The sequence below is a fragment of the Lolium perenne genome, chromosome 1 (assembly GCF_019359855.2).
Source record: "Lolium perenne isolate Kyuss_39 chromosome 1, Kyuss_2.0, whole genome shotgun sequence".
In the NCBI taxonomy this organism is placed as follows: Eukaryota; Viridiplantae; Streptophyta; class Magnoliopsida; order Poales; family Poaceae; genus Lolium; species Lolium perenne.
This window is the reverse complement of record NC_067244.2, coordinates 187,194,741-187,265,845: the sequence shown is the minus strand read 5'-3', so window position 1 is coordinate 187,265,845 and position 71,105 is coordinate 187,194,741. Positions and strand designations below refer to the sequence as shown.

The 71,105-nt window shown below is 43.9% G+C and overlaps 5 protein-coding genes across 7 annotated transcripts; 2 read left to right on the top strand and 3 right to left on the bottom strand.

Annotated features, from left to right (window-relative positions):
- Positions 1-18,174: 18,174 nt before the first annotated feature.
- On the bottom strand, positions 18,175-19,695 carry LOC127315933 (transcription termination factor MTERF8, chloroplastic-like). The gene has a single exon (XM_051346371.1). The coding sequence runs from the start codon at positions 19,656-19,658 to the stop codon at positions 18,477-18,479; it is 1,182 nt and encodes a 393-aa protein (XP_051202331.1). The 5' UTR covers positions 19,659-19,695; the 3' UTR covers positions 18,175-18,476.
- Positions 19,696-22,584: 2,889 nt separating this feature from the next.
- LOC127315922 (uncharacterized) lies at positions 22,585-23,962 on the bottom strand. Its single transcript, XM_071820418.1, has 6 exons — positions 23,838-23,962; positions 23,661-23,753; positions 23,473-23,583; positions 23,043-23,399; positions 22,820-22,954; positions 22,585-22,715 (listed from the first exon to the last, which is right to left on the bottom strand). The coding sequence occupies exons 1-5, from the start codon at positions 23,913-23,915 to the stop codon at positions 22,835-22,837; spliced, it is 759 nt and encodes a 252-aa protein (XP_071676519.1). The 5' UTR covers positions 23,916-23,962; the 3' UTR covers positions 22,585-22,715; positions 22,820-22,834.
- A 1,852-nt stretch (positions 23,963-25,814) lies between these two features.
- Positions 25,815-27,466, bottom strand: LOC127335681 (uncharacterized). The gene is made up of 5 exons (XM_071823752.1): positions 27,357-27,466; positions 27,210-27,262; positions 26,988-27,073; positions 26,696-26,765; positions 25,815-26,610 (listed from the first exon to the last, which is right to left on the bottom strand). The coding sequence occupies exons 2-5, from the start codon at positions 27,215-27,217 to the stop codon at positions 25,815-25,817; spliced, it is 960 nt and encodes a 319-aa protein (XP_071679853.1). The 5' UTR covers positions 27,218-27,262; positions 27,357-27,466.
- A 3,636-nt stretch (positions 27,467-31,102) lies between these two features.
- LOC127315912 (protein RETICULATA-RELATED 4, chloroplastic) lies at positions 31,103-36,534 on the top strand. Its single transcript, XM_051346356.2, has 8 exons — positions 31,103-31,797; positions 32,763-32,831; positions 34,523-34,654; positions 34,779-34,832; positions 34,913-34,957; positions 35,504-35,643; positions 35,875-36,000; positions 36,080-36,534. The coding sequence occupies exons 1-8, from the start codon at positions 31,270-31,272 to the stop codon at positions 36,114-36,116; spliced, it is 1,131 nt and encodes a 376-aa protein (XP_051202316.1). The 5' UTR covers positions 31,103-31,269; the 3' UTR covers positions 36,117-36,534.
- A 21,069-nt stretch (positions 36,535-57,603) lies between these two features.
- LOC127315902 (AP2-like ethylene-responsive transcription factor SMOS1) lies at positions 57,604-63,834 on the top strand. 3 transcript variants are annotated; one of them, XM_071820399.1, is made up of 10 exons: positions 57,604-57,962; positions 58,729-58,811; positions 59,785-59,793; positions 59,885-59,973; positions 60,753-60,826; positions 60,888-60,953; positions 61,900-61,973; positions 62,082-62,653; positions 62,721-62,775; positions 63,592-63,834. In XM_071820399.1, the coding sequence occupies exons 1-9, from the start codon at positions 57,727-57,729 to the stop codon at positions 62,769-62,771; spliced, it is 1,254 nt and encodes a 417-aa protein (XP_071676500.1). In that variant the 5' UTR covers positions 57,604-57,726; the 3' UTR covers positions 62,772-62,775; positions 63,592-63,834. The 3 variants fall into 3 exon arrangements, with proteins under 3 accessions (XP_071676500.1, XP_071676499.1, XP_051202306.1); XM_071820398.1 differs by having other exon boundaries at positions 57,606-57,962; positions 62,721-62,810; XM_051346346.2 differs by having other exon boundaries at positions 57,608-57,962; positions 60,903-60,953; positions 62,721-62,810.
- Positions 63,835-71,105: the final 7,271 nt, after the last annotated feature.

The following is a 71,105-nucleotide window of genomic DNA, read 5'->3' as shown; positions in this document are numbered from 1 at the left end:
AGCACTCAAGCAATTTACTTTGGAATGGCAGAGAAATACCATGTAGTAGGTAGGTATGGTGGACACAAATGGCACAGTTTTTTGGCTCAAGGATTTGGATGCACGAGAAGTAATCCCTCTCAATACAAGGCTTAGGCTAGCAAGGTTGTTTGAAGCAAACACAAGTATGAACCGGTACAGCAAAACTTACATAAGAACATATTGCAAGCATTGTAAGACTCTACACTGTCTTCCTTGTTGTTCAAACCCTTACTAGAAAATATCTAGACTTTAGAGAGACCAATCATACAAACCAAATGTCAACAAGCTCTACAGTATTTCTTCACTAATAGGTGCAAAGTATATGATGCAAGAGCTTAAACATGATCCATATGAGCACAAAAATTGCCAAGTATCAAATTATTCAAGACATTATACCAATTACCACATGTAGCATTTCCCGTTTCCAACCATACAACAATTAACGAAGCAGTTTCAACCTTCGCCATGAACACTAAAAGTAAAGCTAAGAACACATGTATTCATATGAACGAGCGGAGCATCTCTCTCTCCCACACAAGCATGAATTTATTCAAACAAAACAAAAACAAGAACGTAAAGACGCTCCAAGTAAAGCACATAAGATGTGATGGAATAAAAATATAGTTTCAATAGAAGAAACCTGATAAATTGTTGATGAAGAAGGGGATGCCTTGGGCATCCCCAAGCTTAGACGCTTGAGTCTTCTTGAAATATGCAGGGATGAACCACAGGGGCATCCCCAAGCTTAGACTTTTCACTCTTCTTGATCATATATCATCCTCCTCTCTTGACCCTTGAAAACTTCCTCCACACCACACTCAAAACAAACTCATTAGAGGGTTAGTGCATAATCAAAAACTCACATGTTCAGAGGTGACACAATCATTCTTAACACTTCTGGACATTGCCCAAGGCTACTGAAAGTTAATGGAACAAAGAAATCCATCCAACGCAGCAAAACATGCAATGCGAAATAAAAGGCAGAATCTGTCAAAACAGAACAGTCCGTAAAGACGAATTTTTTAGAGGCACTTAACTTGCTCAGATGAAAATGCTCAAATGGAATGAAAGTTGCGTACATATCTGAGGATCACTCACGTAAATTGGCAGATTTTTGTGAGTTACCTACAGAGAACCCTGCCCAAATTCGTGACAGCAAGAAATCTGTTTCTGCGCAGTAATCCAAATCTAGTATCAACCTTACTATCAAAGACTTTACTTGGCACAACAATGCAATAAAATAAAGATAAGGAGAGGTTGCTACAGTAGTAACAACTTCCAAGACACAACAAAACAGTAGCAAAATAAAAACATGGGTTATCTCCCAAGAAGTGCTTTCTTTATAGCCATTAAGATGGGCTCAATAATTTTAATGATGCACTCCCAAGAAATAAGAGTTGAAGCAAAAGAGAGCATCAAAAGGCAAATTCAAAACAAATTTAATCCTAACCCACTTCCTATGAAAATGAATCTTGTAAATAAACAAATTCATGAAGAACAAAGTGAATAGCATAGGAAGACAAAACAAGTGTAACTTCAAGATTCTCAACATAAAGAGGGGAAACTTAATATTATTAAGATGCATATAACCATGTTTCCCTCTCTCATAATAACTTTCAGTAGTATCATGAGCAAACTCAACAATATAACTATCACATAAAGCATTCTTATCATGAGTCTCATGCATAAAAGTATCATTACTCTCCACATAAGCATAGTTATTCTTATTAATTGTAGTGGGAGCAAATTCAACAAAGTAGCTATCATTATTATTCTCATCAAGTGTAGGAGGCATAGTATAAGCATAATAAAATTTATCCTCCATAGTAGGCGGCACCAAAAGACCACTATCATTATAATCATCATAAATAGGAGGTAAAGTATCATCAAAGTAAATTTTCTCCTCAATGCTTGGGGGACTAAAAATATCATGCTCATCAAAACCAGCTTCCCCAAGCTTAGAACTTTCTATATCATTAACAACAATGGTGTTCAAAGTGCTCATACTAATATCATTGCTACTAGCATGCAAATAAGGTTCCATAGGTTTTTTAATTTTCGCATCAAACAATCCATGTCTTAACTTAGGAAATAGATTAAAAAGTTCATAGTTGCTTTCCATTATGCCTAACTAGTGATAAACAAGAAACAAAAAGATGCAATTGCAGGATCTAAAGGAAATAGCTTCGAGCACTTACAACGGCGCCAGAAAATAGCTTAGTTGCTGGGAACCGGAGTGTGAGTGCCTTTTACCTTTCCTCCCCGGCAACGGCGCTAGAAAATAGCTTGATGTCTACGCACGCTTCTATTCCTGTAGACAGTGTTGGGCCTCCAAGAGCAGAGGTTTGTAGAACAGCAGCAAGTTTCCCTTAAGTGAATCACCCAAGGTTTATCGAACTCAGGGAGGAAGAGGTCAAAGATATCCCTCTCAAGCAACCCTGCAATCACGATACAAGAAGTCTCCTGTGTCCCCAACACACCCAATACACTTGTCAGATGTATAGGTGCACTAGTTCGGCGAAGAGATAGTAAAATACAAGTGGTATGGATGAATATGAGTGGTAATAGCAATCTGAAATAAATATGGCAGCGAGTAAACATGCAACAGAACAGTAAATAAACGGAGATTCGATGTTTGGAAACAAGGCCTGGGGATCCTACTTTCACTAGTGGACACTCTCAACAATGATCACATAATAAAACTACTCTACACTCTCTTGTTGGATGACAAACACCATTCATTGTGTAGGGCTACAAGAGCACCTCAATGCCGGAGTTAACAAGCTCCACAACATTCGATGTTCATATTTAAGTAACCTTAGAGTGCATGATAAACCAACGCAATTACACCGAGTACTAACATAGCATGCACACCGTCACCGACAGACTATGAAAGGGGGAATAGATCACATCAATACTATCATAGTAATAGTTAACTCCATAATCTACAAGAGATTACAATCATAAACTACGCCAAGTACTACATGATGCACACACTTTCAACATTACATCATGGAGGAGGAATAGAGTACTTTAATAACATCACTAGAGTAGCACATAGATTAATAGTGATACAAACCTCATCGTATGGATCTCAATCATGTAAGGCAGCTCATGAGATCATTGTATTGAAGTACATGGGAGAGAGATTAACCACATAGCTACCGGTACAACCCTTAGCCTCGAGGGAGAACTACTCCCTCTTCATCATGGGAGACAACAGCGGTGATGAAGATGGCGGTGATGTCGATGGAGATGCCTTCCGGGGGCACTTCCCCGTCCCGGCGGCGTGCCGGAACAGAGACTTCTGTCCCCCGAATCTTGGCTTCGCGATGGCGTCGGCTCTGGAAGGTTTCTCGTACCGTGGCTTATTCGTTTAGGGTTTTCGCGACGGAGTCCTTAAGTAGGCGGAAGGGCAGCCTCGGAGGGGCCCTGGTGGGGCCAGACAATAGGGGGGCACGCCCCCCTGGGCCACGCCGCCACCATGTGTGGGGCCCCCAGGGCTCCCCTCTGGTCCCACTCTGGCTCTCTGGAAGCTTCCGGGAAAAATAAGGTTCTGGGCGTTAATTTCGTCCAATTCCGAGAATATTTCCTTACTAGGATTTCTGAAACCAAAAACAGCAGAAAACTGGAACTGGCACTTCGGCATCTCGTCAATAGGTTAGTTCCGCAAAATACATCAAAACGATATAAAGTGTGAATAAATCATGTAGGTATTGTCATAAAACAAGCATGGAACATCAGAAATTATAGATACGTTGGAGACGTATCAGTCATCTTTGGAAAGGGTCCTGGCGTACAATCAGTTCCGCAGGGAGCTGACGGGCACGCACCCATGTGGAAGAAGAAATCTATATTCTGGGAGCTAGAATATTGGAAAGTCCTAGATGTCCGCTCTGCAATCGACGTGATGCATGTTATGAAGAATATTTGCGTGAACCTCCTAAGCTTCTTGGGCGTGTATGGAAAGACAAATGATACAAAGGAAGCACGGCAGGACCAGCAACGTTTGAAAGACCCTAATGACCGGCATCCGGAATGGTTTCAAGGTCGTGCCAGCTACGCTCTGACCAAAGAAGAGAAGGTCTTCTTTTTTGAATGCCTGAGCAGTACGAAGGTCCCGTCTGGATTCTCGTCGAATATAAAGGGAATAATAAACATGGCGGACAAAAAGTTCCAAAACCTGAAGTCTCACGACTGCCACGTGATTATGACGCAATTGCTTCCGATTGCTTTGAGGGGGCTCCTACCGGAAAATGTTCGAGTAGCCATTGTGAAGCTATGTGCATTCCTCAATGCAATCTCTCAGAAGGTAATCAATCCAGAAGATCTACCACGGCTACAGAACGATGTGGTCCAATGTCTTGTCAGTTTCGAGTTGGTGTTCCCGTCATCCTTCTTCAATATTATGACGCACCTCCTGGTTCACCTAGTCGAAGAGATTTCCATCCTCGGTCCTGTATTTCTACACAATATGTTCCCCTTTGAGAGGTTCATGGGAGTATTAAAGAAATATGTTCATAACCGTGCTAGGCCAGAAGGAAGCATTGCCAAGGGCTATGGAAATGAGGAGGTAATTGAGTTTTGTGTTGACTTTGTTCCTGACCTTAAGCCGATTGGTCTTCCTCGATCGCGGCACGAGGGGAGACTAAGTGGAAAAGGCACGATCGGAAGGAAATCAACGATATGTATGGACGGCCATTCTATGACTGAAGCACACCACACGCTTCGACCAATTCCAGCTTGGTGGCTCCGTACTTTGAGAAACACAAGAATATTTTACGCGAGGACAACCCGGGGAAGCCTGAATCCTGGATTACGAAGACCCACATGGAGACTTTCGGCAGTTGGTTGAGAAAACATTTAATGAATGATGATGATGTTGTAGATCAGCTGTACATGTTGGCCAAGACACCATCTTCGACTATAACGACTTTCCAAGGGTACGAGATAAATGGGAATACATTTTACACGATCGCCCAAGATAAAAAGAGCACCAACCAAAACAGTGGTGTCCGCTTTGATGCAGCAACCGAGAATGGGCAAAAGGTCACATATTATGGTTACATAGAGGAGATATGGGAACTTGACTATGGACCCTCCTTTAAGGTCCCTTTTGCTTCCGGTGCAAATGGTTCAAGCTAACAAGAGGTGGGGTAAAGGTGGACCAGCAATACGGAATGAAAATGGTGGATTTCAACAATCTTGGTTACCTTGACGAACCATTCGTCCTAGCGAAAGATGTCGCTCAGGTTTTCTATGTGAAGGACATGAGTAGCAAACCGAGGAAACGGAAAGATAAGAAAACGATCAGTACATCATGCGATGATCCAAAGCGCCACATTGTTCTTTCAGGGAAAAGAAACATCGTGGGAGTGGAGGGCAAGACAGACATGTCAGAAGATTATAATATGTTTGGTGAAATTCCGCCCTTCAAAGTGAACACCGACCCAAGCATTAAGTTAAATGATGAGGATGCTCCATGGATACGGCCCAATCGTAAGCAAATAGGGACACAAGGGAAGAAATGATGTGTAATAATTTATTGTACCAAACTTTTTTGAATGGATCATGTGAATTACATTATCTGTGATGTGTTTGGTGTCCATTTTGGAATGATTCGATTGATTCGAGATACCACTGATGATACATGAAATTTGGAGTGACTAAGTCATACTCCTGCCTAGGCGTATAATGGGAAAAGGACTAGAGGAGCCGTAATTGCATGGGATTTGGTGGATCTAGCATTGCCGAAATTGATTTGCCATGCCATAAATACCACTGATGATACATGAAATTTGGAGTGACTTAGTCATACTCCTGCCTAGGCGTATAATATGCATACTCGTAGTCTTCATAGTCGCCGCCGTTGTACTGGTAGTCGTCGCCTTCTAAGTTGCCGCCGTTGTCGTCGCTGCTGTCATCGTCGCTGTCGTCGGGCGGCGCTCGTGGCTCAAACTGAGGGTAGCGCAGGCGGGGGATATCGCCGTCCGTGATGTAGTCCATGACGCTCTGTAGAGTCCGGCCGTACCACCATAGCCGATGGTCGGCCTCGTGGAAGTTCCCAGGAGGCAGACCGTCCTCCTCATACATGGCGAGCGCCCTGTCACGCCGATTGATGAAGAAGGCGTCCCAAGTATGCTGGTTATCGGGATGCCAGCAAAGATTCATCCGATTCTCCGGCATGAGATCGAGGTAGTAGTGGTTCGTGATGGCCGCTCGGCGCGCAGTACCCTGAGGGACGGGAGGGACCGGCACGCCTCCGGCGCTTAGGCTCCAGCCGGCGGGGACGCGGTAGCCCGGTGGGCAAGGGTAGTTCGAGGCGCAAAGCTCCTCCACCTGCTGGTAGGTTAGAGTGGGTGCGGTGGAAGCCATGAGAGAGTGATGAGAGATTGTAGAGATGTGATAATGCTGTCCAAGTCGGGCTACATATATGTAGTGAGAAATTGCGGGAAATGGGAGCGGGAAGACAGGAGGCGGGAAGAAAGTGGCGAGAAGACAGAGAAGAAATGGCGGGCAGAAGAGGAGGAATCCAGAGCTGGTCATCTAACCTTTAGTCCCGGCTGGTGGGTGCAACCGGGACTAAATGTGGTTTTTGTGTCATCTAACAAAACTATCGGTGGGATAAGGACGTTTGGGTAAGCTTTAGTCCCGGCTGGAGGGTGCAACCGTGACTAAAGCTGTCGGCAGGATAAGGACGCGTGGGTAGCGCACGACGCCCTGTCGAAGGAACAAGACAAAGCAGAAGTGGCGCCGTGCCTATAAAAGGAGCATCGATACGCGGGAAGATAGAGGCGCGAAAAAACGGCGGGAAGACATAGGCGGGAAAGAACTGGCGGGAAGACGGGCCGGGAAGAACTTGTGGGAAGACAGAGGCGGCCGGGAAGAACTTCTCTGAATTTTTTGATATATTATTTGTATTTTTAAGATTTTGAAATGAATTAGTTCTATTTTTCTGGATTTTTTGATATATTATTTGTATTTTTAACATTTTGAGTTGAATTAGTTTTATTTTTCTTAATTTTTGATATATTATTTCTATTTTTAAGATTTTGAAATGAATTAGTTCTATTTTTCTGAATTTTTTAATATATTATTTGTATTTTTAACATTTTGAATTGAATTAGTTTTATTTTTCTTATTTTTTGATATATTATTTGTATTTTTTACATATTGAAATGAATTAGTTTTATTTTTATGATTTTTTTGATATATAATTTGTATTTTTAAGATTTTGATATGAATTAGTTTTATTTTTCTGAATTTTTTGATATATTATTTGTATTTTTCACATTAAGAAATGAATTAGTTTTATTTTTCACATTTAGAAAATAAAAGAATTTTGAAAAAGGCCTTCTGGCCAACCGCGACTAAAGATCATTTCCGCGGGAACCGCAAAAACGAGCGAAAAAAGGGCTTTAATCGCGGTTGGTTGGTGTGGCCAACCGCGACTAAAGGGTACCCTTTAGTCGCGGTTGGCCACACCAACCGCGACTAAAGCCCCTCCCTATAAATACCCGCGCCGCCCCACGGCGCATCACGTCTTCTTCTCCTCGCCCGCTCCGTCTGCCGATCGCCGCGCCCGAAGCTACGCCGTCAGGCTGCCCTCGACCGTCGCCGTCGCGGCACTCGACCTCGCCGTGGCCGCCTTCTCTCTGTCGTCGCCGCCCTCTCGTCGCGCCGACCAGACGTCGACCCGTCGTCGCAGCCGCCCACGCACCGTGTGTCGCGCGCCCGTACGTCGCCCCAATCGTCGCTGCGGCGCCGCCGCTCGCAGTGAGAGAGGAGAGAGAGAGCGCGGCGCCGTGGCCGCGCGCGCCGCTGCTCGCCGGCGCCGCTGCTCGCCTGAGAGAGAGAGAGAGGAGAGAGGCGGCCGCCGTGGCCGCGCGCGCGCGGTGAGAGAGAGAGGGAGAGGCTGCGCGCCCCTGGCCATTTTTTTCTTTCTTTTTTAGTTTTTGTTCTTGTTAATTTTAAAACAAAAAATAACTAAAATTTGAGTTAAAAGTTTGTCTAAAAAAGAACTACAATTTGACTTAAAAAATTGACTTAAAAATTTTGTCTCAAAAAGAACTACAATTTGACTTAAAAAAGATTTTGTAAAAAAAAACTAAAATTTGACTTTAAAAAACTAAAAATTGACTTAAAATTTTTGTCTCAAAAAAGAACTACAATTTGACTTAAAAAAGAACTAAAATTTGACTTAAAAGTTTGTCTCAAAAAAGAACTAAAATTTCACTTAAAAGTTTGTCTAAAAAATGAACTAAAATTTCACTTAAAAAAGAACTCAAATTTGACTTAACCAAAATTTGACTTAACCACCGCGCGTATACGAAGGGGGCAACGAGCCCCTCGTCGCCTCCTCCGTATACGCGCGGTGTTTTTTTTTTGGATCGTGAGGGGGCGGCGAGGGTTATGTGTGTTGTCCTCAGCACCGCCACTGCCCTTTCGCCACCGCCGCCCTTTCGCCACCGGTCTCTCGGTCACGCGGTCACTGCGAGGCGAGGTCGATCGTCTGCATATACACATCTAATACGCGTCCCCCCTCTCGCCTCCCTCATCGCCCTCTCTCTTTATATGTAGAAGAGATGTGATAATGCTGGCATATACACAATTAATTAGTTTTTACTACATGTTTTCACGAGTGACACATATGGCGGACGATCGAGCCGACCCGATTAGGGATAACTATAATCCGGAAGCTAGGGCACATATTTTCGGCATCATAAACGGCGACATTCTTTATGTGCCGGCTCAAGAAGATGAAGAAAAGGATATCTCTTCTTATCTGAACCTTGGCGGTGAAGATGAAGGTCGTCAGCGAGGTGATGACGAAGGAACGGGCACTGTTGATGGAGGTCAACCGTCGACAAACACCTCCGGCGATGTTGATAAGCAATTAGCAATCACCACCTCCGGCGAGGTATATATATACATTGAGCCTCTGGTGATACAAATTTACCGATTTCAATAAATATGTGTATTAACTCGACTCTCTTTCTTATTTTAGCCCTAGGCCAGCAGATCGTCGAAAAAATCGGTGAAGACAAAGCGTGGCAAAACCAAGACGCTGAAACAAGGAGTAATATATACCATTGATGTTATCAGTCCAACCGGCAAGCCGCTGGAGCCCGAAGAGGCGTACACCAAGTTCATCAACCAATGCGGAGTCGTTGTTAGAGACAGCGTCCCGATCACCGTCCATGAATGGCATGAGCCAGTGAAGGCACGTGTTGGTTCCGCCACAAGAAGAGAAAGAAAAAGGAATGCTGGAGAACGCTTATGGAGCATTTCGTTCTACCTCCGGAATACAACAAAAAAGATGAATTCGGTAACGACGATCCAGAGGGACGTAAGAGGATGAGGCTGGTCAAAGAGTTCGCTCTTCAGAAGATGGCCACAGCATTCCGGACATACAAGAAAAATTTAGCGGCTCAATATGTCGAGAAGGGGAAGACTCCGGATTTCAGCGGACAGTATGAGAAGCTGAAAGATGATTGGCCCGAATTTGTGAGGCAAAAGAAATGAGAGGAATTCAAGGCCATATCGGATAAAAATAAGGCAAATGCGGCTAAGAAGCAATACAATCATATTATGGGGCCAGGAGGATACCGCCTTTCGGAGCCTAAGTGGCAGAAGATGGAGGATGACCTGAGGGCGCGAGGAATCTCTCTAGGTACAGAGGGATGGGACCCTAGGGCCAAAAGCTGGTGATACGGGCATGGGGGAACGCTAGACCCGGTGACAGGGGAGTGTACCCACCGAGACACAAAGTTTAAACCCACCCAAGCCCTTATTGACGCAATGAGGGATGCTCAAGAGGGGAAGATCAAGTTCAACAGAGAGAATGACGCGCTGACAAAAGCCCTCGGGAATCCTGAACACGGAGGACGTGTACGAGGCAAAGGCGTCATTTCGTGGAAAGAAGGGTTTTCCCAGGAAAATGACCCCTACAGTTACAGAAGCCGTAAGAGAAAGGCGGATCGGGAAAAAGATGTTGTGGCGCGGTTGGCATCGGAATTCAATGAGATGAAGAAAACCGTGGATGTACTAGTACAAGAAAGAGAGGCAGCTCGGGCGCATGAAGATCATCCACCGGATGTCGGAAGCCAGCAGCGGAGAAGCAGCGTGGCTTCCACGGATCCCCCACCGGCTGGTGCTAATGCACATGCACCGACGATCGAAATTACTGCACCGGAGCCTCCTCGCTACCCCGTGGACGATGTAAAGGAGATGAAAGAATGTCATCTGTATTATCCAATGGGGAACATGTCCATGAAGGTAGCCATCGGCAGTGCTTTACCATGTGAACCTGGAGCACTCCACCACAATAACCCCATTCAAGATGGCTATGCTCGTGTCACGGTGGAGGACATAGTACAAGGGTTTGAGGACCTGGAGATTGACATTGCTACACCTGAAGGGGAGAGAAGACTTGGAGATGTCAAGCGCCAGTTCATTCTATGGCAAAAGAAGTTTATCAAGTTTCCAGGCGAGGCGCCAAGGCCAACAAGTCCACCCCCTACGGTGGTGGTGGCGGTGGCGGTGGTGGTGGTGGTGGTGCTTCACCTACACCTCCTTCACGTCAGCCGACGCCGCCCCCCAATTCACCTCCGGCGGGTACGCAGCCGCCGCCCCCCAGTCCGCCCCGGGCGGGTAAGCAGACGCCGCCCCCCCCCCCCCCCCCCCAATCCACCTCCGGCGAAGAAGCAGAAGCAGTCCTGGACTATTAACCCGGACCCTTATGTACCTAAGACCACAAAGGTACCGGAGCCATCACTGAAGCCTCTCCCCACAAGGCCTTGGGAACGTAGTGCCGAGGAAGTCGACGCGGCCGCGGCTGCTCACCATGAGAAATAGAGGGCGGAATGCCAGGCGAAAAGAGAGCCCGAGTCCAAGCCAGTATATTCTGACAAGGAAAAGAAGTGGGCTAAGTTATTTTTGAGCACACCATCCCAAGCCGCAAAGAATCTGCCTGACGACTATGCACGTGAACTTCGTAGGCAGGCACTCATGTTGAAGGAGAAGAAAGAGCTGGCGGAGAAGCAGGAGAAGAAAGCCTTGGAGGAGGCCGAGAAAGAATTAGCAAGTAAAAAAAACGGGAAACGAGTTGCCCAGCTCGGGGAACAAAGTAAACAATCGATCGCCCCGCTCATAGTGAAAGCCGCCGGTCCGGATGCTGAACTAATGGACCCCACAATCATAGCAGCTGCGGCAGAACGGGGAATGACCGTAACGGGTGCCAGAGAACAAGCGGCCCTGATCGGTATGACTCTTCGTGCACTGTTAGGCCTTGATGAGGCGCTAGTGACGGAGGTAGTAATTACATGTGTGCCGAATGGGCCTCTCGTCGAGCCTGCGCAGGAAGAGGATGTACCTCCACAAATGAAAAGTCTGCTAAATTGGTACACGGGTTACATAAAAAATAAAAACGCCAAAGAATATATTTATGCGGAAGTTAGACATGAGCATCACTTCAAACATTACTATGTAACAATTCATCTGAGTGAATTGTTCCAGCTTTTCAATCTGCGCGAGCTCGACAAATCTATCATCAGTTGCTACGTTCTGTAAGTGATTTATTTCTACCCCATCTCGTTCATTGCCTGCACTATATATATGTCCTAACTATATTGTTGTGTACGCTATTATGCAGAATGAAGATTAAGGAATGCAGAGTAAGGAACATCCATGATGTTGGGTTCATTGACCCACACATCGTTAATGGATATGTGATAAAAATTCCCCGCCGACATGGAGGAAGACCTGTGGCGGTTTCTTACAAAGCAGGAACTCAAAAGTGATATTCTATTTCCTTACCATTTTGGGTGAGTGTTTCTGTCTTGAGCACATTCTCTTTTGTTTACTCCATGCATGGTATGTGGCTAATCGATGAGTTATGCATGACTGTGCATGTATCGTGTCCGCAGGTTCCACTGGATTCTGCTAGTAATTCAATTTCACATCTCCACAGTTCTCGTACACGACTCTCTGACTCTGGATGCAAAGCTTTGGGCCGGCATGAGAAGAATGATGCAGAAGTAATTATTTTCATTCATTTGCGCTCTATATCGATCGGCCTATTTCGTTCATTTCCTAATATCAAGTAACTAATAACTCTCTTGTTCATTTAATTTTCTTTGCCTCATAGGGTTTGGAGACGGTTCGCAGATCAAAAGGTCGGTGAATTCCAAAAAGAGCTACAATTTAAAAGGTCAGTGGCTGTGACTGGGGATATTCAGCCACCGGGGACCAATCTATGTGGATACTATGTTTGTGAGATGATCCGGAGATACACCTCTGAGCGGGTTGCGTGTGATAACAATGTCAAGAGGAATAACCTCCGGAAGATGCTTAGTCCAGAAGCTCGCTTCCGACCACTTCAAGAGGAACTAGCTGGATGGTTCGCGAGAGAAGTCGTCCATCCTAAAGGAGAACACTATGTAGAGGACGTAGAACTTCATATGCACTAAATTATGTATGGAAACTTGTTCAAAATTGTATATGGTCATCCGATATTGAATATATATTGTATATTCCTCTTGAATTCTTTTTGGTTCTAATTTCAAATTTGTTTGAAATTGTACATTCATATGCATGCATGTAGTACCGTGTAGAATATGTGAAACTCCTTCAAAATTAAAATAAAACACAAAAGAAATAAAACAATACAAATTAAAAAGAAACCATGTTTAGGGGGGCTAAAACTCTAAACCTGCGGCGGCCTTTAGTCGCGGTTGGCCAGAAGAACCGCGACTAAAGGTCCTCCGCCCCGACAGTCGCCTGGCGCCCACGTGGACGGGCCTTTAGTCACGATTCGTAATCAACCGCGACTAAAGGGGGGGGGGGGGCTTTAGTCCCGCATGTTTAATACCGGTTGCACAACCAGTATTAATGGCTGTTGCCAACCGGGATTAAAGGCCCTTTTTCCACCAGTGAATATATCTATCCTTGAATTAGATATGTGATTTTAAAAAAAAACTAGGGTGTCATTTTGCATCTCGCACCGTGACCCCAATTTCTAGAAACGGCCCTGCAACGAACTGGGAGTGTTCTTCAAGATGATAAGGTATGGTGCGCCTGACGTTCTGCCGAAGAAACAAGACGGTGGAGGAAGCGGCGCGCTGCGTATAAAAGAGCCCCCAGGCTTTGCGGACTACCATGCCAAGAGCGCGCAAAGAGCATGGAGACCTACAAGATCTATGTCTGCAAGAAGAGGATACTCCGGCGGAGGTTCTATCGAGGACGGGCAGGGGCAGCTCCTACGGCGGAGCTTCTCGAAGATGTCTTTAGTGCTGGCCTCAAGACATCTTCAAAAATATCGCCACGGGGGCCTTCCCCGTGAGCTGCATTTCATCCCCGGCGGGCGGCCTAGGGACCCTTGGCGTGGAAACACTCGACGATAGCTCCGAGAGCCCCTGTAGATGACCCGCTCGCACGAAGGAAGGTTTTCCGGGAAGCTCTGGCCAGGGCGCTCAGAGCAGGGCGACAAGACGACTCGAAGACGTTGTGTCAAGACTGTTCGTGCCATGTGCGCCGTTAATGGCGGTTCCGCCATTCTGCCACCCCGCCAATGGCTGCCACATGTTAGACATGCGAGTTTTCCATGTGGTATAAAAGGAGGGCCTTAGCAATGTTGTAGGTGGTTGGACTTTGGTAGATGGACAGGCTGGAGGTAGAAGGAGAAAATGTTGTAAAGGAGGAGAAGAAAGGGGGAGTCTCACCTTCCTGTGTAAGCCCACGATCAAGGAGATAATCAGACAAGCATGACATAGGGATTCGTATTCTGCGCCCTAAACCTGGGTAAAAGCGCGCTTTGTGTCTGTTTGTGTCTTTGTGTGATCCAGGTTCGCTTCACCCAATGCCCACCACCGAACAAAAATGGAATTAAAACCCCTAGTGTTTGCCATCTTGAGGACGTGACAATTTTCATTACATGCTCGATCACTGGGGTAAAAAATCGAAATATCTTTATGAACTGTGTAGTATAATGTAGCCCTGCCAAAATTCACTTCAAATATCTTAATAAAAATCAGTTTACATGATACTCCGTGGCCCATTTCCATGCGAACTGCATTCATCCAAAGCACCGCACATGAGCCATAATCTAATTTTCTAACCCTTTGTCCGTAGCACTAACCCCTGCACGCTGCCGGCTGCCCCCAAGACCTTGGACGCTTCGTCTGACCCTGCCGTGTTGATAGAGGGCCTCGGGTTCTTGTCGCTACCGCCTGCTGCCTCGGGAGGCCCGATCTCTGCGGGGGCGTGCTCTGTCGAGGACCACGATGGTGAGGAGTTTGCTTCACCGTTGGCCTCTTCCAAAGACACTGTTTCCGACTCGGAGCATGTGATTGCGGAGCCATGCCGTGACCTCTCTGCTGCCGCCGCTTTTGATGATGAGGAAGGATGGACCCAGGTGGGTCGGGGCTGCCGTCCCAGCCGGGCGCCATTGTCTCCGCTTCGTGAAGGTCTCGACCGTAGCCTCTCCTTCAAGCGCTGGGCTCGAGGGAGGTGTTTTCGGTGCCTTGAGCGTGGACACCAGGTAAGCTCATGTCGTGGGTCATTCAGATGCATCCGATGTCGTCGTCCTGGTCATCGGGAGCGTTTATGCCGTGCGCGCTCTCCTGCTGCTCGTTCTCGCTCTCCGGAGGCTCGGGCTCGTTCTCCGGTCGCTCGTGCTCCTTGCCAGCGGAGCCGCTCTCCGTCCGTTCAGCCTCGTCGCCCCTCGTCGCCTCTGAGTTGGGCTGGGGTTTTGGGCCACTCGTCGTTGCGTCCTATGGTGCACCCGTGTTGCAAGGATTCAGTCTCTTCTATGGAGTCCTAGTTTGCCCTGCTACGCATGGAGGTCCTTCAGAAGTTTGAGTTGCTTCGCTCTGAGGTTCAGGACGCTCTTGCCAAGCTTCAGGTTGCGTCGGTTGTGCCTCTACCACCTGAGATACAGACAGGTTCTGTTGATGAGGGGTTCGAGTGCTGCTTTGGAGAATTTTCTCCCCGTGCTCTACATGCGTCGTCGTCTGTCCTTACGACGGTTGTCGCCACCGAGGTTGTGGCTCCAGTTGTGGAGAACTTGCCTGAGTTGCAGGATCATTGTGGGAAATCATCTGTGGTGCTTCCAGTTGAGCTAGGCCTTTTGGAGCCTTTGGCGGTGGACATCGCGCCATCCCCATCTTCGTCTGAGTCCTGCGAGTTGCCCTCCTCTGTGGATAGTGGAGGTCCGTCCATCCGGTTGCCCCTCTTCGACCGTGAAGCTATGTTGGCACGTATTGAACATGCGGTCTTCGTGAAAAAGCTTGGTGGCTTGCTCGCTTGCTTGGAGGCAGCTAGCCCTGGATCTGGCGAGGCGATTGCTTGCCTCATAGCTGAGGAGGCTTCTACCGGCAAAATCAAAAAGGTGAAAAAGGCTCTTAGGAGCATAGGCAAGAAGGGTGGCGCCATTGGTAAGGCACCCGCGACTGCTTAACGGCAGCTGCGTGGTCCTAGGGTAGTCGTCAGTCTGCGGTTGCTTAGCTAGAGTGGGGTTGTCGCTTCGTGAGTTGCTGGTCTTAGGTGTTGCCCTTTATGGTTGTGTTGCCTCATGTTGTTGGTGTTTGTGTTTGTTGTATGGTTTTCGCCCGGTTTCTTCCATTAATAAACCGGGCACTTCCTTCTTAATAAATGGTTGGGGCAAAGCTTTTGCCCCACAGTTTTAAAAAAAAAAACTAAAGCACCCTAGAAAGGAGCCGATGGTAAAAGCAGGAACTTTTCATTGCAGTTCTAACTTGACCAAGAAAACGATGAGTATTTAATTTAGAGATATAGATTTCAGACACCAGATTCATTTAATATTTATTTTTATTATGTCTCATCGTAGCTCTGGGACCTTTTTTTTTGATGTAGCTCTGGAGACCTTGACACCAAGAAAAACGAACCTTGACCTCAAGACAAACGGCAACTCAATCCTCTAGAGCATTTATAGTAGGGCAACTGAAGTTGACAACATCTGAAGTACATACATGCGACATCAACCCACATACATGGTCCTGAATAGCTAGTACCAAGGACTGATTGTATATATATCACCCAGTATCAGTTCAAGCAGCAGTTACATAAAGCAAACCGAAAACAAATATATTGCCAAGGCCTGAGCAAACTACTTCAGTAGTAACTTACCTACTATTTTGTACAAGAAGGGATTCCTAATCAAATTTGTCCCCTCAACACACTTACCCAAAACTGGATCATAGAATAAAAAGTCCGAGCTTAAGCACATGTGTGTGTGCGCCCGCGCGTGCGCGCGCCGCCTGGCATTGTTGGATGGCCTGGCCAGTGCGATGTATCAACCGAACATTATGTGAATGCCAGGAGTCCGCCAAAATTGTGTGTTGTCATCAGAGAATTAAAAACAAAGTGTCATCTGAAAGTTACATTGTTAACAACACGGTGACCATATGCATCTGAATATGAGACTATTGTCTTTACTTTGAATGTATGTCTACAGAAACATGTCTAAGATAAGCACAAAAAAAACTATTTGTCAGATCTTAGATTTTTAGATGGAACAGAAGCCCCATGCCCCTCGGCAAGCCACACAATTTTCTATCACTGCAAAAAACATGAGATGGTCCCGCCAAAAAGAAGATGAATTGCTTGGAACTGATCGACGAATCTAACTAAACACCATATTCCAAGCTTTCCAGTTTAGTTTGTGGAACCTTCTTTCAACCTGCAACCACATCTCTCTTTAAATTCCTGCCCATGGTGCAAATCCATTAGTGTTTTTTACATAATTGGAATGCATGGTGTGAAAAATGAGATCATAAAACACTACCATAGTATGAGCTCAAGGGCTTACAAAAGAATTGTTCCTTCAGTCATGTTTTCTGCTCATGAAAGATTGTAGGGACCATGTCAAGTTCAGAAAAAAATTGCAAAACTTATAACATTTCGAAGAAAGAAGCCTAACTCTTATACACTCTCTACCAAAAAAAAAGATAAATATGGTTAATCAAGCGATTTACCAATTCTTCGCAGGTAAGTAAGTTACATAACAATATTGCAACTTCTATAATCAGCCTTAAGAATAATGCAACATTTGTTCTGGCATAAACCATAACATGAAAAGAGCATGTTTGCATTCTTAGAAGGTGCATCAGTATTATGGAACCAATCAATACTGATCATATACGAAAACTAAAACCTAATTTGCCATGTCCCTCAACTAAAACAATATAACAAAGGTTTATCATTCATTTGTTACCAGCAAAAGTGGCACCGTTTCTGAACACACAGGCAAAATCAAGGAAGAGCTGGGATATAAAATGACATAAAAGTGGGTATGTGTTCTCATATTTCTGATTATATGCAAATTATTAAATTAATATCAAATAGAAAGGGCAATTAAGTCCACAGTACATAATATAGTTACCTAAGATCAAATCAGTTTACATAATCTAAAAAGAAAAGTTCTAAACGTTCTGAAGGGTCAGATGACATACACTAACAGATACCAAATCATGGCCTACACTACACCAATATTCTTGTAGGAGAACGGCTGAAGCCGAGCTTGGAGCCATAGTGCAAGTTTCTTTCTTGATCTTGCCCTCAACAGGTCCAACATTAACTTACACACAAAGAAGTTGATAATCTTTGCAGGCATTCCTGATGTTAATAGCTAAACTTAATACGGAGTATATTTTACACATAACATGTTTTCTAATGCAGCTCATGCAATGCAACTTAAGAGAATGATCACCTTGTATCCCACTATGACCATCCGTCAACTTCATGAGGATGTGTCAATGTCGAACAAAAGAGGCATCGCTGCAGACTAGACATTTCCAGATTTAATATTACTTACTGTACATTTCAACCCAAATACATAGCAAGTTCATCCCACCCAAATAAACCAATTTATCCACAGAACAACAAGCTCGAACTTAGAAATGGCTTCAACAGACCTAAACACAAAAGTCTGTCGGCGCACATTACTCACTAGCATTACATCCAGGTAGAAAAAAAGTGAGACATGGATGCTATCAATTTTCGATAAAGCGATGTTTTATTTATCTGAAAAGGTCCAAAGATACTTCAGGTGGGTTGTTGAATAGAAATTAATACTGAGTTCAATCCTTTGCATAAATCAGAACATACTGGGACAATCGATCAAAAAGCAGAATGTTTAAAAGAACCAACTCAACATAAGAAATGAAGGAACTTCAGTAGCAGCTGCTACGCTTCAGTATCAAGGCACAATCATCTACTACACTTGTAGATTTTAATAGGTTACAGGACGCAAAATAGCAGCTGCTAAACTAGCAATGTAGATGATACTGAGTACACATGGACCATCTACGGGGAAAAAATTTCCTCTGAAGCAGAGTTAGAATCATGGGTCATGACTTTAAATTTAATCAGTGACAGTAGGAACATAAGCCTAATCTAGGGTTATACCGTTTCACAAGACTGGCCTATTGAGCAAGTCATCTGTTACATCCAAATCCTTGAAATTTGATCTTACCCTCATATGCCTTCACAACATCTGGCACCTTGTCAGCATGCTTGAATACATATTTGGTGGAGAAACCCCTGGAATAACCCAGCAATGCCTGAAGTAACTTGACATCTCTCTGGATCTTACCCTCCCTCATCAACACACTGAGCACTGCGCACCTTGGCAGGATGCACTTGTCCAAGCTATAACATAGAATCACAGGCCGCGACATTATATCATGTATTCCAAGCTTGAGCTCGTCCAGCAAGAACCGGACCTTCTTTTCAATGTTGTCATCGGCCAAACTCAGTATCCTGGGCTGGGTCTTGAAGGCGTTGAACACCTCGCCCTCCGACAGCCCGAAGCTTGTGTACAATGAGAGCTTCCGAAGCCAGGTCTCTCTCTTAACGTTGCACATCATGCCGAAGCAGTAGACGAAGCGTGAGTCCGCGGTGCACACACCGATCTCTTTGAGGTCCTGGAAGATTTTGCTTATCCGATCCGGTGACAACATGAGCACGCCCAGCTCGATGACGAGGAGCTTCGAAATGGCAGCCTCGGCGAGGCCGCCGCGGCGGAGGGCTTCCACGGCGGGGCGCATAATGTTTTCGAGATCCACCGTGAGGGCGCGGGGTCTGCGGTGGAAAGCGATGCGGAGTTGGTCGTCGGTGCCGATGATGTCGCGGAGGAACTGGATGGAGGGGACGAGGTGCTTGTCGAGGCTGTGTCGCAGGAGGGACGGCGAATGGGCGAGCTTGCGGGGCTCGAAGCCGAGGGAGGCGAAGAAGGCGAGCTTTGGGCGGAGGATCCGTTCGGGGTCGGCGATGAGGAGCTTGGCGGCGCTGCGCAGCGTCCGGACGATGTTCGCGTCGGTGAAGCCATAGTCTCTGAGGAGGGCACACACATCGTCGGCCTTGTCGGTCGAAAGGATGCGGATCTTCTGAGTGGTTGCCGCGGTGGCGGCGGCGGCGGGGGAGAGGCCGCAGGAGATGAGGTAGGAGACGGTGGCTGGGCAGAGTTCGGAGTTGGGTGCAGAGGAGACGGCGGTCAAGGAGGAACTGTGGGCGAGATGAATGGCTCCAGGGATGGACTGGAGGGGGTTTGTGCCGCCGCCGCCGGAGATTTTGCGGATGTGGAGGAGGAGCCGCCGCCGGCAGAAGGAGGCGAACATGATGGATGGTGGTGGACTGTACCGTCGGGAGGGTTGAGCTGTGGACGGAGTTACTCGAGGAAAAGAACAAAGAACAGGCCGGGCCCGCCCGCCAAGCAGAAGCAGAAAGCCCAGCCCATCCGTCAATTCCCGATTCAGTTCGTTCGTTTTTTCTTCTTTCGCAGGGTAATTCAGGGCCTGTTTGGATTGTGGCCAGCAGCTACCTTACCAAAATCTTGGCGTTGACTGAAAGTATAGGCCAGCCTTTGGATTGAAGCCCATCTAGCCGAGCCACACCAAAATATTGGCAACCCAGTTCAGATTTCACCCCACGCGTGGGCGAAACAGGGGCGAGCAAATCCTCGACCAAAATATTGGCACGCCCTGAATTTGGCGTGGCTAGCCTGGGCGTCAACCAAACAGACCCTCAGTTCGTTCCTTGTCCTCGGCAATCGGCGACCCCGACTGATCAGACTAGCAGTATCATAAATTAGTATCAGCGTGATACTAGTGTATGATATTGTATAGGGTAGTACCATAATCTAGTTTCTTGTACATGTTTACTAATGTATGATAATTTTCATTGTGACTAGTTCCACCACTCCTTAGCAGGGTCAGCTTCGATTCAGCTTCCAGCATTCCTGAGGGCTTGTTTGGTACTAGACTTTTAGTGGGGATTAGCAGGGATAATCCGCTCCAAACTGCAAATCCCCATTTATCCCCAATACATGTTTGGTGCTAGAGTATGAGCGAGTTTAATCCCCACTTATCCCTACTTTTTCCCAAATTTTAGTGCAATTTTTTCAATCCCCAATACTCTACTCCTACCTAGTGAATTGGGGATGGGGTTTTGTGGGGATTGGGTGACAACAAAGATTCATCCAATACTCTAGAGTATTATCTCCACTAATCCCTACTAAAACACTAGTACCAAACAAGGCCTAAAAGGGGTGAGACTATAGAAGCGAGTAGCAGTGACGAGCCAGAGAGGGCGCCCAGGCCCCAAGCCGCAGACAACTAGCAGCGACGAGCCGGCAACCCAACCCCTAGGCAAAGGGTAGCGCACCTCCTCTCCAATGTTCCTCTCACTACACCACAACACTAGAACCCCAACCGTTAAGTTGGTCGGGAAAGCCGCTTACGCCAACTGAAAGTCGGTCGGGGATTAGTTTTACCGACCGACGTTGTCGGTCACTGTAAGTCCGGTCGGTAAAGCCCTTTCCCGACCGACATAGTTTTACCGACCGACGGTTCGACACCATTCCTACAGCTTTCCCGACCGACGTTTTCTTTGCCGACCGGCAATTGTTTCCCGACCAACATTTCTTTGCCGACCGAACTTCGGACGAGGTAAGTTTTACCGACCAACTTTCCGTTAGCACGTACTAGAGAATGCTTCTTTCTAACAGTCGGTCGGTATTTCTTTTGCCGACCAACACTTCAGTAATTTAGCTATATGAATGGAAAAATTCACTATATTCTCATATTTGACACAATCATAAATGCATAACACATAAATAATAGCACACATGACTCTGATATGGATTAAACTCTTACAATACCAATTGTTCATATGTTCTCATCTGATTACAACATAGTCAACATAACATAGATAAGTTGTCACCGCATACAAGCAGGTTTTACAAAATGGAAGCCAATGACTACTATATGACCAAGTTTGCTCCATTACACAATTCATTCTGTTGATGGGAAACATCCAGGTACTTGGTGGTTCATGGAAATGTTTAGCATGATAATTCATATTTGATGGGGACACCTGCACAAACAAGTACAAACATATAAGATTGCGTTGTTACATACATTCTCAGTTTGGACAAAGTAGTACAAATAGATAGGGTGAAAAAACAAATACAAGCAGGCACCCTACTATTAGCCATATGTTTGACCCAAAATTAGCAGGCACTAGGCATCACAGAACAGCTACATGGCCAGCGGCCAACAACGGAGGCAGGAAAATTGTTTACGGGGAAAACAGAGAACATTCCCATCAGGTATATGCAAAACAGGGACTCATTCTCATCAGCTATACGGCAATACCCACCAAACAGTATCCATTGCAAGGTATAATCGCTAGCGAGTAACGGAGACTCAACTTTCTCTAAAGAATAAGGAGGCTGATCTACTCACAATGGTCCCATCGCTACTTGATACATGGTAAATTGCACATAGAAAGCAAAGAGGTGAAATGTTGTACGTATGTTTTCTTACATTAAAGAAAAGGATAGTAGTATGTTTCCTTTAATCTTCGTCTCTTCTTCCTTTGAATTGAAAATAAAAAACGAAATGCTCAGCCATGAAAATACTATTGCACCCACATGTGCATTAGTTTTGTTCAAAGTACATATCTGTTTAAGATTCAGGTATTGGGTTTACCAAGTAGTACTTTGACTTGGTACAGTGACTTAATTTTCTTCATGCATCGTTGATGGCAGCGGTTGAACGGAAAAATAAAGTAATACCAAGATAGATTAGATGTGACGGTAGAGGTTGAATGGAAAAATAAGGTAATACTAGTATAGATTAGATGTGATGGCAGCTTAGGCTGCAACTTCAGTTTTCAGCAGTGTATCTTCATTTAAAAAATGCTATGTTGTTAAACTCAATCTACAGCAGGATGCGAATAAAGAACACAAGTATAGAAATTTTACTCACATCATCTTCATTGATGTGTTCGAAACTGATTTTGAACTGAAAAATCTCAGTGGCGAGATGAGCCGTACAATGGTTTGTAGGGCTTCATCTACCAAAACTATCACAAGTGAGCATAATAGAAAAAACTAAGGATGTGCATAAAACACACAGCATGCATGGTGATTACCTTGCTAGATGGCCATGCAATGGACCTTGTGACAAGCATCTCTAATGTATAGTAAATCCTCGTATCGATATGGTAGAATAGTATCCCTTTTAATGGCAACATTCACAATAACCTCATAAGTACCAAGGTCCAAGGGGCTCCCCACCCACAGTTGTGTCTGGATCGACTGAGAGAACTGTTGCCTTAGCAACAGGAGTTTCAGGACCAGTCCATGCATAAAGAAGCACATCCATCCCAATCTGAAAAGAATGGTATATATATGCAACAAGGATGCATGAGAAAATTACAAAAACATGGAAGCAAAGAGATTTAAATATGCAAGAAGGATGCATGTGAAGCTTACAAGGCTTTCATCTTGTCAAGTTGAAGCGTTTCTTGGATTTGCAACAAATTTCCTTCTCTGAACATTGTCATCTTCACCATCCTCTTCATCGCCATCTTCGCCATCAATTTCTTCCTCAATTTCATCTATTGAGTTCTCGCCAAAAATAATATGTAACTTATCGCATGCATGATGAATATTTAATGCAATGAAGAAATTAGGTATGTGCAAAATTGTTTATTACTCGTCGAGAATTAGAACCATGTTGCGAGCTAGGAGCCTCCAAATTATGCCCTCCTTGTGAAGCTGCCATAATTTCTTGCATTTTGTTCATTTGTTGCTGCATTTGTTGCATCTTCTCCTCCAAAGTGCTCATGCGGTGTTCAGCTTCTCGACGTGCTACCATTTCAACTAGAACCCTTGTGCTCACTTTACCCCGTGTATCCGGTGTGCCCACATCTTGAGGTGTTGGCCCTAGACCTAACACACGAACACGACCCCTTGGCTCTTTCATTCCAACAACTCGTGCAAATAGATCACCTTCTTTCAAACTCTTTTCCTTCCAGTCAGGGTGGACATTAGCTGCCCGTAGGAGTTCACTCTGCATAGTGAATTGCATTTACTATAACATATTTTCTAAATGATAGAAAATATAGAAGGCAAAAGAGACATACAATAATTGGAGCTGCCTCTGGCACGTGTTGTCCTTTGTTTGGTCCTTTCTTGAGCGTATGTGTTCTGATGAACACTTCGTCCCTCCGAGGGGCATACCCAAGTTCGTCAGCCTACAAGGATTTGCATTTATTTATTAGATCTTGAAACACAGCGTCACATTCTTTTCTAACTGGGTCAATATTCTTACCATTTCTTGGGTAACACGGGCATGACTCTTGCTGCCAGCTGTATGAGGCACGGTTGACTTGGCGCGATTTTCTTTGGCTGTAGAACTCCGAGCCTACAAGGATTTGCATTTGCATTCAAATGTACACCTATTTGCATTTATATTTGATCCTGCAAGAAAATGGGAAGGCTAACTTACTTCGAATTCAGGAGATCTCCAATATTTAAGAAGGTCCTTCCAATCAGCTTCACTAATTCTGTCATCACATCTAGGCATAAGCTCTTCGTCAGTCAATTCGGGATCAAACTTTGTCTTCTTTAAATCTGCCTTAGTTTAAGTATGGGACATCTCACTTTAAGTATGGTTCTATATGGTCATAGTTGAATAAGACATATTTGTGGGCTTGAAGCCAAGTTTTGTAATCTAACATCACTTGACACTTGCCAGCCAACCCTCGACCAGAGTTGCGGAAGAATGGAGTTGCAGAAGCAATTTCCATATCCAAATCTCCATCATTTCTACCTCCTCGGTTAAACAGAGTCTCGCCATCTAAATAGCGAGAGCAAAATGTTAAGCTCTCCTGAAACAAATAGCCCTCTGCAATTGATCCTTCCACATGACTTCTAGTATGGACATGTCCCTTAAGATTTCCCATACACCTAACATTTACACACACACACAACTACACATAAGATTAATTATAAAATAGCTGTTACTTTCCTAAAAAAATGCTTGTGCTACAATATACCTCTCTGTAGACCACATGCTGCGAAAATATACTGGACCAGCAATCATTGCTTGTGCCGGAAGATGAACCATCAAGTGCACCATAATATCAAAAAAAGATGGAAGGAATATAGCCTCAAGAAGACTCAAGGTTTCAGCAATTTCTGCCCCTAACTTTTCCATGTCACTTTTACGAATAACCGGTGAGTACATTTTCTTAAAAAATCTGCTAACACGTATCAATACAGCACTCACTCTTTCTGGCAATATTCTTCTCACAGCAAGGGGCAACAAGTCTTGCAAAATAACATGGTTATCATGGCTTTTTAATCCGGTTATCTTTCTATCCTTGACATGCACATTACGACGTATGTCAGATGCATAATGGGGAGGAAATGTGGCACTTTTAATTACTTTGCACACTGTCCTTTGCTGATCTAGTTCCATTGCATAAGGTGCGGGAGGGACATAGACTTCTTCATTATTAAGATCAATAGGATGAAGATCACTTCTAATATTGTGTTCTTCAAGGTCATACCGAGAATTAATGTTGTCCTTGGTTTTTCCCTCAACACCCAACAATGTGTTAATTATGTTATCACACACGTTTTTCTCGATGTGCATGATATCAAAGTTATGGTGCATCTTCAAATCCTTCCAATATGGCAGTTTAAAAAATACAGAATGCCTTTTCCAAATGATCAATGGTTCCCCTTCTTTGCGTTTCTTCTTTCTAGGCTTCTTCCCATTAGGATCCTTCCCAAAGTTGCTTGGAATATTTTTAGTCAGCTCAAAGATTTCACTACCAGAAAGTGGAACGGGTTTTGTCCCACTTTCTATTTCACCAAATGTGCGTGTGTCATACCTAAAAGGGTGCTTTTCATGCAAGAACCTACGATGGCCCATGTAGCAATTCTTACTACCATTATTCAGCCTTAGAAAACATGTTTCATAGTGGCATTCAGGGCAAGCTCCTTCTCCGCATGTAGCACATGCATACACATTCCCAAGACCCTAAAATCTGTAATTGTGCATATTATGGCAGCATACAACTGAAAGAACTCCCCAGTCGAAGCATCATAGGTCCTAACACCATGAAGAAACATATCTAGCATATCATCAACTAGAGGCTCGAAATAGACATCAATATCACTACCAGGAGCTCTTCGGCCAGGAATCAACAAAGATAACATAAAATTTGGTTGCTTCATAACCATATTGGGAGGAAAGTTATATGGAATCATAAGGACAGGCCAAATGCTATAGCTAAGATTCATGGAACGAAAGGGATTAAAACCGTCGGTGGCTAGTGCAAGCCTGATGCTTCGGCTATCTTTAGCAAATTTTGGATTTTTATCCTCAAAGTCTTTCCAAAGAAGAGAATCATGGATGCCTAAGCAAACCATCTTCCGTGCGCTCTTCGCATGCCATCTTGCGAGAGCTGCAGTCCTAGAGCAGTGCAAACAACCTCTGAAGCCTTTTCTTTATTGGGAAGTAGCGCAGAACCTTTTTAGGAGCCTTGTGGACACGTTTCCCATCCGCATGCTTTCTTTCAGATTTCCATCTTGAGGCTTTACATTTTGGGCATGAATTGGCATTTGCATTTTCTTTCCAAAACAGAATGCAGTCATTCTCACATGCATGAATACTAACATACCCAAGACCCATGCATTTCACTAGTTTTTTGGCTTCATTGTAGTTTTTAGGTATTGCTGACTCGGGGTAGGCCTCTTTGAGCAGATCTAATAGCAGATTAAAACTTTTATCAGACCACCCTCCAAGCATTTTGGTGTGAAGAAGTCTCACTAGGAAACGAAGCTTTGAAAAGTTTTTACAGCCAGGATATAGCTCTTGTCTAGACTCAGCTTCCAACTTGTGCAGAGATAATAAGAAAGAATTATCCTCATCTGTAGCACCATCATCTTCAAATTCTCTCCGATCATCATCTAAACCACCAGCTAGGTCTCTTAGCAAATCAGAAATATCGTCACCCTCATCCCTCTCTTGCACATCATAAAAATTTCTTGGATTCTCAGATGAAGAGCCACGCTCTCCATGAAAGATCCATTGGCTATAACCTTCGGCAAAACCCTCACATACCAGGTGCTCACGAACTATTCTTTCTTCTCTCCAAGACGAGTTCACACAGTTTTTGCAAGGACATAAGATTTTGTTCTCGACCGATGATTTAGCAAATGCGTAGCCCAAGAATCTAGCTAGCCCTTGTATGTACTCCTCTGTATGCCTACATGCAAGCGTACATATGCAGCGAGTTACATCGGATTTCAGCAAGTACTAAAGCCTAAGAAATTTAAAAATGTGTGTCGTACCTAGGTGCATTCATCCAACTTTTATCCATGTTAGTTGCACACTTGATTATTATCGGATCAGCAGAAAATGCTGACAGAATAATATCAGACACAAAGAAAATAATGTCAATTATAGGTCGACCCACTTAATTACTACCGGATAAATAGAAACTCCTGATAGAATAATATCATATCAGACCAGGAGACATAAAAGAGACCGCATGCACCCAATTGTACACATAATAAAACTGATACACAACCATAAACAAAAAAGATTGAAGAGAACGGACAAAGAATTAGTAAGTTGACTCACCAACTGCTGTGGTGGGACACTGACGGCCAGGGAGAAGGATTGTTGCGCCGCCGCCACAAAGTCGTGAGTCGCTGGGATCAAGAATCCTAATAATAAACAATTACACAATATAAATTAGGCTCAAGTAATATTAATAAATTAGTGCCAAACAAAAATATTCTAGTAAGCAACGACCAACAATAGACTACTGGCTGCTTATAAATTAGAGAGATGAGAAACTACCTAACCATACTTTCATTCTCACACTTTTCTGTTCAAGAAGTGTTCCCAGTTTTCTGTTCAAGAAGTGTTCCCGGCAAGAATTTTAAATAGAAAAAAAGTTGTATTGCAGTCAAACTAGAGCTGATGGATAAATTAAGCACAACTTACTAGTACTAGCACATGTACAACCGAGTACTCAAACATCAAAAATGTTGTGTCTCAATCTTGGATCTAGCAGTAATACAAGAAAACTTAGTACAACCTGTAGCTTTCATCCCTTCCATGTAAAACTCGTAAGCTAATGAACTAGCAAAATAAACAGCTACAAAGTAGAAATCGATGGATTCATCAAACCCAAGTACACAGAAGTAGCTAATCGTCTCTAGTACTACTTAGAAGTTATCTGATTTGAGCAGCTGCAATGTTGTATGAGCATTCCGACTGAAAGTGGTCAATCACAGAAATTAACTAATCCTCTGAACTTCACCTACCGCTCTGACCCTGTGCATATACGTATTCCTCTCAAATGGACTAGAAACAGATCTGGCGAAAAGAATTTGTTGTGTTGCGGCCACAAGCTAGCTAGGCAAGGTCCTCTCTGTTTGCTAAAAGCGGCTCAATACTGCCACGTGAGGGCGGGAGAGAGGCCGTCGGCATCAATACAGCACGCACAGAGAGATAGAGATGGGAGGGAGGTCACCTCACTAGGTAGTGCGAATACGAAAATCCCCACGGGTTGCAGCTGGATGTGGGCAGTAATGGCGATGGCTTGGGAACGGAGATCTCACGGTTGACCACCAGATGGGAGCGCGTGGGGCAGGTCGTGCTCGCCGGATGGGTGCTCCACCGCAGCGGAGACAACACTTCGAGCGGCCAGGAGAGCTTGAGCGTGTGGGGCGGCAGGAAGATGTTGCGGCGGAGAGGCTGGCCGGAGCTCAGAGCCGCACTCGTGGATGGATTTGGGGATTTAGGGTTCACTATAAGCGGCGGCCGCGGAGGTGATTTTGGTGTGGTGGGGGCAATGAAAGTTTTCGCGCCGTTGGGCCAAAATGTTGGCGCTAATATTTTCGCCCCGCGCGGGCCGGCCCACTTAACGACTGACAGTTGGTCGGGATTCTTTACCGACCGACGATCCGACGTGTATGGCAGAAATGCCGACCAACGGTCAGACACCAAAGGTTGACACATTCCCGACCGAAAGTCAGTCGTTATCTGAAGACATTGCCGACCAACAGTTTGACATAAACTATGCCGACCAACGTTCTGTCGGCCATGCCTACTTTTACCGACCAACATCAGTCGGGAATCAAGTGCTGTGGTGTAGTGTCTCCTGATGCACATGTAATTTACTTTCCCTAAAATTTACATCATGGATTCTACTAATTCTCCAAGCCAATTTTTCTACAGAATCTATCCTCTCCGATGTAAACTTGGACCATTTATTCCTAAAGTAATATTCCCTCTATCCATAAAAAATGTATCCAATTTATTAAAATTTAGATATATCTAGACCCGATTTAGTATGTAGATACATTTGGAGTTTGACAAAGTTAATACATCCTTTTATTAACGAAGTAATATGGTTTAGAATTTGACGTTTTTTGTGCCGTGCTTTAGCTTGGCCTGCCCAACACTCTGTAGCTCCGCTGCCACTAGTGAGACATGGGAGCATATACTACCTCTATTATAAAATGCATCTTCATTTAGAAATTTTAAAATAAAAATAAAAAAATGCACGTATATCTTTACATGTTGCACTCTTACAAAGTTATTTCATGAAAAATCGACTTGTCATGTGGCATGTGTAAAACAGTAAAATTCAGTGCTAAATGGATGTTTTTAATAGGATAAATTTTGTCTTTTTTGCATAGACCATAAGAAATATTATTTTTTCGCGAAACTTGACGAACGCACATATTTATGGACATGTACATGTAGAATATTTTCTCAAATAAATTTGACATTTCAAAATATGATGTTTTGGTAGAGGGAGTATATGCACCCGGGAGCCAAATTAATTTTTTTTTGGACATAAGTATTATACTAAGAGTGAACACACTTACTTTTCTGTGGGAGTTTTGGACTTTTTTTTGGCCTTACCTGGAGCTGACACATATGCTACTTTGTGGTTTGATTTTCGCTAGTATTTCTTCTGTGTGTCGTTTCGGTGCTCCATAATGAAGCTCTGAGTTTATGTGGTCACACGTGTGTTTTTATCTGTTTGTTGTTTTGGTGCATTTCTGTGTAGCTGTGGCTCTGCCAGGTTGTTGGTTTTCGATACCACCACCTTGATTAATTTTATTATCTTAGTCTCTCGGGTAACTTATTGGAGAACTCATATCTGTTTTATCCTCCCCAAATGTGTCCACACCTCCCACCTGCATCTCCCTCTTTGCCGAGCGGGCTGCCCGAGCTGCCTCTGTCCGAACTCTGCTTAGCCGCCAACCTCCTTTTCATGCATCCTCTATCTATTGATTCTCGCCATTTACTACCACCGCTGACCTAGATCTTCGTGCTGTTTTGGCTCTGGCAAAAGACCTTGGCTTATCCAGATTGGAGGTGTCAACTGATTGTTGGAGGTAATTAAGATGATGAAGACATAGAGCCTATGTAGTTATAAATCCAATCTTTTTGAGATTGACAAGATGTTAAAGGAGTTTTTAGAAGTAAACTTTAAGTTTGAAATTAGGGATACTAATGGCGACACCCATCTAGTTGCTAGGAACTCAATTATGCAGCCATTTGGGCGCCATGTATGGTTCACTAAACCTCCTAATAATGTATTTTTGATAGTACCAGTTGAATAAAATCTCTACTATTCCCTAAAAAAAACTAGTCTAGCCCGACCATATGTTCTCGTTCCATATTTGGTGAGTTTCCCTCCCCACCTCTCCTCTAGCTGCCATGTATCATGCATCTACACTTGTATGCTTGCTAGTAATATGTGTAAATGCATGCTCTTAGAGGTATGGGATTTACTATTTACATAAATTTTTAGGATCCGAGTGATTCATACAACCTTAAAACTACATAAAGTCTTACTTGGCACTAGAGTTTACATGAGGATTAATGTGGGGTAATCTTCAAAGGAATTGGGTAGATTCACCAAATCACATAAACCTTAATCCCCAATCCACTATATAGAGGTACTGTACCGGTGATTGGAGTAAATACAATAGTATTTGGGGGAAAAGTGGGGATTAACACGGATTAAATTAGTTTAATACACTAGAACAAAACATGTTTCTAAGAATAAATAGGGACTTGGAGTTTGGTGCTATAATCTCTACAAATACTAGTGTACCAAATAATGGCTAAAGAGGAAACATGTATGCTTGAAGCTTGTTTACTTCTAGTGTATTTGGAGGGATCATCGGATCGGAGGGGATTATCCGGTTTCGAACGGAAAAATCCCGAGATATATCCGTACATCCCTGTTTTTTCGTCTAGATTATAAACTCTCCATCATACTATTATATGTTTGAGGGAGAGTACAATCCCCTCTCAACCCCGGACAACCGAGAGGTGGAAATACGAGAGAAGTAAACATGGGTTGTTCTTGTCTCGGTTTTATTGGATTACCTACAACATAACAAAACGAGGGTTTCGGTGTCGGTGAATGATAATTTGTTCACTATGCAGTCGAAGATGCCCAGATGAAAATCCCTATTTCTACATATCATGATCTTCCGGATAAAAGGACTTTGTAGCGCCACGCCGAATGCATTTGTGACATGAGCGTCATGTGTCCCTCCTACCTTCTTCTACCCAATACGTGCTAATGCAAAGTCCCAACTTTTCTTCCTGTTACTTTTTCTATATGTATGGAAAAACGAAAATTCTCTACGACTTTTTGAAAATAATATTTGCTCTTGTCTGGCTACTACGCGCCTATGACTGCGACTCCTGGTAGACTCGTCGTCGTACCGGTAGAAGCGGCGCTGCCCACTCCTCAGACTCGACTGTCCTTCACCAACCACACTCCCTACTCCTCTCCTCCGGGAGGTCCACGCCCGCTGTCCGAAAACGCATCGCCAGCCGGCCTCGTCTCCGACCCCGACCGCCGCCCGCTTCCGCCGCCATGGCCTTCTCCTCCCCAAACTCCCTCTCCGCTTCCACCCCCAGCGCCTCCTCCCCTCTCCACCTCCACCTCCGCCTCCAGCCGCAGCCCTTCCTCCACCTCCCCTTCCAACGCTCCCTCCCGCTCCACCTCCCCGCGCTCCGCCTCACCCGCCCCCTCCTCCCTCCCACCCCCCTCGCCTCCTCGGGCGGCGGCAGCAACTTCGGCGGCGGCGATGACGACCTCCCCTCCGGCGGCGGCGGCGACGACGAGAACGAGGACGACGACGACGCTTCCGTCAACAGGAGGGAGGCGCTGTTCGTGCTGGCGCAGCTGGGGCGGAAGCTCGAGAGCCTTCCCGCCGACATGGCCGCGGCCGTGGACGGCGGCCGCCTGCCCGGGGAGATCGTGCGCCGCTTCGCCGATCTCGAGAAGTCGCCCCTCTTCCGCTGGCTGCTCCAGTTCGGCGGATTCAGGGAGCGCCTCCTCGCCGACGACCTCTTCCTCGCCAAGGTCGCCATGGAGTGCGGCGTCGGAATCTTCACCAAGGTACTACCACTACTGCGTCACATAATTCACAGCGTATTTTTTTTTGCATTTAATTCATTTTCCTGCGGTTTGTGATCCGGATCATCAGATACGATTTGGTTTGCTGTGGTTTGACCTGCCAAGTTTTTCTGGTCTAGAGTCCACATAGATACCCGCTGCTTTCCTGGCTCAGATTGTTTTATGAGTCAGTTTTTTCGGTCCGATGGTGATGCGTGCCCAACTCTGCGTGACGTTCTTGCCGTCGCTTCTGGGTTGTTGGGGGTGCTCAGGCTGTCGTCTGGATGAGCGCTTCGGTGACGAATAGGCCAGGAATACTCTTTTTTTTTTTTCTTTCGAAAAAGAGGATAAACCCTCGGACTCTACATCGATTTGGTGCACACAGCCATTTTCCTGTGGCAAGATGCTGTTTGTTCAGTCAATAGGAAGTAATCAAAATCTAATTGGACAGACTTATTGCTTTTCAGTCCCGCCAATAAAATAAAGGCAAACGACTGTTTATTGCATAAAGGAATGGAATAAAGAAGCCTTTCTACAGTCTAAAAGTACGCCTTTGCTGGAAATACAAAGAAACCTCTCTATGGGTTGCACTGTTCACTTGTTCAGTCATCAAGTGTTATATGGGCTGCTGATCAATATCCATCGGTAGCCCTCTTCACTTGATTCTTTTTGTGTACCCATCCAATGAATACCCAGTGGCAATTGAATCGGAACTATGTACCCCAGAAATATGTTGTTAATACATCGGGTGGAGAACATTTGCCCATCTTTTCAGAGCAGAGAATTCAGAAACTATATGAATGCAGCATATCCCTCGGGCACATTTTTGTTAGAACGTCAACACATTTTCTTTCTCTAGAAGTATGCCTCAGATCTGTCTTTTATCACTTTTTATTTTGCAATCATAGTATTCTGTGTTTTGATTTGCATTGCACCTGATTTGACATTATTCCCTTTACTTCTGCTAGACTGCTGCAGAGTATGAACGAAGGAGGGAGAACTTCACCAAAGAGCTTGACTTTGTGATTGCAGATGTGGTATGTTTCTACTCTTCTTTTGGATATATCCTTTATAACCAGCAGAACTTTGCCTTTCATTCCGTATGCTAGGGACCACTATATCTATTCCAAAATAGATGGCATGTTTGAAAATGTGCCGTCAGTTTCCCTTGCAATTATCTGATAGAAATCCATTTAGGTTAGTCAATCTACATATACTTCAATGCTCCCTCCCACGCGTGGGTCGATAAGGCCTAAACATGGATAGAAAGAGGGCAGGCAATTTTTTTTTAATCAAAATCGCGAAAGCCAAGACTTGAACCCAAGACCTCTGCTCTGATATATACCGTATTAAGTTTCATGCACCAAATAGTAGAACCAAAAGTCTGAACTGATGGAGAAGTTTAGGCAATCCACATATACTTTAACAAGCTGATGGTACCATTATATTTTTTATGACTTTTTTCCAAGGAAACACAAAGCTTGCATCTTGATGCATTGATAGAAAGAAAAAAAAAAAGCCTAAGAATAGGCAATTACAGCCAAACAGGCAAACAACCAAGACAACGACGACCCATAGTCACTGCCTGTGCCCCAGTGCCCCAGTGCCCGTGGTCCAAGCAGTACAAGGGAAGGAGGTAGAGAAGAGATGCGATATGCCACATCATGTCCTAGGTGTCAGCACACGGGCAGGGTCAGGTCATAATAAGGACTTTGGTAGGAGACCAGTATTTTGTGCAAACACACATTGATTTACAAACCCTGGTAAAATGACCAACTGGCATTGTACTAGCGGAAAAAATGCAATTTACTCTTGCTTTGGAAAGTTCGGCTACCATTGTTGTTCCTTAAGCAACAAGCAAATTGGGGTAGGCTGGATATGTAACCCAACAGAAACATAAGAAACCAATACATGAAGGAGAGAAAAAAGTGAAGTACGAGTAAACTACTATTCCGGCACATGGATTGCTGACTCCGTTAAAGGTGTGCTAGAGGATCTATCATGTTATGGTTGCAAAATTATCGTTCTATTAGAATAGTGAACTCAGACTGACCTTCAAAGAATCCTAACATGCATTTTAGATAATAGATCCAGTCTCAACAATTGATCTGTGTTCCATCTCCACCTGCCATGTTTTAGAAAGTTTCTCTTATACTTTTTGCAAATATGAACGCTGGAATTCCGCTGTTCTAATTTATTAGTGTTGTTCAAAACACAGGTGTGGCTGAGCTTCGCAACTTATTGACCACTTGCATGCTCACTTTTAAAGAGGCAGTCCCAAATTTCAAAGGCTAAATATATCTAAGTTAAACTGATTAATCTATTCTCCAGAAAAATACACTACTTGGTTTGGGATGCATGAATGATAGTAACCTGTTGATTTTGATCTTTCAGTCCACAAGCTCCACCACGATCATGCCAAATCGAATTACAATAATTGTCTCAATGCAAGGAAATTTTTATCCTTAATGTTTATGGGGACATATCCGTTACTAACATGTGAACCCCTTTGCTTAAACAGTGTCCCAACACTTTAAATTAGGAGCCATTTCAGCTGAAGGTTGGTGTTAAGATTTCCTTTTCTAATGGCAAATCCAAAGCATACCAATCTTCGATCTCTGCTGATTATAAAACAATTAGATATCCCCTTTGTCGGATGGTGTTGTTTTTATGATTTTGTGGATTCCTTTGTTATGAGAGTTTTGAGAAGTAATTCGATACTTTCCAGGTCATGGCAATAGTTGCAGACTTCATGCTTGTTTGGCTCCCTGCTCCAACTGTGTCTCTGCAGCCAGCACTAGCAATGAATGCTGGGTCTCTTGCTAAGTTCTTCCACAACTGCCCCGATAATGCATTCCAGGTAACAACTTATGTGTTATTTTACCTTTTCTAGCGGTATAAATGAAAACTTCACTTTTCTGGGAGGGAAAATAGTTTTCCCCTCTTTGAAACGTGAAATGGAACTTATGTAACTTCTGTTACAGATTGCTTTGGCTGGAACATCGTACACATTTTTGCAGAGATTTGGAGCTATTATGGTAAACATAACTTCAATAACTCACAGTTGTTACTGAGTAATTTAAAAAAGCATACAAACTGACAATTTGGCTTCTTTCAGAGGAACGGCGCAAAGCTTTTTGCAGTGGGAACTAGTGCATCTCTGGTAAGATTATCATGCTATAGTTCCGATGTTCTTGACAAACACTAGCATTATTTGTTTTGATTTAATCTTAAGTAGCATCAGGAGAACAATTTTCTTCTTCTGATTTTTTCTGCTGCATATGAATAACCATTACTACAGCTACAAAAATATGCAATATCAGCATGTAGAAGAGGTTTGGATTAACTTCTCGTTTTCGTGTAGCCATTCATTATGCCATGCATTGCTATGTTGTTTGGTTCAAAACCTTGATGCTTCACAGTATACAACCTGCTCTCTGTATTAGCACTACAAATGTATATTGCAACCTGGAAGATTCAACCCTATATGCCCGATAATTGTTAAGAAAAGAACAAACATGCCTTCTAGAGTGTCTTATCGGAAAAACTAGCCATGGCCATTTTTAAAAGTAAGGTGCAAGGTGAATTGATGATACTAATTTGTTTTTGGGTGCCATATCGGAAAAACTAGCCATGGCCATTTCGCTGCACAATGCATATGCAAATCTTAATAGAAAGCTTAAAGTGTATGGTCAAATTTTCTTTTCAGATCGGCACAGGTGTCACCAATGCAATTATAAAGGCAAGAAAGACTGTTAGCAAGGATGATGCTGGTGAAGTCGAAAATATCCCAATCGTTTCCACTAGTATTGCCTATGGTGTATACATGGCAGTTTCTAGTAACCTCAGGTACAAGCAATATTTCAATTATTACCACCGTGTGATTTATAAGTTCACATGAAGTGATAAAATATTTCCTTGGAAGCTTGGGTTGAACTTCTATTATGATTATGCTATCTTCAATAGTGATCATAGTTGGCACATTAGAGAGGCCCCATAGGACATACCAGGATATGTACATTCGCAAAATATTGTGAAAATACATAACACATCCAGCTGATCTAACTTCTTTGACAACAGATACCAGATTCTGGCTGGAGTAATTGAACAGCGGATGCTTGAGCCATTACTCCACCGCCACAAACTAGCATTGAGTGCACTCTGCTTTGCTGTTCGAACAGGGAACACATTCTTGGGATCTCTACTGTGAGTAATCTGTAGCTTTTTGATGTCCATTCAGAATTTTTGATGAGGTCACTTACAGGCTGAACTTTTGCCTTTGCAGGTGGGTTGACTACGCCAAGTTTATAGGCATACAATAAATCGAAGTTAGAGAGAAAATATGCATAAATCATTAGCAACGTTGATTCGTCACCACGTGATGTTACAACACTTCCTGCTTCTGGAACATGACTCATCTGCCTTCATAGGAGACACTACGGGTGGAGTAGTTCGATTGCTTTAGTTGAAAAGGAAAGATGGCCTCAGAAAATTGGCAATTTGTCGAATTCCCACGAAACAAGTGATTGGATTCTTTTTAGTGCCTTGTGCGTTTTGTCCTGTTAGAAATCGATAAGCGTCAGACTATAATTTGCCAGTTGTTCATGTTGCACGAGTTCGTGTGCTTTTGCTTATTTTCTGTTCTCCCAAAATTTGTGGCACATAAACACAGGATGCCAAACCTGTACATGGCCCCATCTGGATTCTTTATACTACTATATGAGTTTGCATGGCACCACACATCGTGGCTCCTGATTCCACGCGTTGCTGCGTGACATTACAAGACATCTTTTCTTGACTCGTATCTACTTTCTTATAGGCAAAAGCCTGGAGATGCATGATGCAGAAGTCCGAGCACCAAGCTTCATATGTATTGGGCGAGGCCAGCCAATCTTAGGGGGCCAACATTTTTTGAAAGGCAACAAAAATATTTTCTTGATGGCAACAAAAAGTAGTTTTTAGAAGCCAACAATGCGTTTTTTCCCAATCTCAATGGCAACAAGGTGTATGCCACCGAGCCAATGTTGTCATCACCATGATACGTAATGAGAATGTTGTCATCACCATGATACGTAATTTCCCACCAAGCCATGTTCGGCATTACCGTGGTAACGTTAACATCTCAAAGATGCAACACCTCTTCAACGTCGCCGAGAGATGTGGAATACACTTTTTTTTTTAAATGCAACGAGCATGTTTGCGTCGGCACCGTTGAGACATGGTTTGTACCATGATGGATACTGGCCAATGAAATAGCACACAATCCGCTGTAATCACCCGGTTCTTGACCCTCATTAGGCCATAGGTTTGGGATCAAACCAACGTCATGTACAATGGTGATATCTTAGCAATGACACGTAGGATAAATGATGATGTGGAGGAAAGAGAAAGTCAAAAAAAGACTTTACCTTCTCTTAGGTAAGAGATGATCTCTTAGCACAATCTCTCTCACCACATATTTAGGATATCTAGTTACTAAAGATAAAACTAAAAAATATTCCATTGTACATCATGTTTTACTGTCATATCTAGATTACATGGCACAATTAAGATAAGACGGTCTTATTAACCATTGCACATGCCATGCCCCATGCCATTGACCCATGAAAGCGCACACAATCTGCTCCAGTCACCCGATTCCCGAGGCTTGTTCGGCTGTAGGGTCGAGATCAAACCAACGAACATGTAACATGACGAGAGGGAATGGGTTACGGGTGCAATTAGTTGCAAATGAGAGTTTCCCTAACATGACAAAGTATATGCCCACACGAACGCACTGGAGTTACATGTTCAACACACTATATATAGCGGCGCTCTAGTCCTCTGTCTTCTTTGTTTTTGAAATAACTCTAGTCGTCTGTGTTCATAGCATTACACAACATTTTTGAGGAAACAAAACCAGCATCAACGGACATTTTTCCTTGATCCGTAATGTCATTCGACCGGTGCAACCGCTAATCTGCTATGTTGCAACTAACATGACTTATCCCAAAGAATCACACGATGTGCTAAGAAAATGTGGCCCTCTCCGTTCCCATCGGCGCCCGGAAAATCAAACTCCAGCGGTAGATCTTGGTCTCTTGGAACACAAGGCAAACCTATATATGTACTTCGCAAAAAAAATAAAAGAAAAACCACACATACGTGCGTGCGCTCGACAACTAACCCTAGCAAACATCTGATCATATATACACCCTATATATCTCCCTCCAGCGTTTTCTTTGCCAGGGCCTGTAGATCGGAGAGGAAAAAAATTCGACCTTACCGCGCCGGCCGGTGAAAATCGATCGGTGGATCGATCGAGATGGCGCTGCTGAGGGCGAAGTGGTTCGTGATGGGCTTGCCGGTGGGGTTCTGGTGGGGGTGGAAGAAGAGCAGCGTGTGGGAGATGGAGAAGGTGGTGGAGTCGGCGCTGCCGCCGGCCGTGGCGAAGCACGTCGTGGGCCTGCTGCCCAAGGGCACCGCCGACACGCGCCAGAAGTTGCGGCTGCAGGAGTCCATCAGGGAGAACGGCCGGAGGCAGGAGGAGACCATCAGGAAGCTGGAGGAGACCGTCCGGATGCAGGAGCTGAACGCGGCCAGGGTGGAGAAGAAGCACGAGCAGACCATCCGGAGTTTGAAGGAGAACGCGGCCAGGCAGGAAGCGGGGCAGGAGCAGACCAACCGCCTGCTGCAGGCCGTCCTGGCGCGCCTGCCGGAAGACGGCGACCAGCGTGTCGCGCCGACGCAGGGATCGCCGCCGACGACCGCCACACCGCCGGCGCCGCCGAAGCAGTAGTCCCTCTCCGTCGTCTTGTCTTGGAACCTTAAGCGTGCCCACGTACGTAAGTCGCATCATCTGCATCGTGATATACGTTTACATGTTCGTGTTGACCGTTTGATCATTTGTTTTTGTTCTGAAAAAGGGGAACAGCGCCCCGGTCACTGCAGAGCTCTTTATTGCATAGTTTCAATTTCAGCGCATATATTTGAAATGGATCACTCAATCTTGCCACATGACTCATCTAGTGAAAGGAGCGTACAAAATGTGTCTGCATTAAGTATCCTAAATAATGTGATAGCCCGTATGACTGCCATCAACTGTTACATCCAGTATGCAAATGTTTCCGATGATTTGTAGAGAGACCACCTAAACCTGCGAATAATTTGGGACACTGTTTTTGTTAGAAACAAACATCATTTCTGAAATTTCAAAAGGCCCAAATTAGCGCACAAACTCCCACATAAATTTGAGCTTTAATTTCAACCATTAAGCCAATTTTCAATCATATTACTTCCTCGTCTCATGAAACTTATCTAAAATTTGCTAAAAATTAAATGTATCTAATTGCTATTTAGTTTCTAGATATATTTTAATTTAGATAAATCTCAGACAACTCTCGTGATACGGAGGGAGTACTGACATTAACATTAGTAATAATTTTATGTCGCACAATATTACAGAGATGATCATTGGGTCAAAAGAGGTGTTGCACCTGGCCAAGAATCTTCTCAAAAGCAAGGACTCACGCCATCACCTACCTGCAAGGTCGTATTTCCCTTGAGCTTGCAGGAGAGCCTGCATCGGCACCATGTCCCGAGCCGCGTCGGAGGAGACGGCCATCGTCGCGCCTTGGCTTCCCACCGCCGCAGCCCTAGCTTGGTCGTCCTCCGCCGTGACTGGGTCATTGTCCGGAGCATTGCCGTCGTCGGCCGCTGCGCCTGGGTCGCCGACCGGAGCTCTGGCGTGGCCACCCTCCACCGCAGCACTTGGCCCGCCACCCGACATCGCCACCCCGTGACCCATGCCGCCTCCCTGGCCACCGCCACCGCCGCTACGCCCGCTAGGGTTGAGGTCGAGAGAGGCTCGATCAGGGCTTGGTCAGGTCGGGTCGTGCTTCGGTTGTTATTTGCTATGACTAATCTAGGGGTAGTTTGGTCCACGTGATAAAAAGCTGACGGAGTGATATAACTCATATAGGGAACCAAAATTTATATCTAGTGTCAAATAAGGAAGTCAAAATTTTCCAGGGCCAAATAAGAAATCTAGGATTTCTCTCGAAAAAATATCAGTTGGTTTAACCTGTATTTGTGGAAGAGATTTTTGCCGTAGGTATTTGTTATGTAGCCTTTTCTCCATGCACCCATTCTTCATTAAGTTGAGAAAAATAACCTTTTGTTTCTCAATTCGTACATGATATGGTACTCGATTCATTGACCGTATAATAACCGTTGGGATGTACTCATGGAGCTGCATGTAGTATCGAGCACAGACGTTCACGTGCCTTTCTGTTCGCCTAGGTTGACTCGAGCGTATCTGTGTGTTTTGTGATGTTTTTGGTAGATGAATCTCGTTCAATCCATAAACACGTGCAATCCCATCTCCAACTGAGATCACTCGACCGATCTCATCCACTTGAAAATTCGTGTAAAAGTTGGCCATTCTACTTTCTAATAGAGTCGTGAGTTCCGCAGCTCTAGGTGAGAATTCCATACTTTAACAAAGACGATGGATGCTATTTTGAAGGGAGAAATCCGCTTTTTTGTTAACTACCTTGATCTTCGGTAGACTAAACACTTGATGAAATCCCGAAGGAGTTATTCAAGCACATTTCGGTGACATACATGTACGTAAATTCCTTTGCTATTTGGGAATCTCCGGATCTATGCTTATTTGCAACTCCCCGAAGCATTTCGTCGCTTGCTACGCCCTTCCTCGTCTCTGGGTGCCATCCTTTCTCCTGCATTTTCGTGCACATAAGCATAGCTCCAACCACTTTTCATGCTTAGCAAATAAGAGCAAGTACGATTTGTGATGAGAACTAACCTAAGGTTGGATGGATAGGAGGGTGGTTGTACCTCAACCCACCAGAGTTCAAACCCCAGGTTTAACATCTGCGTGGGTCTGTGGTAACTTCGTCAATTTCAAGATTAAATCCGCCAGCTCAGTCTTCCGAAGGTGCTCATAGAGATAGGGTGTGCGTATATGCGTTCATTGAGATGAGTGTATGCGCATATATGTGAGTTTCTGCGTTTGTACCATGTTTCTCAAAAAAAATACGATTAGTGATGTAAGTAGGCTGCAAAGAATTAAATATTATATTTTGCTAAATTGGAAGAGAGAAGATGAAAAAAGAGAAGCGGGGTGCTAGATTAAGAGCTGGCAGCGCTTGCACATGCTCTAAGACACTTTCTGAAAGTAATATAGGTACGTGAAGTGGGCTTATAACTTAGGTAATGTTTCTACTTATGTGCAGGAGAGAAAAATAAAAGAAAAATGAGGTGAGTGAGATCTTATTTAGGAGGCAGATGCATGATGTGGTCCTAGCCACTTTGTAAGAGTAGGAGGTGTCATTATATATATCAATAGTAGTATATTTTATAGCTAACTATTATACATGTGGCTTAGTTGATCGCCAACAAGAGGTGACAACTCCTCGGTCCTGAGCCTAATCTCCATCTAGCAACCGGCCTGGGATTGGATGGTGAAAGCCAAATACCTCCCCATGGAATATACCCGATTTCTTCCAAACCTCGAACTCCGAACGGATCATATGATGTACCGCTCGTACGCTCGACTTCTCCGCGTAGAAGACCACGTTGTTCCGATGCTTCCATAGACACAGGAAAATGAGAGCGATTGCCATCCAGAGATCTCGTCTCCCCTTCTTCAGCGCCGACTTGCCCACCCACCAGTGCATGGGGGTGTCCGCCTCGGGCGCCCACCCCGGCTTGCCCCAACCAGCCACTATCCATGTCCAAACCTTATGAGCCACCATGCAACCCAAAAGCAACTGTTTCAATGTCTCTAGTTGTTGCTCACAGATTGGACAAGCGGCTGGGTGAGCCACTACTCCCTTATGCAGCCTATGAGTAGTGCATCATCAATTCCCTGATGCAAGCCAAGCAAAGAGCTGGCAAATTTTGTGGGAGCATGATTTCCAAACCTGATCCACGCCTTCCTCCTTAGTGGTCGCGGCGAAGAAGGCATTTGTATGCCGAGCGCGAAGAGCAGCGCCCATCATTCTCCCATCGCCAGATCATAGTATCCTCTCTTGTTGGGTCTAGTTGAACCATGGAGACCATCTCCCACACAAGGAAGAACTGGTGTAGTGCCTCGGCGTTAAGGTCTGATCCACAGTGAGCCGCGCCCCGGCGAGCCTCTCTCCGACGGTCCTTGCTCACACCTTGCGCTTTGGGACAACAACGAGGAGGTCTGGTGCAAACTCACTGATACGTCTCAAACGTATCTATAATTTCTTATGTTCCATGCTACTTTATTGATGATACCTACATGTTTTATACATACTTTATGTCATATTTATGCATTTTCCGGCACTAACCTATTAACGAGATGCCGAAGAGCCAGTTGTTGTTTTCTGCTGTTTTTGGTTTCAGAAATCCTAGTAAGGAAATATTCTCGGAATTGGACGAAATCAACGCCCAGGATCTTATTTTTCCACGAAGCTTCCAGAAGTCCGAAAGGGAAACGAAGTGGGGCGACGAGGCGCCCACACAACAGGGCGATGCGGCCAAGGCTTGGGCTGCGCGGCCCTGGCGTGTGGGGCCCTCGTGGTGCCCCCTGACCTACCCTTCCGCCTACATAAGCCTTCGTCGAGAATAGTTCCAGTACCGAGAGCCACGATACGGAAAACCTTCCAGAGACGCCGCCGCCGCCAATCCCATCTCGGGGGATTCAGGAGATTGCCTCCGGCACCCTTCCGGAGAGGGGAATCATCTCCCGGAGGACTCTTCACCGCCATGGTCGCCTCCGGAGTGATGTGTGAGTAGTTCACCCCCGGACTATGGGTCCATAGCAGTAGCTAGATGGTCATCTTCTCCTAATTGTGCTATCATTGTTAGATCTTGTGAGCTGCCTAATATGATCAAGATCATCTATTTGTAATGCTACATGTTGCGTTTGTTGGGATCCGATGAATAGTGAATGCTATGTTATGTTGATTATCAATCTATTATCTATGTGTTGTTTATGATCTTGCATGCTCTCCGTTGCTAGTAGAGGCTCTGGCCAAGTTTTTACTTGTAACTCCAAGAGGGAGTATTTATGCTCGATAGTGGGTTCATGCCTCCATTAAATCTGGGACAGTGACAGAAAGTTCTAAGGTTGTGGATGTGCTGTTGCCACTAGGGATAAAACATCAATGCTATGTCTAAGGATGTATTTGTTGATTACATTACGCACCATACTTAATGCAATTGTCTGTTGTTTGCAACTTAATACTGGAAGGGGTTCGGATGATAACCTGAAGGTGGACTTTTTAGGCATAGATGCATGCTGGATAGCGGTCTATGTACTTTGTCGTAATGCCCAATTGAATTTCACACTACTCATCATAACATGTATGTGCATGGTCATGCCCTCTTTATTTGTCAATTGCTCAACTGTTATTTGTTCACCCAACATGCTATTTATCTTACGGAGAGACACCTCTAGTGAACCGTGGACCCCGGTCCATTCTTTTACATCGAATACAATCTACTGCAATACTCGTTCTACTGTTCTCTGCAAACATCATCATCCACACTATACATCTAATCCTTTGTTACAGCAAGCCGGTGAGATTGACAACCTCACTTGAAAGGACACGGATGTCGCCTAGGGGGGGGGGGGGGGTGAATAGGCGATTTAAAACTTTTACGAGATGGGCTTAACAAATGCGGAATAAAACTAGCGTTTACTTTGTCAAGCCCAAAGCCTATATACTATGGTTCACCTATGTGCACCAACAACTTATTCTAAGCAAGAGTTCACCTATGTGCACCAACAACTTATGCTAAGCAATACAAGCAAGTATGTGATAGCAAGATATATATAACTTCAAGCACGATGGCTATCACAAGGTAAAGTGCATAAGTAAAGAGCTCGGGTATAGAGATAACCGAGGCACGCGGGAGACGATGATTTATCCCGGAGTTCACACTCTTGCGAGTGCTAATCTCCGGTGGAGAGGTGCGGTTGCTTAGTGCTCCCGAACGCCACAAGAGGCTCACCTTGAGGTGTGGTTGCTCGATGCACACCAACGCCACAAAGGCCTCACCCCAAGATGCGGTACTCACACCACACACCGAACGCCACGAAGGCGCCTCACCTAAATCTCCGGTGACCCTCGCCACAAAGGCCTAGGTCACGGTTCCACTAAGGGATTTCCTTCGAGGCGGAAACCGGGCCTTACACAAAGATTGGGGCACACATCCACAACTTAATTGGAGGCTCCCAACAAACCGCCACAAAGGCCTAGAGTCCGTCTAGGGTTCCAAGAACCCAAGAGTAACAACCTTCTTGCTTTCACCACCACGAATCACCGTGGAGAACTCAAACCGATGCACCAAATGCAATGGCAAGAACACCACAAAGATGCTCAAGTCCTTCTCTCTCAAATTCCAACAAAGCTACAAAAGCTATTGGGGAATAAGAGAGGAAGAACAAAGGAATTCACAAAGAACACCAAGATCAAGATCTAGAGAGTTCCACTCACAAAGAGATGGATTTGATTGGTAGAAATGTAGATCTAGATCTCCTCTCTCTTTTCCCTCAAATGGGGGCAAGAATCATGGAGGGATTGAGAGATGGAGCAAGCTTCTCTAGTTCAACAATGGAGGGGAGAGAAAGTGAGAGAAGCCCAGCCCAAGGAGGAAGAAGGGGGGTATTTATACCCCCCAAGAAAATCGAGCCGTTTGGGCAAACAGGCCGGATATTCCGGCCCAAGTTGGGGCCGGATTATCCGGGGGCCGGATAATCCGGCCTCGTGGACAAAACCTGGACAAAATCCGGCCAAAAATCCGGCCCCTATCCAGAGCTGCTTTTCTTCCGGTCCTTAGACGATTTCGGGGGGGCCGGATATTTCCGAAATATCCGGCCCGGATAATCCGGCCCGGATATTTCCAAAATATCCGGCCTAAGAAAACCGCAGAAACACCAAAACTAAAACGGGCATAACTTTTGCATCCGGACTCCGATTTCGATGATCTTGGGCTCGTTGAAATCACAACAACGAGCTCTACAACAATATGCATAGAAACATCATAGTCCAGCAAAGGAGGATAGAAACAAATGAAGAAAGGTTTGACCTATCTCAAAAAGACATACCGGTAAAACCTCCAATCTTGAAAATGCAACAAGTTGCCCATGGAAAAACCATTCTCAATGAACTAGAGCTTGTCATGAGAATAAGCACAAGCTCTAAAACATCACATGGATAAGATCCAAATAAAACCAAGAAAGATGATGAACCAAACTCGAAACGCAACAAGTGATCTATGCGAAATCCGTTTCGATGAACTAGAGCTTGTCATGAGAATAAGCACAAGCTCTAAAACATCACATGGATAAGGTCCAAATAACAACCAAGAAAGATGATGAACCAAACTCGAAAACGCAACAAGTGATCTATGCGAAATCCGTTTCGATGAACTAGAGCTTGTCATGAGAATAAGCACAAGCTCTAAAACATCACATGGATAAGGTCCAAATAACAACCAAGAAAGATGATGCAAGGATGCAAAGGTTTGAGCTCTCTCCGAACGATACGATCGAGTTACTCACTCGAGAGCCCTCTTGATAGTACGGCAACTAAACTATAAACCGGTCTCCAACTACACTATGAGACCGGTGAGAAACAAACCCTATCAAGAGCAAACCTTATACTTGCGCATTCCACTTGAGCTCGATGACGACGATCTTGACCTCAACAAGATGGAACGCCTTTCTTGCTTGTGCTTGCTTGACGAAGTCTTGTGGATTGCTCCCCCATAATCCACCATGGGAGAGCTTCTTCTTCTAGCATCTTCACATATCCATGATCACCATATGGATGGCAAGACTCAAGCAAAGGATCTCTTCGAGATGGCTCATCTTGAACTTGCACTTCATTTCTTCATTCTTCATCATGTTGATGTCTTGAAGTAGCTTGAGGGCTCACTTCATCTTCATCTTCAAGACATACTTGACACTTGATATCCTTCATCAATTTCTTCTTATTGCAACCTTGAAGCCAACATATGGTTCAAGAATTGCCTATGGACAACTCCTACAAATATAACTCAATGCAAACATTAGTCCATAGGGATTGTCATTAATTACCAAAACCACACATGGGGGCTCCATGCACTTTCAATCTCCCCCATTTTGGTAATTGATGACAATCTCTTTGAGAGGGTTTATATAAGGAATTTAAGTAACAAATAAGTTGAATATATAGAGCAAACTCCCCCATAATATATGCATGTGTGAATGATCTTGACTTTCATTGCATATATTGGCATTCAAAGCCTAGTGGAGTTTCCTCTAAATATTCAACTATGCAAAGCAACAAGATGCAATGCAATAAAGGCACATGCTTAAGCACAAAGCAAAGACATAACCAAATTCCCTTAAACCCTCCAAACTTCTCCCCCATTGGCACCAATTGCCGAAATGGGTGAAAAATTTAAAAGGCTAATATAGTGAGAGTTCCTCCATAGCGTGTGCATTTCTCATAATTTGAGTGGAATCAAATGCACATATCCAATGGCGAATATTCGGAAGGAATCACACTATAGATAGGATCAAAGATTGCAAAAAGATAACAAAGTCAAGAAGCTTCAACAAATGAAGCAAGCAACCAAATGAATCACAAAGAGGATACCAAAAGAAAGATAGATATTATGATAAGATCAAGAAGATTGCTCTAAATAATATGAGGAAGCTCCCAAGGTTTGTGCACAAAACTAGACAATTTGCATTGGAGTATAAAGTGCACAAACATGGAATCATCACTCCCATAATATCATTCAAAAACAAAAGATACCAAGTGAATCAAACTCTAATGATCACCACAAGATAGTGCTCTAAATCAAATGAGGAAGCTCCCCAAGGTACATGCATAAATTAAAATGTTGTATTTGAATACAATATGCATAACATGGAATCCTCACTCCCTCATTACCATTTAAAACACAAACATTTGGAATAGATCATAGATAGAGAAATAAGCTTAACACTTGCAACAAACAAATAGTTGAGCAAAAAGTAAGAGGCACCATAATAAAAGGCTCAACCAAGAAGATATGTGAAAGGCATGATAAAGCATATTATAAGACTATTATATGGATGAGCAAAAAGCATCATCATAGTCTTCAATGAATTATATTTCTTAGCATGACCAATCAACATGCAACAAATAAAAAAGATATCAAATGGAGATGTATCATCTCTTATGTGTATAAGTTTCTCTAAGTGGACAATATCACAAAGATATTTATCCACAAAGAAACATGCACACACCAAATAGATACACAAGAAAAATAGCATGATATCCAAGACGAAGTCATGCAATATACCAATAAGATTTTTGCTTAATAGCATGGCCAAAGGCTCAATATTATCTTATTGTACATTCATGAACTTCAACCACAAACAACTAAAATACATCACAAATATCAACAAGTGATAGAAGATAGTTGGGATGCATTTGAGAAAGGCAACAAGTATCACAAACGGGGATACCAAAAGAAGTAACTAAATTTGCACTTTCATCTATATTGCACATGTGAGAGCCTTGAGGAATTGATATGCAACAAAATTGCTAGATAGGCATAGTTGGGATGGATGAATCATGAGCATGATTTAAAATACTTCCCAACACATGCACTCATCTCAAATTACTCACATTCACAATAAAGAGGTTTCATTAAGACTTTTGCAAGAAGCACAACATTTGCAAATCAAGAGATTCATGCCAAGATGCAACCATAAGGTTGGATACAAGAAAAGTATGCATGAGAAGATACTTGTTACCAAGATAGCATTGGTGTGGATGTAGTAGATATGTGTTCGTTGATCATCCTAGCTTGCCTCACGTTACCATTGAGTCACCACTTCTTTCCAAGAGTGAGACAAGCATTCAATGCATATCCATTGTACCTAACACAAAGGTAAGTACAAAATGGTCCCCAAACTAATTGGGTCCGAAGTAGTTAGACACACTACAACATATAGGACAAACTCCACAATTCTATGTGCATATAGATATGAAATTGAATTTCATGCACATCTTAGCCAAATTAGGATTTGATGGAGTTTACCCTATATATTGGATCAAAGAAAGTGACACATGCCATAAGATATACATATATTAAATATGCATGCACAATACTTTCAAGAACCAAAGGAAGATACAATTTGGACAAAACACCAAATAAACCAAGAGACAATGGTTGTCCAAATTATATCAAAGAATCAAATCAACACAAGATTGACTCCAAAGACTTATCTCATTATAAGAAGCTAATTAAACCTAAGCACAAAGGAATGAGATAACCAACTCCCAAGAGAGCAAGGTTCCAACAAATAAACCAAACCCTCGACACTTTTTATGATGGCACACAGTACCAAAAAGAAAATTTATGACTCCCAAAACCAAATTTTTGATAAAGATCAAGAGAAGTTTATATAACAAATATAGGAGAGCTCCCCCAAGATTAGTGCATTATCTAGGATTTAGAATATGGATACAAAATGCACACAACTAGGATCATCACACTACCTATATCTACAAAAAAAAGCTAAGAAAGTTTGAATAGAAAAAAGAACACATGGGAGTCAAAGCACAACAAATTCATGGCAATAAATAAGGCAATTTAAACACAAGATCCATAAGATGCAAGGAAGACACATGGGAGTCAAAGCACAACAAATTCATGGCAATAAATAAGGCAATTTAAACACAAGAGCCAATGTAGATATGATCAATAAATATCTACCTCATAATTGATTACCAATTGTCCTAGGACAAGAGGTATTAGGAAATATTTCCTGGTGGTAGTTTGTAAGTATACATAAGATCATATTTACAACGAACAAAGCATATGGTAAAAGATAAGAGTTAACCATCATGCAAAGAAAGTTTCTTGATAGCTTCATTTAGTCATACCAACATGCAAGGCAATTAATAGTATTCATACCAACATGCAAAGCAATTAATAGTATTCATACCAACATGCAAAGCAATTAATAGTATTCATACCAACATGCAAAGCAATTAATAGTATGACTTGAAGCACATGGTTTTCCAAAAATGTATTGAGGGACACGTTGTGAAAAACCATGCCAAGAAAAACTTACACAAATAAGATCCACAAAGATATTAGCAATGAAGCCATTTAAGCAAATTGGAGCTTGTTTGAGCAAACATGCCACATAGGAGAGATAATCTACAATATCAATTCTATGTGACACAACCTCAAATGTTCACATTTCCTAGGCTTGTAATATGCACAAAGCTTATTACTCCCCCATAATGTGATAAGGAATTTATTTTCACAAGAGGCAAATAAGATCCAACTAGAGATATTAATGAACATTAGAATTTGAATTTCTCATGAAGATGACATACCACATAGAGACTAGATAATCTTGCAATATCAATTCTAAGTGATATTCCTCATGTACACACATTGTTAGGATTGTGAAATTCCTAAAGGCATATCACTCCCCCAAAATGTTATAGTCCAATAATCTCTCATAAGAGCCATATAAGATACAACAAGATGCAAAGAGGCTCCAACACAAGCACAAATACATGGTGTGCAACCTAACATACATAGCCTTGATTTCTCAAGAAAAACACGTAGGATGCACAACATATACAAACACATGTTAGGAACAAAACTAACACATGCAAAGGGGCGAGTAACTTTCAATATAAATGAGTTGAGCACATGTTACCGCAAGGAGGAACATTGGGTGTATGATAGAAGTAAGATAACCAAAAGACTTGGCTTGAGATAGTATAAATGATGAAGATCCCTTAACTCTTCATGATGTAGCCAAGTCTCCAATGCCCTCCAACAAGCACCTATCGATCAAGTTTTGGATTGTTGGTCCCCAACTAAGTTGGGTCCTAAGAGGTTAGTCACAATAGGCCTGGCAACCCAAATGGTTCTTTTCTTGACACCACTTTGAGCACCAACAAATTTGGCAAACACATTGCCACCCTCATCCTTACGAAGAGAATAAACATCATCAATGGTGATAGAGTTGGATGAGGTACCAATAGTGCAAAAGGAGGAGATGTGACCCTTCTCGCGGCATATGTAGCAAGTTCTTTTCTTCTCCTTCTTCTCACTAGATTTCTCCACAATGGGAGCATTGGCTTGATTCTTCTTGGGAAGTGGCATTTCTTCAACTTGAGGTTGAATATGAGTTTGAGCTTGAGGCCGCTTCCTTTTTGCTTCTTCTTCAAAGGGCAAGATCTAACATGGTGCCCTTCAATTTTGCACTTGAAGCAAACGATCTTGGCCGGGTCTTTGACTTGTACTTTGCCCTTCTTCTTCTTGTTGTTCTTGGACTTGATCTTGTTGTTGGAGTTGAATCCAAGTCCACTCTTGTCATTGGGGGATTGTTGCACACTTAACATCTTATCAAGTTTGCATTTCCCTTCATGACCCTTTACCAAGTCGTTCTTCAAAGAAGAGACTTGGGCCTTGAGCTCTTTGATTTCCTCTACATGGTTAGTAACAACACAAGTACTAGTGGAAGTAGAACCTTCATTGTTAGAGCAACAAGGCAATGAAGATAATTCATCACAAGATTTAGCAATATTATGAGTGGATGAATTACTAGGACTAGCACATGGCAATATAACATTTTGAGTAGTAGTGCTAGTACCCACATGAGGCTCACAAGGTGTTGCCTTAGATATTATAGCCTCATGAGCTAACTTTAGCCTATCATGAGAGGCTAGAAGATCCTCATAGGAGCTAGAAAGCTTTCCATGAATTTCTCCCAATTTCCCATAATTGCTAGTTAGCAAATCAAGTTGAGCCCTTAGCTCAACATTCTCCTTCAAGGTAGATGCTTCACAAGAAGTAGAGTTAGTAGCACAAGCATCATTATCAATAGCAATAGGAGAAGGCAAGTTGGCATGCACTTTTAGATAAGAAGCTTTAAGTTGCTCATGCGACTCGGTGAGTTTGGTGAGCGCACTCTCAATGACCCTTGAGCCCTTTTTGAGTTGCTCAAAATCCTCAAGGAGTTTAGCATTAACAAACACAAGCTTATCATTTTTTAGCTTTAGTTCATTTGCCATCTCAAGAGCTCTATCATGGTTTTCCTTTTCTCTAGACAATTCTAGAGCAAAGGTCTCCTCAAGAGCTTCCTTGATGGTTTGTTCTTCTTCAAGTTCATTCTTTAAAGATGCTACATCATCGGCATACTCTCGTTCAAGAGCACCCTTTTTATCAATGGTGTTCTCATGCATCCAAATAAGTTTTTGGCTCTCAATAGCGGTAGTCAAGATTTCAAAGAAGTGAGTGCTAGCAATTTTATCTTTGCAAATAATCTTGAATACACTCTTACCCTTATCGCGTAGAGAGACAACCCAATCCTCTTCTTCATAAACATCCTCATCCTTATCACCACGAGAAGTATGAGGTTCCATGGTAGGAGATACCGTGGAACCCTTGGCCATAAGGCACATATGAGAACCGTGAGATAAAGATGAGGAGTTACTTGAGGCTCCTTTCAAGATCTTGTCTTGACCAATAGAATCTTTGGTTTCCTCTACAATGTTAGTCACACAACAACTAGAGGAAATAGAAGCATTTTTATCATGGCCACAAGACAAAGCAAGCATATCATCATTAGATTTATTCAAGCAACTTACACATGATATGCAAGGACTATCAACACAAGCATGTAAATCATTTCTAGTGCTAGATGTGTTTGAGTCCGTAGATGAAACATTGCATTGAGATAGAGATGAAGAATCATCAATAGAAAGCTTAATATCAACATTGCAATTTTCATCACCACTCACCATATCATTACCTTGTGTCTTGACACACTTTGGTGAAGTGGATGAAGATGAGAACTCATCACGGCCGGAAGTGGAAGCAATGCAATCATCCTTAATAATATTGGACACATCATATTTATCTTGAATTTTTGTCCATAACTCATGAGCGCTCCCAAAAGGCATGATTGAAGAAGTAACTACATTGCTCACAACAATGGAAAACACATGAGAAGCAAGAGCATCGAGGCAAGAGTTTTTCTCCTCCTCAAGAGATAAATTTTGAGGATCCTTAGGAGAAGAAAAACCCATGCCAAGAAATCGCTCCATGTCCGGAGACATACGCCGCAAAATATTAAGCACATAAATTTTCCATAGATCATAATTTGTGCCATCAAATATAACCAAGTTATTGTGCGCTAATCCCCTAACCGACATCTTTACTCTCAAGGCGGTGAAGCCTAAGAATGAGAGACCTTGCTCTGATACCAATTGAAAGGACACGGATGTCGCCTAGGGGGGGGGGGGTGAATAGGCGATTTAAAACTTTTACGAGATGGGCTTAACAAATGCGGAATAAAACTAGCGTTTACTTTGTCAAGCCCAAAGCCTATATACTATGGTTCACCTATGTGCACCAACAACTTATTCTAAGCAAGAGTTCACCTATGTGCACCAACAACTTATGCTAAGCAATACAAGCAAGTATGTGATAGCAAGATATATATAACTTCAAGCACGATGGCTATCACAAGGTAAAGTGCATAAGTAAAGAGCTCGGGTATAGAGATAACCGAGGCACGCGGGAGACGATGATTTATCCCGGAGTTCACACTCTTGCGAGTGCTAATCTCCGGTGGAGAGGTGCGGTTGCTTAGTGCTCCCGAACGCCACAAGAGGCTCACCTTGAGGTGTGGTTGCTCGATGCACACCAACGCCACAAAGGCCTCACCCCAAGATGCGGTACTCACACCACACACCGAACGCCACGAAGGCGCCTCACCTAAATCTCCGGTGACCCTCGCCACAAAGGCCTAGGTCACGGTTCCACTAAGGGATTTCCTTCGAGGCGGAAACCGGGCCTTACACAAAGATTGGGGCACACATCCACAACTTAATTGGAGGCTCCCAACAAACCGCCACAAAGGCCTAGAGTCCGTCTAGGGTTCCAAGAACCCAAGAGTAACAACCTTCTTGCTTTCACCACCACGAATCACCGTGGAGAACTCAAACCGATGCACCAAATGCAATGGCAAGAACACCACAAAGATGCTCAAGTCCTTCTCTCTCAAATTCCAACAAAGCTACAAAAGCTATTGGGGGAATAAGAGAGGAAGAACAAAGGAATTCACAAAGAACACCAAGATCAAGATCTAGAGAGTTCCACTCACAAAGAGATGGATTTGATTGGTAGAAATGTAGATCTAGATCTCCTCTCTCTTTTCCCTCAAATGGGGGCAAGAATCATGGAGGGATTGAGAGATGGAGCAAGCTTCTCTAGTTCAACAATGGAGGGGAGAGAGAGTGAGAGAAGCCCAGCCCAAGGAGGAAGAAGGGGGGTATTTATACCCCCCAAGAAAATCGAGCCGTTTGGGCAAAAACAGGGCCGGATATTCCGGCCCAAGTTGGGGCCGGATTATCCGGGGGCCGGATAATCCGGCCTCGTGGACAAAACCTGGACAAAATCCGGCCAAAAATCCGGCCCCTATCCAGAGCTGCTTTTCTTCCGGTCCTTAGACGATTTCGGGGGGCCGGATATTTCCGAAATATCCGGCCCGGATAATCCGGCCCGGATATTTCCAAAATATCCGGCCTAAGAAAACTGCAGAAACACCAAAACTAAAACGGGCATAACTTTTGCATCCGGACTCCGATTTCGATGATCTTGGGCTCGTTGAAATCACAACAACGAGCTCTACAACAATATGCATAGAAACATCATAGTCCAGCAAAGGAGGATAGAAACAAATGAAGAAAGGTTTGACCTATCTCAAAAAGACATACCGGTAAAACCTCCAATCTTGAAAATGCAACAAGTTGCCCATGGAAAAACCATTCTCAATGAACTAGAGCTTGTCATGAGAATAAGCACAAGCTCTAAAACATCACATGGATAAGATCCAAATAAAACCAAGAAAGATGATGAACCAAACTCGAAAACGCAACAAGTGATCTATGCGAAATCCGTTTTCGATGAACTAGAGCTTGTCATGAGAATAAGCACAAGCTCTAAAACATCACATGGATAAGGTCCAAATAACAACCAAGAAAGATGATGAACCAAACTCGAAAACGCAACAAGTGATCTATGCGAAATCCGTTTTCGATGAACTAGAGCTTGTCATGAGAATAAGCACAAGCTCTAAAACATCACATGGATAAGGTCCAAATAACAACCAAGAAAGATGATGCAAGGATGCAAAGGTTTGAGCTCTCTCCGAACGATACGATCGAGTTACTCACTCGAGAGCCCTCTTGATAGTACGGCAACTAAACTATAAACCGGTCTCCAACTACACTATGAGACCGGTGAGAAACAAACCCTATCAAGAGCAAACCTTATACTTGCGCATTCCACTTGAGCTCGATGACGACGATCTTGACCTCAACAAGATGGAACGCCTTTCTTGCTTGTGCTTGCTTGACGAAGTCTTGTGGATTGCTCCCCCATAATCCACCATGGGAGAGCTTCTTCTTCGGCGCATCTTCACATATCCATGATCACCATATGGATGGCAAGACTCAAGCAAAGGATCTCTTCGAGATGGCTCATCTTGAACTTGCACTTCATTTCTTCATTCTTCATCATGTTGATGTCTTGAAGTAGCTTGAGGGCTCACTTCATCTTCATCTTCAAGACATACTTGACACTTGATATCCTTCATCAATTTCTTCTTATTGCAACCTTGAAGCCAACATATGGTTCAAGAATTGCCTATGGACAACTCCTACAAATATAACTCAATGCAAACATTAGTCCATAGGGATTGTCATTAATTACCAAAACCACACATGGGGGCTCCATGCACTTTCATCACTGTCACGTTAGGCCAAAGTAATTTGGTTGTGTTGTGCAGGTTCCACGTTGGCGCCGGAATCCCTGGTGTTGCGCCGCACTACACTCCGCCGCCATCAACCTTCAACGTGCTTCTTGGCTCCTACTGGTTCGATAAACCTTGGTTTCTTACTGAGGGAAACTTACTGCTGTACGCATCACACCTTCCTCTTGGGGTTCCCAACGGTCGCGTGCTGAACGGAGAGACACACGTCAACTACGCGCAAGCACTCACCAGCGTGGTGGCCTTGCAACCACCCATCTACACAAAAGAGGGTCAAGTCACCGTTACCTAGTTGTGTCATTGTTGCTTCCCTGAAGATGGTCATCACTGCTTGGGGGATCTATAAGTTCAAGGCTGACCATGGTTTGGCATGATCCGTGTGCTGCAGCCAGGCCCAATGATAGGGTAGAGCTTTGTTGAGCAACCTCAAATTGAGTGTCCCAACCCCATAGTCAGGGACGGAGCCAGGAATTGACATCAAGGGGGGCAGTAATAGTGTTGTGATCTGATTAAGGGGGGCAAAGCTAGCTAAAACACCATGGACAAACATTGAGCATGCCTATTTTCCTTAAGGAAATCAAGATCATAGGGGGGGGGGGGGGGGCGTAGCCCCTGCTCGTCCCCCCCTGTCTCCGTCTCTGCCCATAGTCCTCCTTAGGTGAGGCAACCTTGGTCCACACCACTAAAAAGTGACCGCCTTTGACATCCTTCCTCCGGCTATAAACTTGTTGTAGATGATAAGATAATGACTTATAGCTAACAATTGACTCTACTATTAAACATGCTCTCATGTATTAATAAAATAATACATATTTATAGGAACACGAATGATTCAGGCTCAGACTTGGTTGCTACGTATGGCGGTGGTTGGTTTGCATGTCAATGAAAGAGGGGCCACAGTAAAATATATACTATTTCTCCTATATAAAAGTTGTATGTCTAGAACTCAAAAAAAAATTACACGTGTAGGTATGTGTGTACAAGTTTGAAACTTAAATATGTATATTTGTGACATGCATAAAAAAGATGAAAAACGTAAAGGTTCCTAAATTTGTAACTTGTAACTTGCAACTTGCATATTACTTATTGGTATGGAGTAGTCAACAACTCACGTTAAATACAGGCGGAGTAACCTCCATCACACATTTATCATGAGCAAGCCAGTTCAGGCTGACTGTTGGGTTTTTGATTTTTATGGCTAACTCCTCCTTATACAGTAAGTTATACGAAGAAAGGACCTTTATTGGTTTCTCCGTGTGAGTGTTGTTAAAGGACCTCTGTGTAAAATGTGCCTTCCACGTGTTGAATGAAGTTTCTTGTTCAAAAAAAAAAATACAGTAAGTTATAATCCCCCGTACTCAAATAAGTGCATGCTTAGATATGTCTTAAGTTAAATTTTATTAACTTTGATCAACTTGTTAAAAACAGATAGCCGCATTTTTGTGATACTAAATTAAGATTGCTAGATTCATCTTGATATGTACTCCCTCCATTCTGATGTACTCTACATTTTAGAAAAAAATGACACAAACTAGTAGTACTTAGATATGCGAGCAACCAGTCCAAGCTACATTGAAGATAACAACGTCCAATAAAAAGAGGAAAAGCACCTCGTTTTCAGTGTTGTTGTTGTTGACTAAAAGCTAGAATGTAGAGTATTTGGGAACAAATTTTAGTGCTAGAATGGACTATTTCAGAATGGAGGGGTTCAATAATATAATAATTTGATGTCGCATATTGCTGATATTTATATGCAAAAATGTAGCCAAATTTTAAAATGTCCGACTTGTGAAAAAGTAAAATGTGCACTTTCTCCCTATTGTTAAACAGTTAGATATATTATTGTCCTTGATGTAAGTAAGATCGCACCCTAATAACAATGGGCTCCTTTGATTCAAAGGATTTGCATAGGAATTGTGTATGATTTGGTTTCTATGGAAAAATTTCCTATACATGTTGTTTGATTCATAGGAACATAGCCTATAGGAAAAATTCCTATAAGAATCTTGTAGTGTAATTCCTAAGCATTAGCCCATACCTCATGAAAAAATTCCTTTGCTACAATCAAACAAACTTCATCTTCCTATAGGATTCAAGTAGACATGTCATTCCAATCATATACCTTTCCTATTCCTATGTTTTTTCTATCCTTCAAATCAAAGGAGCCCTAAGTGTAGTGTATAATTAATTTTCCTTTTGGTTTGGTTCAGGTTAATGTCTCAGTAGCATCTTGAATTTTCTTAACGGAGGAGAATGCATTTTTTTGAAAACACTTGTGAGTAGATTACATGCTCTTGTACTACTCTACCTTGAACTTGTTTCCCCAGCACGCATCTATGGTTTTGGCTCCATCTTTGATTTGCCCGTGGCGATGTGACTCGGGACATTACCTTAACCCAACAGCCTACTACGCGATGTGAATTGGGTGCAACATTAACACAGAGCAAGCTAGCTACAGCTGCTAGATAATAATGCAGTACACCTGCCATCAATGTCGCACAGGCACAGTGCAGCAACGCACATCCCCTCGTGAACCAAGTCGACCGATATCGATACTCATTCACTGCTCTGCTACGTACAGTATCCGACTGACGTCGGATAGATGGTGGCCAACGGTCTGGAAGCAATGATCCGAACCCAATCCATCCTCTCGTGTGTGTTTCTCTCGGGAGATCTCGCTCTGTCGACATCGATGGGGGAGAGCATCCGATCCTGCCCTGTTTTGCTCTCTGTTTCTCTACGGATGGACGCTTTGTTTTTGTGCAAGATCCGAGATGGTGTTCGGGGAAACGACGACGGGGCGGACGGCGCCGTATCCATCCGCCGTGGCGCAGCTGGTGTCCCTTTCCGGGCCGCCATCAATCGCGCATCCATCCTCGGATACCCTGCCGCTGACGCCCTGCTCCCCATGTGCCGGCCCACTGGGCTCCACGCCTCCCTGTCCCTCTCCGCCTCTGCTCATCCTCCCCCACCACCACCCCGATCTCCACTCCATTTGAAATCCCACCTCCGCCTCCTCCACGGCCGCCCCCAAACGGTCACCCCGTTCACTGTACTGAGTACGACTGCGACTCCAAGCGCGCTTCCCCCCAGCCGGCGCCATGGCCTCCTCCGGCCCCGCGGGGGCCGACGCGGGGGCGCTGCACAAGCTGGAGGCGGGGGGAAGCGAGGGTTCGCCGGTGTTCCGCGCCCAGGAGGCGGCCGCGGTGGTGGCGGCGGCGCCCAGGAGGCCCTTGGCGCCGCGGAAGGACCGCGCCTGCACCGCCAAGGAACGCATCAGCCGCATGACGCCCTGCGCCGCCGGGAAGCGCAGCTCCATCTACCGCGGGGTCACCCGGTACGTCCCCCGGCTCGCGCCTACTTGCTTTCGGTCCCCTTTTTCGGCGACCGCGCGCGGTTGGAGCTTCACGAACGCCGTTGGGCCCGCGAGCGAGCTCTCGTATATACGCGTCAGGACTCCGGAGCGGGACTGTAACGCAGAGCGCGGCTAGCTAGTCTCGGGGATCTGACTCTGAGTCTGAGTGGAGCTGGCGCACGACGAATGCTAGTGGAAGACTGCTGATTGCTGCTGTTAGGCAGGCATGAGTGTATCTGTTGCGGCTAGGGCTCGTCTATGGTTTAAAAACAACTAGTACGAAATCCGTATTCATGGACTTCACAGTCTGCACCTGTTTAAACTTCAAGCCATGCCCCGCTCAATCGCTCATGCTCGTGGAAAACCAAAAATCTCCACTCACAAGCATTACTGCATCCGGTTACAGATACTTGGCCACCTCTACTTGTGTGTACAAACACCTGTTACATGAAACCGCTATATATGCTTTACCATACTTGGCACTTTCATGATTCCCTTTGAACAATTTCATATTTCGCCGTTATGAATATAATCGTTCCTTTTTTCCTAACTAGGGGAAAAAAAATTCGTGAATCCGATCTAAGAGCACTATATTCTGCTTCTATCCCCAATGCCATTCTTGTCTGCCCCTCATAGACATATGTTAAACTTGTTATGCGCAAATATGATCCCCTTTTAATGTGCCTTATTACTATACTCCTACATGTATTCGTTCAATTTATTACTGATTCTGTTGTTGCGTCAATAGGCATAGATGGACAGGGCGGTATGAGGCTCACCTTTGGGACAAAAGCACGTGGAATCAGAATCAGAACAAAAAAGGGAAACAAGGTATGCAATTATCCCGTCAAGTCTGGAGGAACTCTTCCAGGTCCAGGTCCATGCCCATATCCTGCTGCCCGCCCGCAAAGATATCCAAGGGGCGAAATTCTGCCCACGGCCATACCACTTGATATCCAGCTATCCTTGGAGCAATTCAAAAAACAACTGCACTCATTCATATAATGTCTTGGCGAAAAGCCATTTTGAACCTCCTTTTGCAGCTTACGTTAAGGTTAACCTTAGGTTTGGGCTTTGGGACTGGGGTGTTAGGGGTTGGGGATTTTATGAGTCTCTTCCATGTGGGTCCCACCTGTCATATGGGTGTCCATGGAGCCTATTTTGTATCCCAATCCCAACCCTTGACTTAAACGGGTACACGCCCGTGAATATCCATAGACAAATGCCATCCAAACGCATGTCCAACAGAAGGCTAGGTATATGTGGATACCCAAATCCATCGACATTGTTGCCATCTCTATTGAAGAGTCAAAGCGTTAGTAAAGTTGCCGAAATTTTTGAACAAATTGACATAGGTTTGTAGGAAATCATGTCCATATTAGCTTCCTTTAATTGCATAGGTCATTTGGCTTAAGTTCTCTAATCCTCAATAACTCATCTTCTGACAATGAAATATGGAATGCATGTAGTGATTAAATTGTTACTCCCTCCGTTCCTCAATTCTTGTCGTGATTGTATTTCAAATTTGAACTAAAACGAGGGAGTATTGATTAGATAACTTTACAGTGAAACATGCTCTTCTACCCTTGCTTGAGTCTAACCACTGCATGCACTTGTTCTAAAGAAATATCAGTTTATTTTTTTCATGCACTTGAATTCTTTCATATTTCCTGCTGTCATGTGCTTAAGTTAACTATATATGCATGATTTACTTTTTAATTGTTTTTTCTTTAGTTTCCTTTAATCTAATTTGATGGCATTGTTTCTTTTGCATGGGAAACTGCTCCACACACCAATCTTGCAGTATATTTAGGTATGGGGCACAATTGATGTTAAAATTAAAATGCACAACCGTTAACTTCATATGATGTTTCTAATGCCCATCCATTTTATATGCAACGCAGGCGCATATGACGATGAAGAGGCTGCGGCAAGAGCCTATGACCTAGCTGCATTGAAATATTGGGGAGCTGGAACACAGATAAATTTTCCTGTGAGTAATTTATTTGCATTTTTCTCCAATGCACATTGAAATGTGTGTCATTTTGTGTTAGTGCCATTTATATTTATTTGCTGCTTAGAATTTACTGCTTTTTTAGTCTTTATTAAATTACTCCACTTCAAATATTTAGGTATATAGTTGCCCTTTTAATAATATAAGATCATAGTTTAGTGGTAAAGAACTATTCATTTAATTCAGTAAGTGTCTCATGGTGAAACAGACACTTTTCGGTGATGGTCAACCTATTTGTTACAAATAGTGAGCGATGAACTTCTTGTAGTCCTTGACGATAGAAAAAATCTTGAACCTGGTATCAAGCAACATCACATATAAAAGATTTTGGATAGATGATATCCCACTTCAATTTAAGCCTACAGTCTCTCATCTGGTTTGGCGGGGTTACCTTTTTACAGATATAGTGTATGCTGTCTAGAGCTTGCTTTTCATAAAGCACAATATATATTAGGATATAATAAAATATATAGGATGCCACAGCTCAGTTTCGCATGTACGCTTATGATTCTCTTATCTGGTTTGGTTATGTTACGTTTTAGGAGTAACTTAAAACATACACTCCAAGCAAGAAAATTTTAAAACATATACACCGATGTCTTGCATAGTATTGGCGAAACAAACATATGATTTCCTTAATGTTTTTGATTCCATGTTAATTTTCACAATATATAATTAAATTCCACATGGATTGTCAAAGTACGTTATGATTTTATATTTTTGCCATACTTATGTTAGTTATGCACTTTCCTATTTAGGTCTCCGATTATACAAGAGATCTTGAAGAGATGCAGATGATCTCCAAGGAAGACTATCTTGTATCTCTTCGAAGGTATATTTGTGCATTTATAATGCATGCACATTACTTTATTTTCTTAATCAGTGATTGGAAGATGCATGCCTTGCAGAAAGAGCAGTGCCTTCTCTAGAGGATTACCAAAGTATCATGGACTTCCCAGGTACATTGGGGAAATATTTCCTCTAGCATGAAAACTACTTGTGTGTTGGTTGTCTACTAAGTGTTTACTCTGGTGATGCATCCCTGTGAAAGGTCTTCCACATCCAAATCATCTATTCCCATGTTGTCTAAACTGTCTATGGTTTTCTTAATCTGACTATTGTGCATTATTGCCAAAAAGGCACTACGGCAACACCAACTTAATGGTTTGCGAAATTGAGCTACAATCTGGCATATTAGTTAGTTAATAACCTTCTGCTCTGTTTTCTGTTTTTCTAACAGCACAACAAAACTAAAATAAACAAAGAAATATTGCTTAGCTTCTTTATCCAAGTTAGTTCTTCACTTTGACAGCATATCAATTTTCTTAAAAATTTAATCAAAGAAATGAATATAGCTTAGCTTCCTTATGGGTTGCTCGTAGTTAGACTTCGGTAACTCCTTGAGACAAAAAATGCTCTTAGTTTGGGAAATAAACAGTGTAATTCAGCTAAGGCTGCAAACATATCTGCAATCCGTGCCAGACATGAATTGCTTTCAAACACCCATCAGCTGCAGAAAACCAATTGCTCAATCATACAGTAGTATGACCTTTGGGCCTTATGGTAATACATCAAGTATCTAATTTTTTCACACTGTATATTTGCCGGGTTTATCATTGCCAACATGGGGCCAGTCCATATACGGGCAGACATTTGTATGTGACATATAAGTGAATTTTGGGCAGATGTCAGCATTAAAGGCTAACCTTTTCAACTTAAAACTGTATGTGACATATAATTAAAAGTTTTGGCGGATGCATGCCACATCAATATACAGATTGTAATTATGAAATATTGCAACAAAAAGTATTCCAATTTTGCATTCGGTTTCATGAAACAAATCTGTCCACTGCAACGCTGCATGTGCATTATTTAAGCTTTATGCTAGCGTACCTTGCCATGCAGGCAGCTCCATAATTCCAGATGGGATGGTTCTCTGGGACAGCTACTTGGCAATGACTACCTGAACCTCAGTTGTGGTGCGTCTATGCATACTGCTATACATTTCTTTCAAGTTAACAAACTACAAAAGAAAAAGAAAAAGATATGATACCTTTTAACATGTTTTTTTCTTATTCGAATTACAGGAAAGGACATTGCACTGGATGGAAAATTTGTTGGAAGCCTTGGCTTAGAGAGGAAAATTGATCTAACGAATTACATTAGGTGGTGGGTACCCAGAAAGGCACGGCAGTCAGATACATCAAAAGCAGAAGAGGTGGCTGATGAAATCAGAGCTATTGAAAGTTCAATGCAACTTACTGAGCCCTATAAGCTGCCTTCTCTTGGCCCCAGTTCTCATTCAAATCCCCCTTCCCCTGGGCTATCTGCGTGCAGTATCTTATCACAGTCTGTTGCTTTCAAAAGCTTCTTGGAGAAGTCTACAAAATTATCTGAAGAATTGACATTTAGCAAAGAAATAGATGAAGCAAAGATTGTTGCACCATTACCTGTTACAGGACATGATACATCTGCAGTTGGCATCAACATGAATGGGTTGCTAGTACAAAGAGCACCATACACATTGGCCCCTGCTATGCCTACAACAATGAGAAGTACATGGAACTCTGCTGATCCTTCCTCCGACCATCTATTTTGGAGCAACTTCATCTTGCCATCGAGTCAACCCGTTACAATGGCGACAATAACATCAACAACGGTCTGTTCCTATGCCTGATATATTTTCTGCTTCTTGGTGCTGAATCTGACCATTATATTTGTGACAGTTTGCAAAGAATGAGGTGAGTTCTAGTGACCCATTCAAGAACCAGGAGTGACCCGGTATGAACTTACCATAGCCAGGATTTTTTTAGCTGGTAATTAAAGACTACAGACCCTGTATTGTCACTTCTTGTCATCCTGTCAATACATTTGATATTTTAGTTTTCCTTTAATGTGTCAACTAAATCGCTATAATCATTTCTGTGTGGGAAGCTTAAGGAATTCATTAACTAACTAAAGCTGCAATTTTAGAACGTGTCCTCGTCTTAACTTGCAGAAATCTAAGAATTAGTTTACCCAAGAAAAATATGTATGGACTAGTTTTTTCCTTTCCAAAACTAGTGTGAGCTTTTTAGAGGAAAGAGAACATAATGGGAATGAGCTGCTATTGTTTCCATATTACTAGGTATTTACATATGCCTACATTTCACCAGTAAGGATCAACTGATTTGATGATGTCATCGGGTATCCCTGTGCGTTTTTTCATAATCTATTATGATGTGCATGCAGAAGCCGGAGGTTAAACTCTTGTGCACTTGTGTCGGCTTGATGCGATCATAAGATTAATAAAAGCTACCGTCATCAACAATCTATGTTTCATGTGTGTAACGTGCTAGGATATTTGGGAAAGCCCTATGTTTATTCATTGGCAATAATGTATCAAGAAGATAGTAGTATGACGCCAAGATCTTGGTATGGCACAACATTTTCTAAAATGGCTACTTGCATGCACCTTGTAAAATAGTTGTTGCAAAATAGACAATTGAAGTACCCCCTCCGGCCCAAATTAATTTAGGGAACTATAGCATAGTTTCTGATAAGTTACTTACATTTATTGCTGAACTGAAATCTTAGTACATTTCAACTGTTGAGCAGGTTTGATGACAGCATCGCGCACTTCCAGTGTGTTTGGTACCACCAATGGTTTGATGCGGTGGCTTGTGAGAAATACTTTTGTGTATCCATACTTCACAGAACATGCATAGAAGGCAAGAAAATCGTATGTAATATACAGTGGCTAATGCCCAGGAAACAATATGTAGCTGTAGAGCTGTCTGTATATATTGCTGTTGTCTACAGATTTGAGGAAGAGACCAGAAATAAGAATGTGGTTTTTGTGTGCGGAGATATGTAATTGTTCACATATATTGGGACTTTTGTTATTTGTTTATTTAATTGTACCTAATTAAGCGTAGAGGCCATGGTAAGCTTAATTAGGTACAATCTGTAGCAGTGTCAAAGTTCATTGGAGGATAACATTATTTAAATGAGAGCTTTGTCAAATAAAAGCCAGCATGATCTCTCAAACTAGCATCTTGTTGATACATTTTTAAGAATGCACCATCAAAGGTATACTAATCATATAGAAGAAAGGCCTAGATGGCCGGTACACCGATAAAAAGACTACAACATCACGTATCCGGCATGATACATCTTCAAGCGGCAAACAACACACACTCTACAGGGTCGATGATAAACAACTCACCTTGCCCAACATCCTACCACATAATAGTGAGGAAAATGAAGCACGTGATTTTAGGATTGCGTCATGAACCAAGCAAGGCACCATCGCAACTCGACCTCGACTCCAAGGCAACCCGGGCCAATATACCTCTTTTTTTTTGTGACTACAGGTCGGCGAGTAGAAGGTCGGATTCTAACGGACTCATGGAAGACGTCGACCAAGCTACGCCCATCCTGGACCACTTCTTCTAAAATACAACGACACTCTAGCGCCACCACCGATCCGGTGGACTAGACCCATGGATTCCCGCATCTGAGAAGAGGAAGGCATAGTGAACGCTATTAACACGCCTCAATGGAGAAATCGGCGCCCGCAACCGTTGTCGTGGTAGCATCGGCCGCTGCTGAGCAGGGCATTCACCTCGGCCATCCACCGATACCCCGTTACATGGGCTGGTGCCTTGTGCACATCAGGTTCTTCTATCATATACTCTCTCCATTCCTATACATAGGGTGGAAATAATTTTTCAGAATTTCAGAGAAACAAGGAAGCAGTTCACGGTGAGGGAGCTAATTAAGAAACAAAACTCAGGATTTATTTCGGGCATGTTTGCAAAGATTTGCAATCACTGGGCTCTCCTTAATCGGTGAGCCAAAAGAATTACGCCATATGCATAGAAGGGGAGGGAGTACTCAAGTAGCCGGGGCTAAACTGAGCGCAAGTTTCTGATCTAGACACGCTTTTCTGAATTTGTAGTTTATCTTCGGTTTAGACATATATACAACATATTGTTACTGAAGTGTACTTTATATTACGCCACAGTTCCAAAGTTGAACATATTTAGCTTTCAACGTTAGACGATCGTTTTACACGGCCTAGCCTTCTACCGCAGCAAGTTGGAAAAAAAAAGTTCCCATTGCCAATACCGGACTCGGTTGGGAGAGGACCTGAAGGTGGAGGACTTGATCGATCCCACATCAAATCAATGGGATTTGGAGGTGCTACAAGGCCTGTTCTGTGAGGAGGATGTGCAAGATATTATGAAAATTCCTATCCGTGGCGGAATGGAGGATAATGTGGCGTGGCACCCGGACAAGAAGGGTTTGTTCTCTGTGAAGTCGGCGTACCATCTTGGAATGTATCTGAAAACACAGAAGAGTGGTACAGCAGCGTCGCCCTCAGCAATGCAGGAGATGGAGCCGCTATGGAAGAAGCTATGGAGCATAAAGCTCCCGGGGAGGGTAAAATTTTTTCTGTGGAGGCTAGCACGGAATAGTTTACCAACCCGGATGAATATCAGTAGGAAGAGGATTGAGCTAGATACCAAGTGTCCCATGTGCTACCGACTGAATGAGGATGGGGGACATCTGTTCTTGAAATGCAAAGGGGTGAAGCAGGTGTGGAGGAATTTAATGCTTGAAGATGTCCGTCTGTCCCTACTACAAGCTTGTAACCCAATGGAGGTTCTGAGGCATGTGCTCGGACTACCAAGCCAAAGGAGGAAGATGGTGCTTGTACTGCTCTGGGACTGGTGGACGACAAGAAATAAAGCAAATGCGACGGACCAGGTCTGCCATACTATCCAGAAGCATTGTCGTGAGTTTGATACGGAAGGGGAGAGGGTGCTGTCCGAGACGCCAATGTCAAGGAATGATGACCGCTTGAGCTCAGGGTGGAAGAAGCCGAAGGAGAATTTCACCAAGGTGAATTTTGATGCGGCGTTCCATCAATCAACTGCAGCTGGAGCCTGGGGCTTTGTGGCGCGAACGGACGAGGGGGAGTTTATAGCAGCAGCAGCAGGGAAACTGAGACACCTGCACGACGCTCTGCAAGCTGAAACGGAGGCATGTGTGGCGGCAACTGAGGGAGCTGCTGCTCTGGGACTGCACAGGGTTATCTTTGAGTCTGACTCACAGGTTCTGGTGAATGCCCTGAACTCTTCGAGTCATGATCTGGCGACGATTGGTGTTCTGCTCCGGGAGATTAGAAGCAATTGCATTAGAGATTTTGATGTTTTTGAATTTTCGTTTGCTGGTCGTAATTGTAATAAAGTTGCCCATAGTTTGGCAAAACATGGCGTAGACATAGAGGACGAGTGTGTGGGGTGGGCGGATGATCCGCCTCAGGTTGTATCAGAGATGTTGGCCAGCGATCTTGCTGCGCTTTCTGGTTAATGGAATACCCATTTTCCCGTCAAAAAAAATACCGGACTCGGTCAGATGAGCCGTTTCCGATATCAGCAAGGGCTTGGATTCAGCCGCTCCGTAGTTTGCGTTGTAGTTCCAGTTCGAGTCGGCCAGGAAGTTCATAACCTGGACTAATAAATAGCGCCGTCCCGCATAGATCGCCAGGAAGTTCATAAGCCTACAGCTAGCTACAGCAGCACAATCGCCAGAATAACGAGCAGGAGTACTAGATTACTTTTTGTAGATGGACAGGTTAGCCAGGATATTCGGTGTACAAGTCAAACCACGAGATGATGAAGAAGCTGCGGGGCAAGCAGATCCGTCACCGGGAGATTACGACTGCCCTATGCCTACCGCCGCCGAGGAAGAGGCGATGTTCCAAGCCCTCGACGCGGAGAGGAGTCGCATCGAAGCACGCGCGGAAGAACGTTACCGCAGGAAAGAGGCGATGTTACAGGCGGCCCTGCAGGAAGCGGAGAGGAGTCGCCTCGAAACACGCGCAGAAGAACTACCTAGAGGCTGTTACCGCAGGGAAGAACACAACCAGGGGCCGGATGTTGTCTCGGCCTTCCCTCGAATGTTGGGGAAGCGGATTTCGGATCCGGAAGCTTTCCATAAACGAGCCATGTTCCTGGCCCATTACGATGCTCGCCGCTATCTAGCAGACGAGCAAGCGGCGGATACACATTAACTAGAGTTTGATCAACTTTTAATTATTTTATTGTGTCTATTTTTTTTAGGGAAAGCCCTATGTTTATTCATTAGCAATAATACTAATAGTTACATCGTTTGCTAGCACTGAGGCAAATAAATCTGCGGTTTTTTGGTGAACGGATGCTTAATAATGTGCCTGAACAAACATTGTACTACCTCTGTCCATAAATAGATGCCAAAAATTTATCTAAATTTCAATGTATCTAGCCACGATTTAGTGTAAGATACATCCGAATTTAGACAAATTTTTGGCATCTATTTATGGACGGAGGGAGTATTATCTTAATTCCATTCTTTTAATGTTATAGTATTATACTACTTCAAAATGTTGAGGAAACCGGTCCAATGATTATCTCTTGATTGAAGATTAGCACAGACATAACATGATTTGTAAAATACGCACCGAGCACCAACTGTTTGGATCAGCGAGACATAAGATACCAATCCAGCCAAGGACCGGGACAAATTCCGAGAGAGGGAGATGTCTCTGTTTGACCGCGAAGGGCGGCTATACGGCTTCGAGTTCATGTACTATGACCGAGACTTCTACCATCTCGGTCGTCTCGTAGTGAAGTTCGAGCGCTTCATGGTGGGCAACAACGTCATGTGTGACGTTGTAGAATTGGGCAAGTAGATGACCATGCAGATTTTTGCGTGCCGGTCGCCAAAGTTGTTGCGAGAGGGCAAGGGTTTCCGTGACCTTGATGATCTTCCCTGCCACCGTGCTATAAATAACCTCGTCGGGGACTCGGGCAGGGCCGCACCTCTATAGCAATGGCTCCTCCGTCTCCCCTGCACCGTCAGCCGCTCACCACGTGGGCCCAGATCATCGAGGCCGCCTTGGAGAGATGCCCTACCAGCCCTGCAATGAGTGGTGAGGACGAGTGGGGTGGGGGCGGGTGGGATGACAAAGCCGTTAGCACAGACCCTCTTCGTGACTATTGTCGTATGCTCACCGCCGCCGAGGAAGAGGCGATCTTCCAAGCCATGGAAGCGGACATGAACCGCGTTGAAGCATGCGCAAAAGAACTAGCTAGAGCTTACCCCATGGCGCAGGCGATGATATAGGCCCTGGAAGCGGGAAGGAGTCTCCTCGAAGCACAAGCAGAAGAACTAGCTAGAGGTTGTTACCCAAGGGAAGAACGCAACCAGGTGTCAGTCGTTGTCTCCCTATTCCCTGCTCCCGGCCAGATGTTGGGGGAGCGGATTTCGGATCCGGTAGCTTTCCTCCTTGAGCAAGTTATGTTTCCGGTCGATTACAATGCCCGCTGCCGTCTACTCACTACGGACGAGCAAACGGAGGATACACATTAACTAGAGTTTGAAGTACTTTCAATTTTAGTAGCGTGTATACTCTTTTTTTTCTCGAGAGAGAAAGCTATCATGGCTATGTTTATTCATTGGTAATAATAGTTGAGTGTGTCTTTAATGGCATATTTTTGAATATGCTGTTTTACAGTTTTGGATTACAGGTTCTATTTTGCACCAGCAATTTTTCGATCCATAAACACGAGTTCGGTGAACTGAACTCGGTGTTTTCAGTATGTTTACGGGCTTTGTTAGAGATGCTCTAAAGTCGTGGCTTGGCCGAATCCATCAAATATGGTAAGAGTTTGTGTCAATCATATCATCAATATTTGGGTTTCCGAAACTGTCTATGTACCCTTGAGTAAAACGGGTGCCGATTTCTCACACGAACTCCGTTTGGGATCGTTCTTTGCGTCAAATTAAACTTCAGAAAGTTCTTTTCCATTTGAGGCTATCTTCGGATCTATTTGGGACGATCTCTAAAAAGTATCCTGCATGGACAGATTTTAGGGAACTCTATAATGACCGGTTTTCTTCCATATTTGCTTATTACCTACGCAACAAAGTATAAAACAAAACTTGTGCACTTTTACAACTGTTAATAGGTTAGTTCCACTAATTATAAGAAATTTGCATTATAATAAATATTTTAGTAGAAGGTGGTGAGGGCTTGAGGCCATGGGGAGACACGGGAGACACGGGATTATACGGAAATTAATGTGCATGGTACAAATTAGGAAGATTATAATTGCATTTTTTGGTCTTTTTATATGGATTGCATGCTTCCTATTTAGGAAGGTCAATTGATTGCATTTGTTACTCGCTATCCCCGGTCTTTCATTTAATGGAAATAGCAAATCTTGGTATCGATGATCAATGAGAAAATCTTGCTATTTAATGGAAATAGCAAATCCTGTTTAGGAAGATTATAATTGCAGAGTTCATGCTATAAGGGCCCTGCCAAATGCAATGTCTCCATGTAGGCCTTGTGCATTCCTTCACAAAAAGTAGATCGGCTATGCAGATGGCGATGGCCTACACCTCCGTCGCTCTCCTCATCCTCTCTGTTTCCCTCTCCGTTGACGCCTACGGGAACTTGAATCCCAAGCAGCTGAAAGCGAAGTGCGACAAGACACCGTACCCGGGATACTGCCTTGCCATCACCAAGGCCAGACATTACGATCCCATGGTGTACCCCATGGCCTCGGCACAAGACATGGCCCAATATCTGATGTCCATCGCCGCCCGCATCGGCCACGACCTGACCACCATGGCGCGCGCTGAGAGCGTCAGACTACCGGGCGGCAGCGCGCGGCGGAGATGCATGCAAAGATGTGCGGCGGGGTTCGACGCCGCCGCATCGAAGCTCGATGTCGTCGACCCGGAGCTCGTGGACGACAGCAACGAGCCGTTCCAGCTGGTGTACCACTTCGTCCAAAAGAAGAGGAACGTCTTGGCCGAAAACTGGGACGCCTGCCCGGGGAAACCTACCGCCGGCGATATGGTTGCCAAGCAGAAGCACTTCGTCATGCTCATGGACGTCATACTCGCGCTCGGCAAGCTGCCTGATCCTCAACCTCTGCTGTGATCCTCGATCTTATGTTTCCGCGCCAGCGAGTTCGTTGCTGAATATGAATAATTACTGATACCATCTATGCGAAATTTTGACAGAAGAGACCACCTGCCCCAATTCATTGACAAAAAGGACCACCTGTGAGGCAAATTGACAAAAAAGACCACCTTGTGTGTGGCGGCAGCGCCCCCAGGCGACACGTGGAGGGTGCCGCCGGACTGGGTGGCGGCAGGGGCCCGCCGTCGAAGTGTGTGGCGGCACGTTAACCGCTGCTGCTCGCCGTCAGGCCGCCGTCCGTCGAGGTGGGCCATGCCGCCATCGCATGGGGCGGCAGGGTGACGTGGAGGATGCCTCCACACCCGGTGGAGGCAGGTCCCGCCATGATTCGGCCGGCCGACATGTGCTGCTGACACTGACTAAAGAGCTGCTGACACTGACTAAGAGCTGACTGCACTGATGTAAAGGTCTGCTGAAACTGTCGGAGTTTGCCGCTCGATACAGGAAATTAACCACCGAAAGCGGCCTATATGCGTAGGAATTCTGTGCTGATACAGCAATTAGAGCACCGACAGCCGATACCAATAATTCTGCACTAATTTTTTGGTACTGTTCACACTAATTGAAGGCTATATAAGTCGGCTTCCCCGCATAGAAATCGAAGCAGCAGGATCGAGTTTGCCTTCTCCGCGTCTCTGTTTCGTGCGCAAAATATTGGAGTGAGTATGAGTGTGCCTTGCTCGGACCAGGATTTTAGGCCGATGAAGGGGAAGAATGCAAGCTTGCCACCGGGGGTGAGAGCAGAGAGGTGTTGGTGCGGCCGCCTTGCGAAGGTGAAGGAGGTGGTTGATTTTTCAGATAAGTTCGGCATGAAATATTTCATGTGCGCGAGCTATGATCATGATCCACCCAGACAATCAAGTTCATCGTCCTCGAGGCCTGCGGTATGTTCTAACAGCATGATTAAAAAATTAATTGTATGTCATTAATTTTTGTTTATTAACCGTATTATTTGTGTTGTAGTCTCCCCCGCCCCTTTGCATGTGGTTTCATTGGATAGACCAGGAGCAGCCGGATTGGGCACGCCGTGAGGTGGAGGAAAAACAGCGGCGTGCATGGGCAATGTTCCATGAGGAAGAGCGTTTCG

Excerpts from the sequence above, each read along its gene's own strand:
- LOC127315902 (XM_071820399.1), top strand. The coding sequence starts at position 57,727 with ATGGCCTCCTCCGGCCCCGCGGGGGCCGACGCGGGGGCGCTGCACAAG. Across the intron at positions 57,963-58,728 it reads ATCTACCGCGGGGTCACCCG|GCATAGATGGACAGGGCGGT; the intron begins GTACGTCCCCCG and ends TTGCGTCAATAG. Across the intron at positions 60,827-60,887 it reads TATCTTGTATCTCTTCGAAG|ATGCATGCCTTGCAGAAAGA; the intron begins GTATATTTGTGC and ends AGTGATTGGAAG.
- LOC127335681 (XM_071823752.1), bottom strand. Across the intron at positions 26,766-26,987 it reads GTGTCCCACCACAGCAGTTG|CATTTTCTGCTGATCCGATA; the intron begins GTGAGTCAACTT and ends TTATTCTGTCAG. Across the intron at positions 26,611-26,695 it reads AGTTGGATGAATGCACCTAG|GCATACAGAGGAGTACATAC; the intron begins GTACGACACACA and ends GCTTGCATGTAG.
- LOC127315933 (XM_051346371.1), bottom strand. The coding sequence starts at position 19,658 with ATGTTCGCCTCCTTCTGCCGGCGGCGGCTCCTCCTCCACATCCGCAAA.
- LOC127315922 (XM_071820418.1), bottom strand. The coding sequence starts at position 23,915 with ATGCCTAGATGTGATGACAGAATTAGTGAAGCTGATTGGAAGGACCTT. Across the intron at positions 23,584-23,660 it reads CCCGTGTTACCCAAGAAATG|GCTGACGAACTTGGGTATGC; the intron begins GTAAGAATATTG and ends AAATCCTTGTAG. Across the intron at positions 23,400-23,472 it reads CAGAGGCAGCTCCAATTATT|AGTGAACTCCTACGGGCAGC; the intron begins GTATGTCTCTTT and ends TTCACTATGCAG.
- LOC127315912 (XM_051346356.2), top strand. The coding sequence starts at position 31,270 with ATGGCCTTCTCCTCCCCAAACTCCCTCTCCGCTTCCACCCCCAGCGCC. Across the intron at positions 35,644-35,874 it reads GCAGTTTCTAGTAACCTCAG|ATACCAGATTCTGGCTGGAG; the intron begins GTACAAGCAATA and ends CTTTGACAACAG. Across the intron at positions 36,001-36,079 it reads ACATTCTTGGGATCTCTACT|GTGGGTTGACTACGCCAAGT; the intron begins GTGAGTAATCTG and ends TTGCCTTTGCAG.